The sequence below is a fragment of the Symphalangus syndactylus genome, chromosome 6 (assembly GCF_028878055.3).
Source record: "Symphalangus syndactylus isolate Jambi chromosome 6, NHGRI_mSymSyn1-v2.1_pri, whole genome shotgun sequence".
In the NCBI taxonomy this organism is placed as follows: domain Eukaryota; kingdom Metazoa; phylum Chordata; class Mammalia; order Primates; family Hylobatidae; genus Symphalangus; species Symphalangus syndactylus.
The window spans coordinates 114,373,769-114,445,857 of NC_072428.2; the positions used below are offsets into that span (position 1 = coordinate 114,373,769).

At 37.4% G+C, this 72,089-nt stretch overlaps 1 protein-coding gene and 1 pseudogene across 1 annotated transcript; both read left to right on the forward strand.

Annotated features, from left to right (window-relative positions):
- The first annotated feature begins 23,989 nt into the window (after nucleotides 1–23,989).
- On the forward strand, nucleotides 23,990–25,322 carry SSU72L6 (SSU72 like 6). Its single transcript, XM_055281430.1, has one exon. It carries the CDS (start codon nucleotides 24,044–24,046, stop codon nucleotides 24,626–24,628), a length of 585 nt encoding a protein of 194 aa, XP_055137405.1. The 5' UTR covers nucleotides 23,990–24,043; the 3' UTR covers nucleotides 24,629–25,322.
- Nucleotides 25,323–28,418: 3,096 nt separating this feature from the next.
- Nucleotides 28,419–29,286, forward strand: LOC129484024 (small ribosomal subunit protein uS5-like; annotated as a pseudogene).
- The last annotated feature ends 42,803 nt before the right edge of the window (nucleotides 29,287–72,089 follow it).

The window sequence follows — 72,089 nt, forward strand, 5'->3', positions numbered from 1 at the left end:
TAGATTGGTAATCAAGGCAACAAACCTAACAGAGCCAAGAATTTGTGTTCCTTCTTCTTCAGTAGGGATGGAAAACAGTTTTTTTAAAATTTACGTGACCTTTTTTTACTCTCAGGAAAGGAGGATGTGCTGATCAGACAGGTTAATCAGAAGCTACGGGAAGTAAGGACATTTTCTTTCTTGACACTATCCTATGAATATCAGAAAAGGAATTACTATTACAAAAAATACTATTACAGCTGTGACTTGTGATATGTACTGAACAGCCTGTAAATCTCACCTCACATCACTCCGGAATTCTCTCACCACACATTTACTGAGCTGCAGATGGTCTTCTTGCTTTCCCGATGGCAGATATCTCTAAACTGTTGGAATTATCCAACACTTAACTTTTTAAGCAAGTTTTCAAAAACTTCCTACAGATTTTTTTCTTTAGTGCAATGAATGTAGAAAAAGACATATAGTTCTCCCCAAGCGCCCTAAGCAAAGCAATCCACTTTGGTTGAGAGCTGTTATGTTGGTTTATTAAAGAAGACAGGATATAGAATCACATTTATAAGGCAAAAGGCAAACTTACACTTTCTTGACAATAATGACTCTACTCTTTTTATAATTTTATGTTGTGTTTCTTTCTAATTTATGTTTTGGTTTTTCATACATTTATAGTGCAATACAATGGAGTTTATCTGCCAAATATTTTCCTTGCTTTGAGTTTCCACTAAATTAATGGGAAAATAAACATCCTCTAGTAGAAATCCCTACATGCTCCCCATAGGCATAACTATTAATTTTTCCTCTGCAGGCATTTAAATTAATATTTTCTGCTCATGAAAAGGGAGGGGTGGCTTAAAAGTCTTTAAGACAAAATTGGCCTTTCTGTAGCTAAACATAAAGAAAATCTCTTCTTTTTCTTCTCTGACTGTAGTTTGCCTCCATCTGTCAACATAAATAGAAGAGTTAATTGGGAAGAATAAAAGAGTCCTTTTTGATATGGCAACAAAAGGAATGCAGAAGGAAATGATAGAAAAGCCAGTGTTTTTACTTTTTATTAGCTTTGTTATTTATGAAACCATTTTAAAGAAATGTGTTTTCCAAAGGAAGGAGGCCAGACATCCACTACTGCTTCTAGCATACCTACACTGTATTAGAAAATAGAAAATGAATGGGTTTTGGAGTCAGATATTTCCATTTCTGCAAATGACAAACGATACGACCTTGAGTGAGTTATTTAATCTCTATAAGTTTCAATTTCTTTCGCTGGAAAAACAGAGATAAAATAATACCTATTTCATAGACTTGTTATGAGCATTAAAAAATATGTGAAGTGCTTGGTCCTTGGTGGTACTTGGTGGGTACTCAGTCCTTGGTGGGTACTCAGTCCTAAATGATAGCATTTACTATTTGGAAAATGATAATACATGGCAAGCAAAAAGAGTTAAACATTTGGAGTAAAAAACAGATCTAGGTTAAAATTCAGCCTCCCTCAAGGCTCCTTGAAGGACTACTGGTGAATTTGGCCTGCAGAAGACTTAATTTCTGCATTTTTGTAGGGTCAGAGGGTTTCAGGAGAATTGCTGGCTCTTGGACCCTTGCTTGGCACACAGTTGTTATTAGTAAGCGATACCCATTAACACAGTAGTAGTTGTGGAAGTCATGGTAGTAGTACTCATAGTGACCCTATGAAAATTTTTATTTAATAAAATTATTATAATTTAGTTTTCCTAATGTAATATTTTAGACCCCTTTCCAGATAAAAGTACAGTGAAATCTTTCTAAGAATCCCTCTTGAAACCACATTTCTATTCTGACACCTTGACAATCTCCAAACACATTTACTACTATAAGAGAACACTTGCAGGAGTGTCTTTGACCCCCTGTATTAGTCTCCATATTGTATATACACACAGACAGATTTATTTTAAGGAATTAACTACTAGGATTATGGAGACTGGAAAGTCCAAAATCTGCAGGGTGGACGGGCAAGCTGGAGACCCAGGAAGAGTCAAAGCTGCAGTTCAAGTCCGAAGGCCTCTGCTGCAGAATTCCATTTTTTTTTTTTTTTTGCTCCGTTCAGCCTTTAATTGATAAGTCCAGCTCACATTAAAGAGGGCAGGCTGTTTTAATCAAAATCCATAAATCCAAATGTTAATCTCATCCCCTAAAACTCTCACAGAAACATCCAGAATAGTATTTGACCACATATATGGGCATTGCCTCCTAGACAAGTTGACAAATGAAATTAACCATTACACATGGCTATCCCCGTCCTAATGGGATAATCGCTTATTGGTGGGGAAGACTCACATGCACTAGAGGTCCCTAGGGTAACAGAAAGGAAGGGGTCCAGTCTTTTCATCCTTTGCCTTCTTGACTTAACTTCCATTTTTCTTTAGCCTTCTGGGGAATATCATGAAAAGTGAAATCTCTTTGGAGAAAACCCAGACATTTTAAATTTGATAGGTAAGGTTGCAATATAGACGAAAGAGTGTTCCTGTCTTCTAGACATTCAACTGCCTTGGATCACCTGCTCACCCCCTGGACAATCCATGCCACCTTCCAGAGTATAAAGATCTGTGACATTACTCTTTCAACATCGTGCAAGAAGGCAACTTGTTGTAATAATTTATATTTTGAGCCACTAATCTTATATTCTGCTGCTTATCTAAGAAGGTAATTGATATATTCCAGCAAGGCAGACATGAAATAAATATTATTTCTATTCAGAGGAAATGGGTAGAAAGAAGGTACAGAAAGAATAACTTTTTGGCTGACACAATTCTTAATGTTTCTTCAAATGCTGTTAATATTGGTAATTCAACTGACCAAATTTGTCTGATTGTTTTTATTTAAGGAAGAAAAAAAGGTCCTTTCTGTATAAATAGTACCAACAAAGCTAATATTTTTTAAAAAAGAAATTCATCCAACCAGTGTATCTCTTTATATATTAACTTTAAATAATTGGTTTGATTGATTTCCCCTCTGCCACCTTGAGTTGATTATATTAATTTTAGATAATATCATTCCCAAACTTTAATCCAAGGACAATTGTAGGATTGGCTGCATAAGAATCACCTTGGGAACTTTACAATAAATACACACTCCTGGTACCTATTTCTAGTCCTTCAGATTCAGAAGGCCCTGGTGCAGGAATCTTTAACAAAGGTCAATTTACGCTAACGGCGACAGTCTTAAATTTGCCACATCTAACCCCACACTGGTCATTCAGATGATAGAGATTTCTATAGTTTCCTTCAGATGTCTTGCTCTGATCACCTTGGTGATTTATCAGTCAGATTACTTGATCCATCCTGATAACTTAGCATGTATAACACCGGAACAATTTCAGAGCACTGGCTTCTAAGTCCACGGGGCAAGTGGGAACTATGGGGAAAATATACATTGAAGGTTACTCTTTCTTTCTCCTTTCCTATTTGTTATGATCATTGGTGTCTCTTTATGTGTTCCCCAATATGGCAAGTGAGTAAATGAATAGATAAACAATGACACCATATCCTAAATAGGAGGAGGAATCCTGAGAAGGGACTAGATTTGAGTGCTCTGGTGGACCATCCTTGAGACTTATAAACTCTAGCTTCTGGTAAGGGGAATACTGTGGCATTTCTGAGCTGAGTTAGCAGAGCCTACCCAGGGGCTGTCTCTACAAGGCCTAGAGACACCCTTGTTATATAAGCCCCTGACATGACCAAAGAAGTTGCATCTCCTATTCCTGCTATTGTCAATCAATGTTACTGGCTCTATAGCTGCAGGTCTCAGCCCCTAAATCCAGCCAGTTATTTAGCTAACTCTTGTTATTAGTCAGAAATTGAAGGTGAGAAATGTGGATCTGTGCAAACCTCTTTTCCAACATTGAAACGGAGGAAGCAAAACTGGAAATACATGCAAACCTCAAAAGAGCCATTTTATTGCACTTAGGGCGGCATCTATTTTGTAGGAATTGTCCGAGATATCCGCAGTATGGGCATCTAAAAAACAAGTGTGCCTTAATTTCTAAAGTATTTAGGAAAAAAAGTATTATTTTATGGAAGAATGTTAGCGATTTGGCAAAAGACTTTGAAAAAAGACAAACTAGTTTGTTAAAATGTTTCAATATGGGACAAATGTGGTGTTTTTCCAATGTAGTCACTTGGAAAAGAAAGAGCTGAAAACATGTAAAAGGAACTGATAGAGCCCTGAGCCATCATAGCAGGATACTATTGCAAATATTTGCAGCTAGGACTCTTGAGCAGCAGAAAGATTCACATAGCAACTAGGAAGCCACAAAAGGATATGGGTTGGAAAAAGGTGTAATGATTAAAGAAAAAGTGTTTCTTTGATTGCTCTGCTGCTAATACTCACAAAGCAAAAATGCCTTAATAGACAATGATATTAAGGATATAAACACAAACCTATCTTTGATGTGTTCCATCATGCTTGTTATAGGACTTACAACATAAGCTCATCTTTATCCTTCATTCACTTGGTATGTTGTTGGTGCCAAATCCTTTAAGGATGGTTTATATTTATGGATGGATGGTATATGATATCCATTTGAATATCTTCTCAGTTCCTTCACTCTGGAGCTTCCTACCCTACCCACAAAGATAGGCCCTCCTTATCCTTACATACAATGTGTACGTCTTACCTTAAAACCATAAGTGATTGATCAGCACTAGACATGTGGCCCACACTGGTTTAATCTCATCCTCTCTGCCCAGGATTTGGTACAAGCTATCTTGTAATTTATACAAAGTAAAGTTTACACTTATCTACTTGAATTGTGGTACTGGAGTTGTATTTTATTGTTTCATACCTTTAAATGTCAACGGAACTGAGAGTTTAAAAATAATAAAATAAAAAGAAACAGTTAAAAACAATTAAATACGATTTTGTAACAAACTTTCTAATTTTCCCAGCCAATGATATAGGGGGAGAATAAACCATCCTTATAATATTGATGCAAGAGTGCTTTTTGCCAATGATAACAGTGATAATGGAGGTGTTTTGGTCATAAAAAAATAGCAAAATGGTTTATTGTTAAATATATTATTATTAAAAAGAACACAAATGCAGGTAGTTTCCCATTTTTAATGTTGGTTCTGTCTCTGATGGCTAAAACTATGAATTACTAACTCATCAAGCTAGCTGACACCTCCTCACCAGGACTCGCAGAGATGTTTGCAAAAAAGACAAGGCCAATGTCCCACTGTGCATTAATATGCCTTCTTAGAGTCAGGAATAGATAACAAGTTTCAAGACATTCTTCACCTCCTCTGGTCTCAGGTCTTCAACTCTTTTCTGCTATTTTTAGTTCTAATGCCAAATCATTCAATCAATCATTCAATCAAACATACCTTAGAAGATAAACATAGTGAAAAGAGTAAATAGAATTTCTCTGTAAATAACAGGTACACCATAATCTTTCCTCTCTGTGATACTTGGCATTATATCACAGTACTTTTCAAATGTTAATGTGCATACAAATCAATTGGGAATGTTTTTTAAAAATGCAGAATCGCTACCTCACCCAAGACATCTGATTTTGCATGTCTTGGGTGGGGCTGAGATTCTGCATTTCCAACAAGCTCTCAGGTGATGAAAATGGTCCTCACTTCAAACAGCAAGGTTCTAAGGTACAGTGGGAAGACAAGAATAGATACCTTCTCCCAAATTAAGAAACTACTCCAGAATATACTAACCTAATGAGATTTTTTTTTTTAAGTATGAAAAGAGTCCTTAACCCAGAAAATGCCAAGTGCTATTCAAAGGGAACCCATCACATGGATGTAGGAGTAGTCAACTTCTAAAACTTGCAGCTGAATGACATTTTGGGTTTTGACAAATACTGTAACTCTACTTCAAGAGTAAAGTAAAGGAAAAAGGAACTTTGATATCCTTGTGGACATTTTTACATAGAATTTCTCATCAGAATAGTTGGTGGAAGCTTTTTAAGGAAACAAATTCCTATGACTCAACAAAACCACTGAACATGATTTTGATGTGCAAAACCAAGTTTATGCTTGGACTCAGTAGGTGATTCTAATATCTTCTCCTGATTAAGAACCTCTGAATAGTAATTATAGTGTGCTCTTAACAAACGTTTCATCTAATTTAATATGGTGAGGCTCTGTTCATATTAGAGCCGATGTCAGCACAACATTATTATTTGAGCTGATGGTAACCTCATTGCACAAGAAAATCTACTTTAATAGCTACTTCCCTGCCAGTTAAAGGCAAAACATTATTTTAGTACATTATTGATATACAATATTTTATTTGATTGTATTTATGAAGTCCAAAAATATTATTTAATATGGTTTTTAAATGATACATGGGTAATTATAACTGGTCTAGAGAACAGGATTCTTTTTCTAGGTCCCTTATTTTTAAATACAGTAGCTTTCAATAGTTTACAGTTTGTTTCTGTATATATCACCACATTTAATTCTGAAACAACCTGATAAAATAGGTACTATTATTTTCCCCTTTACAGTTGAAAATTCTAAGAGAGGTATTTGCCCAAAGTCACAAAATTAGTAAGTAACAAAGCCAGGAGTTAAACAAGTTTGTCAGATACTTATTCTCAACCCTTATGATATACTGCTAGTTTTTAATCACTGTAAGTAATGTTAAACAAATAAATCTATTGTTCAAGTCTTACTGAAATCTGCCTCTCATTTTTGTAAAAGCTCAAATTTTTGATCTACAATTTATTACTTGATCAGATATAAAATTTGATCAATACCCTTTATTTTCCTGGTACTATATTTGCATCCTCTGTTCTCCATGCAAAGGCCAGATTGAGAGTTGAGTAGCAGAAGGAGATGAAAGCTGAATAAAATAGAAACCATTCCACTGGTACAGTGTTCTTGTATTCCCTTTTAGAAGAGAGATTTTAAAAGGGTTATTTTATCACCATCTGTGAGAAATTCAGCTTAAATGATAAAAAAAAGCTTTTAAATAATTTATGGAGAAAATTTTGCTCTAAACTGTGAAAAAGATTTCTTAACAGAAAGTTGTGGAAACTGGTAAAACAAGTCAACAAAATTACCTTTTTCCTATGAAATAATCCTGATGTCACTAAAGAATGCTGAGCCTCCACATGGACTGTGGGGGAGGAAAGAAATATACTCACATCTATCTCACGGCCCTAGAGATTTTTACCTCTTAAAATTTATATGCCTAATTACAGAATTACAAAATTCTTCAGCAGCTGAATGCCATTCCTCTTAGTCCAACAGATGTCTTGCACATTTTCTTCTCAATGGAGCCAATGTTTATTTCTATTAGAAGACTCTCAATCACACATTGTTTGACACTTCTAGTTTATCTTTAACTCTAAAGGTTAATTTAATGCTTTCTCCACTGCATATTACAAATACTTTTGAGAGTAGCAGCTTCATATAAGGAAACAGTTCAGAACATGACATTTTACCCACCCAGACTCCTAGTCCATCACATGATTTGTCAATTCTAGGCCTCTGGCTTATTTTGAAATGCGTTGCCTCACTCATCATGTGGTGCATCTTTGCATGGCCCAGGTCCCTCTTCTGGTTCAAGGTTCCCATCTCCCAGCTTCTGGGTATGCTGGAAGCTGGGAGCCCACACCTGAGCCTGCTCTAGGAATTGCACTTTGCAGAAATGAGCTTCCTGGTTCAAGGCTTTACTCAATCCACTGTATCGTAGATATGGAGATAGAAAGCTCCAGTTCTCTTGCTTTTGTTTGAATAACTGCCAGGTCCATCCCACACCCAGCAGTCTATGGATTCAGCTGAAGCTACTGCTGTAAATGTAGTGCAGTTCAACTTTTCTTTCTGCCAAATCCTGTTTTCTCACAAGTGTAGGTCCTAAGAACACTCTCCAATAAAGCTCCCACATAAATATCTCAGAGATTTAGAGATTCTCACCACCACCTGTGCCCTGGAACACTTGACCTCACTGCAAAGACAACTTTCATGTGCTTTTCATTCATCCAGCAAATGTTTTTCAGGTTTCCACTCTGTCAGGCATAGTATTAATTGCTGAGGATACAATGATAATTTAGTACCTGATCATGTAGAGACGATCCTCTGGTGGGATTTATTAAAAAACAAAAGTATTTGTAATAAATTATGATATTTGCTGCAGCAGGGGAAATCCAAGGAGGGAGGACCGAATCCATTTACGGGGATTAGGGAGGGGTCTATGAAGGCAATGATCTCTTGCTGAGAACTAAAAGATAAATAGGATGACCTGGGTTGTGGTCAGTGAGGTATATTTCAGGGAGAGGAAACACTGGCTTTAGAGATCCTGAGGGCAGTGATAGTATATGAGACACTGAAAGATTTTCGAAGTATTTACAATTTAGAGTGCGTAACATAAGAGTGGCAGAGCCATAGTAAAGCATTCCATTGAAGGATTCTTACAAATTTTAACTGAATCATTGAGGTATAATGACACATCATAAACTATATATTTAACATATACAATTTGATAAACTTAAATATATATATATATTTATATATATGAAACTACCACTGCATTCAAGGCACTGAAACATATTTGTCACCCCAAAGGTTTACACAGGCCTCTGTGTAAACACTTTCTCCTAGCCCTCCCCAATCCTAAGGTAAACACTGATCTATTTCCTAACTTTTAGGTTCAGGGTGCATATGCAGGTTTGTTATATCGGTAAATTCATTTCACGGGTTTGTACAGATTATTTCGTCACCCAAGTACTAATCCTAGTACTCAATAGTTGTATTTTCTGTTCCTGTCCCTCCTCCCACTCTATACCCTCCAGTAGGCCCTGGTGTCTGTTGTTCCCCTCTTTGTATCCATGTGTTCTCATCAGTTAGCTCCCACTTACAAGTGAGAATATGTGGTACATGGTTTTCTGTTCCTGAACTGGTTTGCTAAGGATGATGGCCTCCAGCTCCACCCACGTCCTTGCAAGGGACATAATCTCATTCTTTTTAATGGCTGCTTAGTATTTCATGGTGGATATACACCACATTTTCCTTATCCAGTCTACAATTGATGGCACTTTAGGTTGATTCCACGTCTTTGCTACTGTGAATAGTGCTACAACGAACACATACGTGCATGTGTCTTTATGGTAGAACTAATTATATTCCTTTGGGTATATACCAAGTAATGGGATTGCTGGATTGAATGGTAGTTCTGTTTTTAGCTCTTTGAGAAATCACCACACTGCTTCCCACGATGGTTGAACTAATTTACACTCCCACCAACAGTGTATAAGCATTCTCTGTTCTCCACAACCTCGCTAGCTTCTGTTATTTTTTGACTTTTTAGTCATAGTTATCCTGACTGGTGTGAGATGGCACCTCTCGTGGTTTTGATTTGCATTTCTCTAATGATCAGTGATATTGAGCTTTCTTTCATATGTTTGTTAGCTGCATGTATGTGTTCTTTTGAAAAGTGTCTGTTTATGTCTTTTGCTCACTTTTTAACGGGGTTGTTAGAGGTTTTCTTCTTGTAAATTTGTTTAATTTCCTTATAGATGCTGGATACCAGACCTTTGTCAGATGCATAGTTTGCAAATATTTTCTTCCATTCTGTAGGTTGTCTGTTTACTCTGTTAATAGTTTCTTTTGGTGTGTAGAAGCTCTTTAGCTTAATTAGATCCCATTTGTCAATTTTTGCTTTTGTTGTGCTTGCTTTTGGTGACTTCATCATGAAATCTTCCCCAATTCCTATGTCCAGAATGGTATTGTCTGGATTGTCTTCCAGGATTTTTATATTTTAGGGTTTTACATTTAAGCCTTTAATCCACCTAGAGTTGATTTTTGTATTTGGTGTAATGAAGGAGTCCAGTTTCAATCATCTGCATATGGCCATCCAGTTATCCCAGCAGCAATTATTGAATAGGGAATCCTTTCCCCATTGCTTGTTTTTGTTGGCTTTGTTGAAGATCAGATGGCTGTAGATGTGAAGCCTTATTTCTGGGCTCCCTACTCAGCATAATTATTTTGTGATTCATTCATGTTGTTGCATGCATCAATATTTCATTCTTTTTTATTCCTGTGGTTAATGGCAGTTTTATTTACATAGGAGAAGTCCCTAAGAGGGAATTGGTTCTGTTCAAATATATGAGGATTCTAAATTTAAACTAAGATGTTGCCAGATTTTTTTTCCAAAGACTTTACTAATTCATTCATATTCTCACCAGTCATGTGAGGAAGTACTCTCTTTCCCTGTATGTCCCTGGCAGCAATATGCATTACCAGTCTTTTTCATTTTTGCTTAACATCTCAATTTTAATATTAATTTTCTGACCTACTAGCATATTTTAGTGTATTTTTTATTGCACTTTTCTTTCTTTTTTTTTAACTGTACTTTAAGTTTTAGGGTATATGTGCACAACATGCAAGTTTGCTACATATGTATACATGTGCCTTGTTGGTGTGCTGCACCCATTAATTCGTCATTTAACATTAGGTATATCTCCTCCTCTCCCCTCTCCCCTCCCCCCACCCCACAACAGGCCCTGGTGTGTGATGTTCCCCTTCCTGTGTCCATGAGTTCTCATTGTTCAATTCCCACCTATGAGTGAGAACATGCGGTGTTTGGTATTTTGTCCTTGTGATAGTTTGCTGAGAATGATGGTTTCCAGTTTCATCTATGTCCCTACAAAGGACATGAACTCATCATTTTTTATGGCTGCATAGTATTCCATGGTGTATATGTGCCACATTTTCTTAATCCAGTCTATCATTGTTGGACATTTGGGTTGGTTCTAAGTCTTTGCTATTGTGAATAGTGCCTCAATAAGCATACGTGTGCATGTGTCTTTATAGCAGCATGATTTATAGTCCTTTGGGCATATACCCAGTAATGGGATGGCTGGGTCAAATGGTATTTCTAGTTCTAGATCCCTGAGGAATCACCACACTGACTTCCACAATGGTTGAACTAGTTTACAGTCCCACCAACAGTGTAAAAGTGTTCCTATTTCTCCACATCCTCTCCAGCACCTGTTGTTTCCTGACTTTTTAATGATGGCCATTCTAACTGGTGTGAGATGGTATCTCATTGTGGTTTTGACTTGCATTTCTCTGATGGCCAGTGATCATGAGCATTTTTTCATGTGTCTTTTGGCTGCATAGATGTCTTCTTTTGAGAAGTGTCTGTTCATATCCTTTGCCCACTTTTTGATGGGGTTGTTTGTTTTTTTCTTGTAAATTTGTTTGAGTTCATTGTAGATTCTGGATATTAGCCCTTTGTCAGATGAGTAGGTTGCAAAAATTTTCTCCCATTCTGTAGGTTGCCTGTTCACTCTGATGGTAGTTTCTTTTGCTGTGCAGAAGCTCTTGAGTTTAATTAGATCCCATTTGTCAATTTTGGCTTTTGTTGCCATTGCTTTTGGTGTTTTAGACTTGAAGTCCTTGCCCATGCCTATGTCCTGAATGGTATTGCCTAGGTTTTCTTCTAGGTATTTTATGGTTTTACGTCTAACATTTAAGTCTTTAATCCATCTTGAATTAATTTTTGTATAAGGTGTAAAGAAGGGATCCAGTTTCAGCTTTCTACATATGGCTAGCCAGTTTTCCCAGCACCATTTATTAAAAAGGGAATCCTTTCCCCATTTCTTGTTTTTGTCAGGTTTGTCAAAGATCAGATAGTTGTAGATATGCAGCATTATTTCTGAGGGCTCTGCTCTGTTCCATTGGCCTATATCTCTGTTTTGGTACCAGTACCATGCTGTTTTGGTTACTGTGGCCTTGTAGTATAGTTTGAAGTCAGGTAGCGTGATGCCTGCAGCTTTGTTTTTTTGGCTTAGGATTGACTTGGCAATGTGGGTTCTTTTTTTGGTTCCATATGAATTTTAAAGTATTTTTTTCCAATTCTGTGAAGAAAGTCATTGGTAGCTTGATGGGGATGGCATTGAATCTATAAATTACTTTCGGCAGTATGGGAATTTTTCATGACATTGATTCTTCCTACCCATGAGCATGGAACGTTCTTCCATTTGTTTGTATCCTCTTTTATTTCATTGAGCAGTGGTTTGTAGTTCTCCTTGAAGAAGTCCTTCACATCCCTTGTAAGTTGGATTCCTAGGTATTTTATTCTCTTTAAAGCAATTGTGAATGGGAGTTCACTCATGATTTGGCTCTCTGTTTGTCTGATATTGGTGTATAAGAATGCTTGTGATTTTTGCACATTGATTTTGTATCCTGAGACTTTGCTGAAGTTGCCTATCAGCTTAAGGAGATTTGTGGCTGAGACAATGGGGTTTTCTAGATATACAATCATGTCATCTGCAAACAGGGACAATTTGACTTCTTCTTTTCCTAATTGAATACCCTTTATTTCTTTCTCCTGCCTGATTGCCCTGTCCAGAACTTCCAGCACTGTGTTGAATAGGAGTGGTGAGAGAGGGCATCCCTGTCTTGTGCCAGTTTTCAAAGGGAATGCTTCCATTTTTTGCCCATTCAGTACGATATTAGCTGTGGGTTTGTCATAGATAGCTCTTATTATTTTGAGATACTTCCCATCAATACCTAATTTATTGAGAGTTTTTAGCATGAAGGGCTGTTGAATTTTGTCAAAGGCCTTTTCTGCATCTGTTGAGATAATCATGTGGTTTTTGTTGTTGGTTCTGTTTATATGATGGATTACGTTTATTGATTTGTGCATGTTGAACCAGCTTTGCATCCCAGGGATGAAGCCCACTTGATCATGGTGGATAAGCTTTTTGATATGCTGCTGGATTTGGTTTGCCAGTATTTTATTGAGGATTTTTGCATTGATGTTCATCAGGGATATTGGTCTAAAATTCTCTTTTTTTGTTGTGTCTCTGCCAGGCTTTGGTATCAGGATGATGCTGGCCTCATAAAATGAGTTAGGGAGGATTCCCTCTTTTTATATTGATTAGAATAATTTCAGAAGGAATGCTACTAGCTCCTCCTTGTACCTCTGGTAGAATTCGGCTGTGAATCCATCTGGTCCTGGACTTTTTTTGGTTGGTAAGCTATTAATTATTTCCTCGATTTCAGAACCTGTAATTGGTCTATTCAGAGATTCAGCTTCTTCCTGGTTTCGTCTTGGGAGGGTGTATTTGTTGAGGAATTTATCCATTTCTTCTAGATTTTCTAGTTTATTTGCATAGGGGTGTTTATAGTATTCTCTGATGGTAGTTTGTATTTCTGTGGGATAGGTGGTGATATCCCCTTTATCATTTTTTATTGTGTCTATTTGATTCTTCTCTCTTTTCTTCTTTATTAGTCTTGCTAGTGGTCTATCAATTTTGTTGATCTTTTAAAAAAACCAGCTCCTGGATTCATTGATTTTTTGAAGGGTTTTTTGTGTCTCTATTTCCTTCAGTTCTGCTCTGATCTTAGTTATTTCTTGCCTTCTGCTAGCTTTTGAATGTGTTTGCTCTTGCTTCTCTAGTTCTTTTAATTGTGATGTTAGGGTGTCAATTTTAGATCTTTCCTGCTTTCTCTTGTGGACATTTAGTGCTATAAATTTCCCTCTACACACGGCTTTCAATGTGTCCCAGAGATTCTGGTATGTTGTGTCTTTTTTCTCATTGGTTTCAAAGAACATCTATATTTCTGCCTTCATTTCTTTATGTACCCAGTAGTTATTCAGGAACAGGTTGTTCAGTTTCCATGTAGTTGAGCAGTTTTGAGTGAGTTTCTTAATCCTGAGTTCTAGTTTGATTGCACTGTGGTCTGAGAGACAGTTATAATTTCTGTTGTTTTACATTTGCTGAGGAGTGCTTTACTTCCAACTATGTGGTCAATTTTGTAATAGGTATGGTGTGGTGCTGAAAAGAATGTATATTCTGTTGATTTGGGGTGGAGAGTTCTGTGGATGTCTATTAGGTCTGCTTGGTGCAGAGCTGAGTTCAATTCCTGGATACCCTTGTTAACTTTCTGTCTCATTGATCTGTTTAATGTTGACAGTGGGGTGTTAATGTCTCCCATTATTATTGTGTGGGAGTCTAAGTCTCTTTGTAGGTCTCTAAGGACTTGCTTTATGAATCTGGGTGCTCCTGTATCGGGTGCATATATATTTAGGATAGTTAGCTCTTCTTGTTGAATTGATCCCTTTAGCATTATGTAATGGCCTTCTTTGTCTCTTTTGGTCTTGTTGGTTTAAAGTCTGTTTTATCAGAGACTAGGATTGCAACCCCTGCCTTTTTTTGTTTTCCATTTGCTTGGTAGATCTTCCTCCATCCCTTTTGTTTGAGCCTGTGTGTGTCTCTGCATGTTAGCTGGGTTTCCTGAATACAGCACACTGATGGGTCTTGACTCTTTATCCAATTTGCCAGCCTGTGTCTTTTAATTGGAGCATTTAGCCCATTTACATTTAAGGTTAATATTGTTATGTGTGAATTTGATCCTGTCATTATGATGTTAGCTGGTTACTTTGCTCCTTAGTTGATGCAGTTTCTTCCTAGCCTCGATGGTCTTTACAATTTGGCATGTTTTTGCAGTGGCTGGTACCGGTTGTTTCTTTCCATGTTTAGTGCTTCCTTCAGCAGCTCTTTTAGGGCAGGCCTGGTGGTGACAAAACCTCTCAGTATTTCCTTGTCTGTAAAGTATTTTATTTCTCCTTCACTTACGAAGCTTAATTTGGCTAGATATGAGATTCTGGGTTGAAAATTCTTTTCTTTAAGAATGTTGAATATTGGCCCCCACTCTCTTCTGGCTTGTAGAGTTTCTGCCTGAGAGATCAGCTGTTAGTCCGATGGGCTTCCCTTTGTGGGTAACCCGACCTTTCTCTCTGGCTGCCTTTAACATTTTTTCCTTCATTTCAACTTTGGTGAATCTGATAATTATGTGTCTTGGAGTTGGTCTTCTCGAAGAGTATCTTTGTGGCGTTCTTTGTATTTTCTGAATCTGTATGTTGGCCTGCCTTGCTAGATTGGGGAAGTTCTCCTGGATAATATCCTGCAGAGTGTTTTCCAACTTGGTTCCATTCTCTCCATCCTTTCAGGTATACCAATCAGATGTAGATTTGGTCTTTTCACATAGTCCCATATTTCTTGGAGGCTTTGTTCATTTCTTTTTATTCTTTTTTCTCTAAACTTCTCTTCTCACTTCATTTCATTCATTTGATCTTCCATCACTGATACTCTTTCTTCCAGTTGGTCGAATTGGCTACTGAGGCTTGTGCATTCATCACGTAGTCCTCGTGCCATGGTTTTCAGCTCCATCAGGTCCTTTAAGGACTTCTGTGCATTGGTTATTCTAGTTAGTCCAATCCTTTTTCAAGGTTTTAAACTTCTTCGCCATGGGTTCGAACTTCCTCCTTTAGCTCGGAGTAGTTTGATCGTCTGAACATCTTCTCTCAGCTCATCAAAGTCATTCTCCATCCAGCTTTGTTCCATTGCTGGTGAGGAGCTGCATTCCTTTGGAGAAGGAGAGGCACTCTGATTTTTAGAATTTTCAGTTTTTCTGCTCTGTTTTTTCCCCATCTTTGTAGTTTTATCTACCTTTGGTCTTTGATGATGGTGACGTGCAGATGGGGTTTTGGTGTGGATGTCCTTTCTCTTTGTTAGTTTTCCTTCTAATAGTCAGGACCCTCAGCTGCAGATCTCTTGGAGTTTGCCAGGGTATCAGCAGCAGAGGCTTCAGAACAGTGGATATTGGTGAACAGCAAATGTTGCTGCCTGATCGTTCCTCTGGAAGTTTTGTCTCAGAGGAGTACCCGGCCATGTGAGGTGTCAGTCTGTCTCTACTGGGGGGTGCCTCCCAGTTAGGCTATTTGGAGGTCAGGGACCCACTTGAGGAGGCAGTCTGTCCGTTCTCAGATCTCAAGCTGTGTGCTGGGAGAACCACTACTCTCTTCAAAGCTGTCAGACAGGGACATTTAAGTCTGCAGAGGTTTCTGCTGCCTTTTGTTTGGCTATGCCCTGTCCCCAGAGGTAGAGTCTACAGAGGCAGGCAGGCCTCCTTAAGCTGCGGTGGGCTCCATCCAGTTCGAGCTTCCCAGTCGCTTTGTTTACCTACTCAAGCCTCAGCAATGGCAGGTGCCCCTCTCCCAGCCTCGCTGCTGCCTTGCAGTTTGATTTCAGACGGCTGTGCTAGCAATGAGCGAGGCTCCGTGGGCGTAGGACCCTCTGAGCCAGGCGCGGGATACAATCTCCTTGTGTGCCGTTTGCTAAGACCACTGGAAAAGCACGGTATTAGGGTGGGAGTGACCCGATTTTCCAAGTGCCATCTGTCACCCCTTTCCTTGGCTAGGAAAGGGAATTTCCTCACCCCTTGTGCTTCTCTGGCAAGGCAACACCTTGCCCTGCTTTGGCTCATGCTCGGTGCACTGCACCCGCTGTCCTGCACCCACTGTCCGACAAGACCCAGTGAGATAAACCCAGTACCTCAGTTGGAAATACAGAAATCATACGTCTTCTTCATCACTCACACTGGGAGCTGTAGACTGGAGCTGTTCCTATTCGACCATCTTCTATTTCATTCTTTTTTATAGTTGAGTGGTATTCCCATGTTTAAATGTATCACAGATTGTTTATTCATTTTCCTATAGAAGGACATTTGGGATGGTTTTTTTTTTAGGTATTGCAAATAGAGCTACCAAGAACATTCATGTACAAGTCTTTGTGTGGACATATGCTTCCTTTTCTTTTAGGTAAATACCTAGGAGTGGGATGGCTAGACCATATGGAAGGTGTATATTTAACTTTGTATAAAACTGCCAAAATGTTTTCCAAAGTGATTTTACCATTGTACAACCCCACAAGCAATGTATAAGAATTTCAGTTATTTCAAATCCTTACAAAAAGTTGGCATGGTCAATCTCCTTAATTTTGGCTAATATTTGCATAGTAGTATCTTACTGGGGTTCACATTTGCATTTCCTTAAATATTTCACATTTTTAAGATTTTGTATTTTTCGTAGGTTATAAGCAACTTGATTCTGATGTGTCTTGGTGTAGTTTTCTTCATGTGTTTTATGCTTGGTGTTTATTGAGGTTTTGGGAACTGTTAATTTTTTAGTTTTGATCACATTTAGAAAATATTTTAGTGATTGTTTTGTCAAAAAAATTGTTTTCTCTACCACTCCCTCCATCTTTTCTACTACAGAAAGTTCAGTTACACAGACATTTGGTCACTTGAAGTTGTTCCACAGCTCTGTGATGGTCTGTTTACTCATTGTTTTCTTTTTCATCGTTGAGAAAGCATTTCATTGGCATAAGGCCAGCCACACTACATGATAGAGAGTTATTACTCAAATCAGTCTCCCCAGTGGCTCAGAGGTTAGGGTTTTTCAAGGATAGTTTTTTGATCAGCGTACTAGGAAATAAGTGCTGCTGATTGGTTGGGGATAGCATCATAGGAGTGTGGAATATGGTCTTCCTATACTGAGTTCACCTCTGGGGGGGGGACCACAAAACCAGTTGAGTTTTGTGTCACTAGTCCAGATGAAGTTAGCCAGTCTTTGCATTCCAGAAATGCAAAAGTCTGAAAAGACATCTCAAAAGGCCAATCTTAGGTTTTACCGTAGTGATGTTATCTACAAGAGTAATTGGGGAAGTCACAAATCTTGTGACCTCTACAACAACAGTTGGTTATCATTTAACTATGCCTACATCTTAGCAGAATTCAGGCCCTTCTCATAATCCTAACCTGGTGGCCTTTCATTAGATTTACAAAAGTGGTTTAGTTTTAGAAAGGGCTATCATCATTTTTGCTTTAAGATTAAACTGTAAACTAAATTCTTCCCAAAGTTAGCTTTGCCTACATCAAGGAATGACTAAGGACATTTTGGAGGTTAGAAACAAGATGGAGTCAACCATGTCAGATTTCTTTCACTGTCATAATCTTTGCAAAGGCAGTTTCAGTCCCTCCTTGGGTTTCAGTACACTTTGATCCTTAGTTGTGAGCTATGTTGATAGGGAAAGGCAGATGGTTGCTCTAACTTCTTCCTGCTGACAAAGGGCATATTTGGGATAGGGGTTATCCCCAGAGTGAGAGGAAGAAAACTGTTTTGCTGTTGTTTGTATGTATTCGTGGTACGTGGCTGGGATCCCAAGGTCTGTATGACAAAGACATTAGTACTTTTATCCACAGCTATAATACAGCACTTACGTGAACAATGGAATATAAGACAAATAATGAGCCCTAGCATAAGGAGTGGAAGTTCTAGCTTCAAGAGTCCTTATAGAACTAACTGAAGCCTTCATTCTTTTTGATTTCCTTTTTTTTCTGTGTTTCATTTTGGGTGATTTTCATTGCTATGTCTTCATATATCCTAACCTTTTCTTCTTTAATGTGTATTCTGCCATTAATCCCATCCAGTGTGGTTTTCATCTCAGACATTGTAATTTTCATCTCTAGAGTTCTATTTGGGTCTTGTATCTTATATGTCTATGCTTAACATACCCATTCTTCCCCCTAGCTTCCTGAGCATATGAAATGTTGTTATAATTACCTTCCTAATATCCTCATGTGGTCATTTTAATGTGGGTGTCAATTCTATTTCCATTTCAAGTGATTAATTTTTCTCCTTATTATGGATGATGTTTTCTTGCCTCTTTGTATGTTTGGTAATTTTAAATTATACATCAGGAATTATGGATTTGATTTTGTTGGGTGCAGGATATTTGAGTATCTTTACACGTATTTTTGAGCCTTGTTTGGGTTGTGGTTAAATTCATTTTGTTCTTGCTTTTATCATTTGTTGAGCTTGCTTAGAGCAGAGTTCAGTCTAGGGCTCATTATTCACCAGTATTAAAGAAGACCCTTCTGGATTACTCTACCCCAGGCTCTGTGAGTTATGAGTTTTTTCAGTCTGCCTGGTGGAAATACATACTATTCCCAGCCCCATGTGAGCTCTAACTACCTTTCTCACTCACCTTTTCAAGTAGCTCTTTCCTTTGCCTCTAGTAGTTTCTTCAGAAGCATGTGCTGATCAGTACTCAGCTGAATATTCACAGCAGAGGGTACTCTACGTATCTCTAGAGTTCTTTCTCTGTGCTGTCTACTTCCTGGTATGTCTTGTGTATGCTAGCCGCTGTGTTCTCCCCAGACTCACAGCTTTGTCTCCTTAACACAAGGATTCTGCTGAGATGCACTTAGGTTCTCCCTTTCTACACTGAAACCTGGAAGCACTTTTAAGTCAGTAAAACTGGGTTAATTGTAGGACTCACCTCATTAGTTTCCCATCTCTTACAGGTTTCTGGTTTGGGGTTTTTGTTTGTTTGTTTGTTTTCCCTAATGTTCAGTATCCTGAAAAGTTGTTGTTTTATATATATTTTTTCTATTTCTTATGTTATTATATTACAGAGGAGAGTAAATTTGTTTTCTATTCCTCCAGCTTTGATGAGAATGTTGCAAGATTTTAAGCAGGAAATAACCTGATGGATTTAGAGAAACATCCAGCCTACAGTATGGAGAATGTGGAGCTCTAGGCAGAGACAGACAAATGAGAAAGCTGCTGGCCATCAACCAGGTGAGAAAGCCTGTGTGCTATAGATTGTGTCATCCTGCTTTCCCAGTTATTGACAGTCACCATGATGTGGAGAGCAGGAGGAGGGAGAGAGAGAGAGAGACAGATACAGGGAGAAGTTTGATAGGTAATATATAAAAGTGAAATGAAAACAAGTTGGTGTGGAAAAATTTCATAGTTTAACTTTATGTTGCAAAAATATATCTACACTTTATTCTGCATGTCTTCAATGTATTTCCTCCATCTACTACTTGTTCACAAGGATCTCAAAGACATCACTCCCCATACCAAGCAGATGAATAAAAAGAACACTCAGAAAAGATATGGATATATGTACAGATAATGAGTTTTTTATTTTCCAAATATTAGACAAGATGGGAATGGAAAGGGAGTTGCATAGAATGTGTGTGTTGTGGATGGGGTGTGTGTGTAGTGAGACGGAGGTTGCTGTGTATGACTCAAAACGAAAAAGCAGTGGAACAACTAGGTTCCTGGAAGAGTGGAGGGGAATCAGAATCTTCTCTTTCAAGGATCAGGGCAGAGTGTGGGTGGTAGGCGGTGTGTAAGGGATTTAACACTTGAACTGTCCTAGAGCATGAGTTTCACTGAACCACTGCCTACAGACAATGTACCAGTCAAGTACCCTGACATTTTTAAGATCCTGGCAGAGAGCTAAAAATATGGGCAACTTAGATGCAATTGGAGTTGTGAAGAAAACACTTTGCCTCATATCAGAGTTGGAATTAGCTCGAACCAACTGGACCTTCCTTCATGTGCTATACCACTACTGCATCTTATTACATCTTATGCTACTACCTATCTGTCTCTCCACTCTTGGTCCTCCTCAAAAACACCTCATTGCTTTCCTGAAATTTCCATCTTCTTTAATACCAAATGCTGCTCACAGGAAGCAGTGAAAAGGACTAATAATGCAGTCACCTAGTTAGACTATGACAGCAATATAGAATAACTCATAAAAAATTGAAGGTCATAATTATTAAAAGAGAACTAGGAAAACATAATGACTAGATACTTTTTTCTATCATTATATTTACATTTGACATTCCTTGGAACAGATTCTGAATTCTATATCCCTTGATCTATACCTTCTTTCCACTGTAGTTCAAAGTCTTATACATGAAAGTTCTTGGTAAATGTTGACAGACTTATGGAATGGCTTAAGTGAAGCTCTTAACATGTCAAAGCCCCATTTTACCTCTGTAAAATTATTCTCTTAACTAATTCTATCCACTGTTTTTTTAGAAACATAGTATATGCATACTACCTTAAAAATGAAATCTTGGGCCAGGCATGGTGGCTCATGCCTGTAATCCCAGCACTTTGGGAGGCCAAGGCAGGTGGATCAACTGAGGTCAGGAGTTCAAAACCAGCCTGGCCAACATGACGAAACCCCGACTCTACTAAAAATACAAAAATTAGTTGGACATGGTGGTGCATGCCTGTAATCCCAGCTACTCAGGAGGCCGGCTGAGGCACGAAAATCACTTGAACCTGGGAAGCAGAGGTTACAGTGAGCCGAGATCGCACCACTGCACTCCAGCCTGGGTGACAGAGTGAGACTCTGTCTCAAAAAAAAAATATATATATATATATATATATACACACACATATATAGAGACCAATGGAACAGAACAGAGCCCTCAGAAATAATGTTGTGTATCTACAACTATCTGATCTTTTACAAACCTGACAAAAACAAGAAATGGGGAAAGGATTCCCTATTTAATAAATGGTGCTGGGAAAACTGGCTAGTCATATGTAGAAAGCTGAAACTGGATCCCTTCCTTATACCTTATACAAAAATTAATTCGAGATGGATTAAAGACTTAGCCCTAAAACCATAAAAACCCTAGAAGAAAACCTAGGCAGTATCATTCAGGACATAGGCATGGGCAAGGACTTCATGTCTAAAACACCAAAAGCAATGGCAACAAAAGCCAACATTGACAAATGGAATCTAATTAAACTAAAGAGCTTCTGCACAGCAAAAGAAACTACCACCAGAGTGATCAGGCAGCCTACAGAATGGGAGAAAATTTTTGCAACCTACTCATCTGACAAAGGGCTAATATTCAGAATCTACAATGAACTCAAACAAATTTACAAGAAAAAAACAACCCCATCAAAAAGTGGGCGAACGATATGAACAGACACTTCTCAAAAGAAGACATTTATGCAGCCAAAAGACACATGAAAAAATGCTCATCATCACTGGCCATCAGAGAAATGCAAATCAAAACCACAATGAGATACCATCTCACACCAGTTAGAATGGCCATCATTAAAAAGTCAGGAAACAACAGGTGCTGGAGAGGATGTGGAGAAATAGGAACACTTTTACACCGTTGGTGGGACTGTAAACTAGTTCAACCATTGTGGAAGTCGGTGTGGTGATTCCTCAGGGATCTAGAACTAGAAATACCATTTGACCCAGAGCTAAAGAGCTCTGCACAGCAAAAGAAACTACCACCAGAGTGAACAGGCAGCCTACAGAATGGGAGAAAATTTTTGCAACCATCCCATTACCCAGCCATCCCATTACTGGGTATATACCCAAAGGATTATAAATCATGCTGCTATAAAGACACATGCACACGTATGCTTATTGTGGCACTATTCACAATAGCAAAGACTTGGAACCAACCCAAATGTCCAACAATGATAGACTGGATTAAGAAAACGTGGCACATGAACACCACGGAATATTATGCAGCCATAAAAAATGATGAGTTCATGTCCTTTGTAGGGACATGGATGAAACTGGAAACCATCATTCTCAGCAAACTATTGCAAGGACAAAATACCAAACACCGCATGTTCTCACTCATAGGTGGGAATTGAACAATGAGAACACATGGACACAGGAAGGGGAATATCACACTCCGGGGACTGTTGTGGGGTTGGGGTAGGGGGGAGGGAAAGCATTAGGAGATATACCTAATGTTAAATGACGAGTTAATGGGTGCAGCACACCCACATACATGGCACATGTATACATATGTAACAAACCTGCACATTGTGCGCATGTACCCTAAAACTTAAAGTATAATATTAATAAAATTAAAAAAAATCACCTTAAGAGGGACATAGAAAAATACAGTATGTTGCTTTATAGATAGATTTTGTACCTGCACCAAGGACAAAAGTGATGTCCCTGATCTGATTTATATTGAAATACATGTGAGCTATACACATATTTAAGAAAGATTAATAAAAACAAGTAAAATTGGGCCAGATGAGGTGGCTCATACCAGTAATCTCAGCACTTTGGGAGGCTGAGGCGGGCAGATCACTTGAGGTCAGAAGTTCAAGACCAGCCTGACCAACATGGTGAAACCCCATCTCTACTAAAAATGCAAACATTAACCAGGTGTGGTGCCGTGTGCCTGTAATCTTCAGCTATGCTGTGTGCCTGTAGTCTTCAGCTACTTGAGAGGCTGAGGCAGGAGAATCCCTTGAACCTGGGAGGTAGAAGTTGCAGTGAGTCGATATTGTGCCACTGCACTCCAGCCTAGGTGACACAGCAAGACTCTTCAAAAAAAAAAAAAAAAAAAGATTATTTACCCATGTTTAGTAAATCAGTGAGTGACAGCCAACAGAGCTCACCTATAAATCAATCCTGACTGGGTGGGGCCACCTTTGTGGAGAGTTACTGAATTAGGAATTTAATCATTTTGATTGTTCTTGTAATTAGCTAGCAGTCCATTATCATAATCTAATCAATCCAAAAGTGGTTGATTATAAAGTGACATGATTATCTTATTTTTTGAAACCCGATTCATAATTTTAAAATCTCTTTTATTTTCTTAATAAATTATACAACTACTAAAAAAATTCTAAACATTGCATTTAAGTACAGAAAAGCTCAAACACAGCTGTACTTGGAGGCAGAGGATTGCATCAATTCCTGCATTCCCTGAAGAATCATTATGATTTCAGTAATATCAAATGCAGAAAATGCCGTGTTGAATAACTCTTAAAATACCGTAAGCAGATATGTTGTTCAGAATGGGAATTTTTTTTTATTGGTGAAAAATTTTGTGAATTTATGGACAAAACTATACACAATGGTCCTGTGATTTATGCAATTGCATTTCTCGAACATTATGAAAATTAAAACAAGCAACAATACTTGTAATTTATAATTAAATAGGGTACAGCCTTGGAAATTGTTAGCATGTTTATCATCCAATTTCATGTCTGAAGGTCACTGGAGAGTCCTATGACATGCTTGCAGGGGGCTTAATTGTCTTGGCCATTCTTAATAGCAGCCCCCATTCACTAGGAGAACCACCAGAGCAAACTCCAGATTTTAAATGAATCCGGACTGGGTGGTGCCACCTTTGTTGAGAGTTACTGCTTTAGGTAATTTAATCATCTTGATTGTTCTTGTGATGAGTTAGGAGTCCATTATCACAACCTAATCAATCCAGAAGTCATGAAGTCTCCACCCACTAATTAAGGTGACTCAATATAAACCTGCCTCCTGTGCCTCCACATTAGCTCATTTGGAAGACCCAGGTATAGGTGGTCGTCTCGTTGGCTCAGAGTCTCTGCAGCAGCTGAGGTGCCTGTGTCTCTCTGGTTCCCAGTGGCCGCCATCATGCTCTCCTCCCCACTCAGGGTGGCTGTGGTGTGTGTGAGCAACATCAACAGGAGCATGGAGGCCCACAGCATCCTCAGGAGAAAAGGGCTAAGTGTCCGGTCTTTTGGAACTGAATCTCGTGTGAGGCTACCAGGACCAAGACCTGATTGTCCTGTAGTTTACGATTTTGCAACAACATATAAGGAGATGTACAATGACCTCCTCAGGAAAGATAGAGAATGCTACACCCACAATGGAATCTTACACATCTTGGAAAGAAATGAGAGAATCAAGCCCGGCCCAGAAAGATTTCAGGAGTGCACTGATTTCTTTGATGTCATCTTCACCTGTGAGGAGCGTGTCTATGACACAGTGGTGGAAGATCTGTGTTCCAGAGAACAGCAGACCTTGCAGCCTGTGCACGTGATCAACATGGACATCAAAGATACGCTGGAAGATGCCACCCTGGGAGCTTTCCTCATCTGTGAGATTTGCCAGTGTCTGCAGCAGTCCGACGACATGGAAGACAGTCTGGGGGAGCTGCTGTTGCAAATGGAGGAGAAGGCAGGAAAAAGCTTTCTTCACACCGTCTGCTTCTACTGAAGATCTGGGCTGGCTTTGTCCTCTTCCTCAGTAGGAACTTAGGCATGGGACTTTAGTCCAGATTTATTGTGAGAAGCATCTGCAAAGACCTTCCACTGAGTGATGTTTGTATTACTTTTGTACATATCACCTGGAAAGAGACTATTACCAAGAAAATATTTTATGGGAAATGAGAAGGACTAACAGTTTTAAAAGCACTGAAAAATGCTTGGCATTGTTCTAGGTGCATTACGTAGAATAACTAATTTAATGCTTATGTCATTCTACAAGGAAGCTATCCCACCATGACTGCATTTTCCAGATGAGCAAACCGAGCTGATAATGGACTGCTGGAAAAATGATTTAAGGGTATTCAGCAGATAAATAACATTGTATAGATAAACACCTTTTAAATAAACTTCCTTTTCTCAATTTCAGTGGTATTTTTTTTAATTTTTAAATTTTTTAAGTTAGTTGAGACCACTGGAGTGTGGTATATTAACTTAAATGTTCTTCTTTAATAAGAGTATAATATTACATGTTTGAACAGATAAATGTTTTTACATATAGATTATATCTTTTTTACTAATGCTCACTTTAATAGGTAAAATCCAAGTTGGATAATGAACTACATATCATTGTAAAGTTTGGAATTATCTACTCAAATAATAGGTCATCAAATTAAATGAAATAAAAAATTTAAATAAAAAAAAAAGAAAGAAATCCTGTTCCCAGGATCTGCAAAGAACACCACAGCAGTTCTGTACATCTGCCTCTACCCCGGTTCCCCTCCCTGGACGGCAGAGATTTTAATATCATTAAAACTAACTTGGATATAGTAGAGGGAAGCTCTTAAAACCCTGACACCAGTGTGATAGGAGATGGTTCGTCAACTGACAGATTCGTTAACCAAGAAGAATGTATAGATGCATCATGCTAGGTACAGGGAGAAAACCAAAGTTAGGCAAAGTATTTTGTCCACTTATTAGCTATGTCATTTTCATAGCCAGTAGAACCTCTCAGTAAGTCTCCTAGGCCTGGCCATGCCCTCCATGGCCCAACACTCTCTTAGTCCCTGTCAACTCAAGGCTCTCTATATACCCTCTATTGGGTCTGACCAGTGACAGATCCATTCCAGTGAGTTGAACAGCAGAATCGAAGGATGGCATTTCTTGTTTTTCTTTTCTTTTTTTTTTTTTTTTTCTCTTTTTGAGACAGAGTCTCACTCTGTCGCCCAGGCTGGAGCACAGTGACATGATCTAGGCTCGCTGCAGCCTCTGCCACTCGGGTTCAAGTGATTCTTCTGCCTCAGCCTCTCAATTAGCTGGGATTACAGGTGCGTGCCACCACACCCGTCAAATTTTTTTGTATTTTTGGTAGAGACGGGGTTTCGCCATGTTGGCCAGCCTGGTCTCAAACTCCTGACCGCAAGTGATCTGCCTGCCTTGGCCTCCCAAAGTTCTGGGATTACAGGCGTGAGCTACCATGCCCGGCCAGATGGCATTTTTTATGGCCTTGGATTAAATTTTGCATTCCAGATGCTCAATACTTGGTTTCTAAAGTTAACTTCTGAACTTTCCCTAGAAACTAGAAAGACAAACATTACTACTCCATTTTGGGCCTTTTATTAAACACCTCATAAATGTTATTTAGTTTATTTCCACAAAATCTCTCTGAGTTAGGTAGCTCAGAGAATCTGAAACTTAAAGTTTAAATAACATGCCCAACATCGCAGCCTACCAAGGGCAGAATGTGTCTGGAGACTGAGCCTTGGCCAGGCGCGGTGGCTCACGCCTGTAATCCCAGCACTTTGGGAAGCCAAGACGGGTGGATCACGAGGTCAGGAGCTCGAGACCATCTTGGCTAACACGGTGAAACCTCGTCTCTACTAAAAATACAAAAAAAAATAAAAAATAGCTGGACGTGGTGGCGGGCGACTGTAGTCCCAGCTACTCGGGAGGCTGAGGCAGGAGAATGGCATGAACCCAGGAGGCAGAGCTTGCAGTGAGCCGAGATCGCGCCACTGAACTCCAGCCTGGGCGACAGAGCAAGACTTTGCCTCAAAAAAAAAAAAAAAAAAAAGAAAAGAAAAAAAAAAAGAGAGACAGAGCCTTTGATCACTGTACCTCTTTCCAGCTGGCAGAAATTTCCATCCAGGAAAACACTTTCGGCTGCGATTCTGCTTGCCAGCCCCTTTCCATGCACGTCTTCTCACCCCAAGTCAAACTTTAATTGAATTTAATTGAATTTTTCTCACTGAATAGTAGTGAACTTTCCTCACCACATATCTAAATATTAGGTAGTTAGGTAAATATTAAATAGTGAACGTTTCTCACTAATTATTAGGCATTCCTTTTTATTTTTAGCTGATGCTGTCTTCTCCCAAATTAGAAATTCAAGAAAATAATTATAGGGTAAAAAAACGGAATGACATCAGAAGGAAAATTAATGGCTCCTCTAACAACTAATTAGAAAAATTAAAGAAGTATAATCAATTTAGTTTACAAAAACTTGGCGAAGGGAGTATTCTTTGTCAGGCACTGTGTTGGATACCTACTGAAAAAAATGTCTTCGATGTTAGAAACTATCTTATTTGGTAGTTATTTTACATTCAAGAGCATAAAATAATAGGACCAAGCATCATCACTGTTTTTAACTTATTTTGTTGTTGTAGCTTGATAATTGATCATCTCAATTAACTGACTTCACTGATTTAACCCATTTTCCAAAGTCCTTTACAGAGAGTGATTCTGAAAATCCTGAGTAACAGCAGTTTCCACAGTATCAGTGTTGGATATCTATTGAAAAAAATGCCTTCAATGTTGGAAACTAATTATCTTATTTAGTAGTTATTTTACATTCAAGAGCACAAAATAATAGGACCAAGCATCATCATTGTTTTTAACTTATTTTGTTGTTGTAGCTTGATAATGGATCATCTCAGTCAACTGACTTCACTGATTTAACCCATTTTCAAAAGTTCTTTACAGAGGGTGATTCTGAAAATCCTGAGTAACACCAGTTTCCACAATATCAGAGAGGTTTTGCTGGGAAGCAGCCATTACCATTAATAGAATTTATGTACTCAATTTTACTGCCACTAAAAGGTCAAATCTGAAAGGTTTCATTAATGTTATTTTCTTTTGAAAAAGTTACTTCTGTCAAAAATAAGTAATAGAATTTTAAAAATGGTCATTAATTTCACCTTTAATATGTATTCACTATTTTTCATCTCTCTAGACTTTTGCCCACTAATGATTAAGGTCTAGTAACATCTTGCAAGTAGTATAACAATACATACATATATTATTAGAACAATTGTAGATGAGGTAAAAACACCTTTTAACTACGTCAAGACTGTTTACCAGATGAGATGATTAAAAGCATAGACTCCCTCTGAAGAAAGGATATTTTTCACTTAAGTGTCTTCTAATCAACAGCCAGTGCTAAGTGGCTCCTCTTTAAATAACAGAAGGCAACGTCTTAGAAGCTTTATCATGGGCTCTTCTCAGTAATAAATGGTTTTTAAGGGTGCTTTGTGAAAATAACCAGTCATAGTGAGACTAATAGCTAAGAGCTTAAACCTTAGATGTCAACACAGCCCAGTCTGCCTGTTTTGTTAGGAATACATTTGTTAGCAACCAGCAATCCTTTATTAGCTCCAGCCTCTGTATCAGTCAAATTGATTCCTGGTATCTAAAGCTGTAGATGTCTTCTTAGGTTAATTCAAATTCCTGAGGGGTATCTCTATTGTTTTTATGAACCTACTTGTATAAATAGGCCAGGAAGTTCTTCTCCGAGAAAACACCAAATGGCGGATGACACCGGTGCAGCGGCGGGGTCCGGGGCCCCGGGGACCGTGGGATGGGCAACAGCGGTGACTTCTGGGGAGGTTTCGTCAGTAGCATCCAGGGCCGGGGTCGCGGCCGTGGACCTGGCCGAGGCCGCGGAGCTAGCGGAGGCAAGGCGGAGGATAAGGAGTGGATGCCCGTCACCACACTGGGCCGCCTGGTCAAGGACATGAAGATCAAGTCCCTGGAGGAGACCTATCTCTTCTCCCTGCCCATCAAGGAATCTGAGATCATTGACTTTTTCCTGGGGCCTCTCTCAAGCACGAGGTTTTGAAGATTATGCCGGTGCAGAAGCTGACCCGCGCCGGCCAGCGCACCAGGTTCAAGGCGTTTGTTGCCATTGGGGACTACAATAGCCACGTCGGTCTGGGTGTTAAGTGCTCCAAGGAGGTGGCCACGGCCATTCTCGGGGCCATCATTCTGGCCAAACTCTCCATTGTCCCCGTGCGCAGAGGCTACTGGGGGAACAAGATTGGCAAGCCCCACACTGTCCTTTGCAAGGTGACAGACGGCTCCGTGCTCGTGCACCTCAACCCCGTGTCCAGGGGCACTGGCATCGTCTTGGCGCCTGTGCTCAAGAAGCTGCTCATGATGGCTGGTATCGATGACTGCTACGCCTCAGCCAGGGGCTGCACTGCCACCCTGGGCAACTTCGCCAAGGCCATCTTTGATGCCATCTCTAAGACCTACAGCTACCTGACACCCGACCTCTGGAAGGAGACTGTATTCACCAAGTCTCCCTATCAGGAATTCACTGACCACCTCGTCAAGACCCACACCACAGTCTACGTGCAGAGGACCCAGGCTCCAGCTGTGGCTACAACATAGGGGTTTTATACAAGAAAAATAAAGTGAATTAGGCCTGAAAATAAATAAATAAATAGGTCAGGAAAATGAATAAAGGGGAAAACAACCAACCAATCCTTTAGTTACAGCTTGATTCTCATTTCCCAAACTATCATAGCCTTAGTTTTACAAAAGAGAGGCTGACCTTGATTGTGCCTCACTTAGGAAAATGACTACCTTATGCTAGTTAGAGAAATGATAAGTCTCCAAGGTTTTATAAATAACAAAAGCAGACTAAAAAAATAAAAGCCTATATTTTACTCCTAATGGAGGCACATTGAAAGACAGTGCCATGGTGTGCAAGGTTATTAAACAAGCACATCTAACTGCTGGAAAGTTGAAATCTCACCTCACTGTTTGCAGTCAGCAGGCTTTCCTCTGGCAATCCCTGGCTGTTTTAAGTGAAGACAGGAAAGGAGTTGCACAGCCAGCTTTCTCCATATGGGGTAAGGAAAACACTGTGCAGAGGTAAAGTGCAGAATGCAAGTGCTTCAGGAAATGAGCTCCAGCTCTAGCTCTTCATTGCATCAACATCAAATTTACTTGTAAAATCAAACAGATATTAATGAAGTAGCTGCTCACAGGACAAATATATTGGAGTTTAATAAGCAATGCTAACAGTTAAGAACTCATAAGTACTATGAGGGGCAGTCCGTAAGTTTATCATTTGGGGAGGAAAATGAATTTATATGATGTATGATAATAAAAGAGAGTTTAAATGCAATAGGCACATATTGTGTTACTGTATTACCTTTCAAAACCCAACCCCAAAATAGAACAATGAGCATGTCTTTCTTTTTCACATGTCTGCAGGTAGACTGGGGTATCTCTGTTCTGCATACAATCTGTGGGTGGGACCAGGCTGGAGGACTTTAGTTATATGAGGCATCTATTCCTGACAGGTCAGGAGCTCCTGGGTGGATGGCTATAAATGAGAGACACTCCTTAAGGCCTTGTTTTGAGGCTGGCAGAGTCATTTCTTCCCGCATTCGTCTGGACAAAGCAAGTTACCAGGCCAAGCCCAGCTCCTATGGGGTGGGGCCAGGATGTATGCTTTTCCATGGAGGTAGGGAAAATAGAGTAAATATTTGCCAGAGCAATGAGCTCATCTGCCACATTTTTTTTCCATAACTTAGAAAATGTCAGGAATTAAGAAAGGCAAAAATAAAAATCAGGGGTTAACCTACCTCCCAGAGATGATCAGGGTTCATCTTTAATGTATATCCTTCTTGTCTCTTATTTATGGGCACAGAGTTTAGTGAGTGGTGGGAAGGCATTAATAAAAGGGTAATGGGAAGGGGGAAAAGGTTATCAGGAAAGGAAAAAGGGAAAAGATTGGGGTCATTCCCATAGCATGGAAGAATATAATATTAGCTTTCCTGTGTTTTTACACCTATCTCACTCTAACTAGCTATATAACCTGGAGGTGCGTTAAGTAGCCTCTCTGAGCCTCAGTTTTAATTTGTAAAATGAGAATGATAATTTGGCCTTCCTTGTGTGGTAGGTGTGAAGATTAGATGAGTTATTTCATGTAGATAGGATAGAATTTTGCAGTATGATAAATGCATAGTGAAAATTAGCCACTATTCATAAAGATAATGTGTTGGGATTTATCTTATGACTTGACCTGTTTGCCTTAGGTGTACTTTTCATACTCTGTTCTTTCATGGGCAACCCAAGGCTTGTGCATAAAAATTGCCCAGGAAGTGCTGAAAGCAGAAAATAAAAGATTCAAGAAGAATGCTGGCATAATGCAAGAGAGAAAGATTTGGATATATGACTGCAGTGGCAGGCCGCCTCCCAGAGGATCTGAGCCTAAATCAGTGGTCATTAAGTACTTTCTAAAACAAGTTTTGAACAACTATGTTTTCCTTTCCACATTTTCAACTTGACATCTAAGATTTTTCATAATGAGTATAAATAAGTATATTTTTGGCATTTGATAAATATGAATGTTTTAAAATAAGGTTAACTACTCTTAAATATATAGCAAAAATTAAATATAAAAATTCAAAACAATGCAACAATAATTTATTCCTTGACATTCAGAAATTTTACATCTTTTGCTTTTCTCCTTTAAAATCATATTTCCATTCCATATTTTACTATAACACTTTGTCTTAATTTAATCTATTTTATGCTTTATAAAGCCTTATTAATAATGCTACCATCATTCTTTGCAAAGTAAAAAACATGAAAAATGGAATATTTTTGGCTGAAGGGTTGTAAACATTAACTTTTTTTATCTTGGCTTGAGTCATCAGTATTATTAGTGTGCATCATAAATATAAAATTAATATTGCCTAAAATTATTAAACATTGAAAGTAAAATTGTACTAGAAATGCATCTCTTAATGAGATTAGTGGTATTTTTCAATTAGTTCTTGTCTCTGTGAATACATAAGAAATTGCTAGAATGGGACAGAGTTGTGCATGAATTGTATTATAATTTTTGTTTCATTTTTATAGATATCAACATAAAGAAATTATCTTCACAAAAATCAGTGGAGAGGAATGAAAGAAAGTTTTATTTCTTTTTTATAAGAGTATCACTCAAGTCTTTAGATGCTAAAAATCATAATATTCTATCATCAGAAAGTAGTTTTTGGTTTTAAGGTTGTATTTTGGTTTTTGTTTGTTTGTTTGTTTGTTTGTGTTTTTGTTTTTGAGATAGAGTTTCACTCTGTCGCCCAGTCTGGAGTTCAGTGGCACCATCTCGACTCACTGCAACCTCTGCTTCCTGGGTTCAAGCGATTCTCCTGCCTCAGCCTCCTGAGTAGCTGGGACTATAGGCATGCGCCACCCCAGGCCTGGCTAGTTTTTTGTATTTTTGGTAGAGACGGGGTTTCACCATGTTGGCCAGGCTGGTCTTGAACTCCTGACCTCATGTGATCTTCCTGCTTCTGCCTCCCAAAGTGTTGGGATTGCAGGCGTAAGCCACTGTGCCTGGTGTAGAAATTAGTTTTTATTGTAGACTGGTTGACACATCTTTGAAGGCCAAAATCGCAATAATATATCATAAAAATTATTTTAGCTAGTTTTAATTAAATCCCACTTCAAATTGGCAAAGCAAAGAATTGGAAACCACCTGACCTGAAAATTTGTTGCCTAGTTATTATAGTCCATACTTTCTCAATATATTAGGTGTAAGCCAAGATAATTTAGACACACCAAATAAGTGTAAATTATATCTGTTGCTCTTTTATTTAGAGGCATCATATTTAATACAATATATACAAAAAGGATTAGAAAAAAATCAAAATGTTATTTTATTATGTTCTTTTCAACATAATATTCTTGTATTAAATTCTTTTATTTTATATATTTTAGATATATTTTTTATCAATATTTTGGTGTTGCAAAATTAACATTTAATTCATGGACATGTCTACTTTATAACCTAATCAGCAAAGTATGCCCAACATTATCACAATTACATTCTGTCAGAAAGAAATGTTGACTTTTTGTTTCAATTTAAATAAAAAGCATTAATACACTTTTTAAGAGCTATTGTAAAAAACCTGTGAGAAAATAAATTATATTTAAAGTGATTGCTATTAGTTATTAATATTAAAATTATGCCCATCAAGAATAATCAATGCATTATGAAAACAATATAAAAATCAGTATGCCTTTTAAATTATTTAATTTGGAATAATTCAGTTAAATATTAAGTAAAACTGTTAAGATCTTTGTAAAGCAAGAGGTGCAATAAAAGACTTGGTGATCCTTTAGTACACGTGATGGTTTATCAGCTACCTATTGATTGAATATTGTTGCCTAACAACCACCCACATAACATCAGTTTCCCATCATAAATATTCATTTCTCACATATTCCTAGTGTCAGCTGATCTAGTCCAGACTGGACTTGGTGGCTCTTCCATTCTTTGTGAGGTTTCTTAACTTGTCTGAGAGTCAGCTGATCTAGGCTGGGCTAAGATGGTGGGTTGGCTTTTCCGCATATGTTTCTTATTGTTTTTCTAAAATGCGCAGTTTAGCCTGATGATATTCTTCACAAAGTGGTGGCAGAATCATAAAGTAGCAAGTGTTTCCAAACACTTAGGCCTCTTGAGGTTTAGGCTGAAAATTAGCATACCATTTCTCATTTTATTGGCCAAAGCAGATCACAAGGCCAAACCCTGGGACAGGAAATTATGCTGGATGACAAGGCGAGCACACTGCATGGTTGCATAGCTAACTAAGGACGCAGATGCAGGAAGAAATAAAGAGAGGAGGCAAATAATTCAGCCCACTACCACCCTGGATTCTGCTTTTGGAAATAAATATAAATCAAATATAAAAATCAGACATAATTCAATTGAATTCATTAAATGTTATAATCAGGTTTCCTGTATGTTAAAAAAGGAAAAAGAAAAGTATACACTTCTAAAATCTGATTAATCTGGCAACTTGCATGTCATTTTATTTTTTGTTAATAAGAGGCAGAAAATACTAAAACATTTTATAACACAAAATAAAATTAGTATAACTAGTAACTGATATCAATATTTCATTATACCTGACAAAATAGTTCTAAATATCCTGCTGAATAATGTGTACCAAATCTGAAATAAACTGTATTAAAGTTTTACCTCTGAGTTTAAACAATATGTATTGAGAATATATGATCTACAAAAATATTTCAATTACAGTTAGAAGAATCAATATCACTCACCTATACTACTTAGGCTATTTGAAAGTTACATTCTTTCCAACTAAATAACATGTCTTAGGGATGAGATTTAAAAACAAACTGCTTGCATTAGGCAAGTGCTGTTTTTGCACTTACTTTCCACTTCGCTTCACTCACAACACCTTCTCTCTTAACAGTGATGTATCCTTTGATACTGGTGGGGGAATAAGAAGCAGGCTCTTAAATAATTGTCTTTACTGCATAGACGCCACACTACCATACATCTGAATTCAGAGCATCCTAGCATGAGTCAAAGTACCCATTTCTTACAGAAATACATTTAAGACAGGAATAGACTGGATGTATTAACTATTGTGACTTTAAAATGCAGTTTTTAAGTGATCAGGCATGTTTCCACCACTTGCATCTGATGTTTCTTTACTGAGATTGATTCTATGTACATTTTTTCTCTCAAATACATTTTCCTCTCATAGAAATTTTCCTCCCATATAAATTTATTTCATTAAGTTCAAGCAGTATTTGCCTGGAATGTGTTTAAATGTGTAGATTAACTTGAGGTAGCTATTACAATTATACAATAGTGTTTTCGTATATCAGATTATGACATCCGTATATTTACTTATTAGTCATTAATATTTATTAGCTATACTTTGTCTCCTAAACAAAAATGCTTCACATTTCTTTCTTAGGTTATTCTTTGATATTCTTATTTCTACTCTTGGGAATGAAAATAGTTTTCAGTTATAATTACTAAGACTTTTTAATGTGAAAGAATATTAGAATGCATATTTCTGGGTTGTTAGCATTTAAATGATGGCCTCAGGTATTTTTCATTTAGGAAGTTTTTAAATAAAGTAAACATTAATTTAATTATACTCTGAAATACATCTATAAGGTTTATTTCTATTTAATAATTTAGGTGGTATTTGAAAAGAGGATTCAAGCATTTTAAGTCATCCACTGCTAAATTTACGACATCTTTAGTTTGAAAGGTCTCTGCTTTCTACGTATTATTTCGGGGTATAATGAACCATTCAGAATTTCAAAGATCTAGATTACTCTTTAAATTGAGTGTGTAGGTGCAATTAGATTAATCATGTTGTTTTTGGCTGGTTGCTATCTCACTTATAATTTGCATTGCCCATCCTTATAAAGATATTTTTATCACTTTACAATTTAGAAAACATTCCGAATAAGCTTTGGTTAAAATTTTCCAAAGAATACAAGAGAGAGAAAGAGATAGCATGTTTATGTTTCTGTTCTTCTCCTTTTAAGATTTCTCTTCTACAACCACAATAAAATACATGTCATGGGCATATATTTTTTGATGTACCTGAAAAACAAACTCAGATTTATAACCTCCGGTTAGAGTAGGGAGAAAGTATTGTCAATTCTTCTCGGAAGTCAACCACAATAATAGAACAAAAAGAAGTGCAAACCATTACCAATGTCATTAGCACCTGATTCAGTGACTTGAAAATTGATGGCCAAAATACAGGCATGACTACTTTAATTTGCTCACATTCATCTTGAAAGTCAAAAGAACGAATGGACTATTTTCAAAAGATGGGAAGAGGCAATTTATCTCTGTTTATACCAAACAGGACATCTCTACTCATCAGCCCCTACACATAGACAGAAATAAAGGAGATTAATGGGGACAAAACAAAATTGGGGTAGGAGAGGTGAGAAAAGATAAATGTTTAAGTAAAAAATGACAAAGTATTAGAGACAGAATTTTTAAAAGGAGGAATTTGGTTATTTCCCTTTGGTTAGATGGAAGATAAAAGGAAAAATATAAAAGAAGAATAAACAGACCTGTTGCAGTGAGCCAGAAAGATAAATACAGTTAAGGTAGAAAAAGAAATCTGTGGAACTTGAAAAAGAACTAAGTATTATTACAGTTGAAAACTCTGAGTCCTTGATATTATTGGATTCTAACTCAGAGAATAATGTAATATCTATGATTTTATGCTGATATAAACAATCAACTACATAAATAAAAGAGGGAAAAGAATTATTTTTTCTTATTGAAGAGTTTCAATTAATAAATGTTGAAGGAATAAGGAAAGGAATTCAAAATAGCCATTGAGCAAGTACCATAATAATAATTATTGTAGGCATGATCACCAATGGTTACTAAAATTAGTGAGTAAATATTTGAGGAGAAATTGGATACTTGCATGACCTGATATATGATTACCAAGTTCTTATTAATTACAAATTGGAAAAGTATGGAGAAACTCAAGACCTACAGATAGATCTTTAGCCAAGTAATCACTAGTAATGTCGCTAATAAGACTGACATCATGTTCCTCTAATGTGAAAAAGGCACAAAATCACTTCTGTAGCCTTCTTTCCAAACACACATAATCCCATAAAAAAGAGACAAAACCAAGTGAGAAATATTCTATTAATTAACTGACCAATACTCTTCAATAGTATCAAAGTCCTGAAAGACAATGAAAAGCTGAGGAATGCTCACAGATAGGAAGAGACTAAGCAGACAGGATAACTAATTGCAACGTAGAACTTGGGATCAAATTCTGGAAGAGGAAAAGGTGACTAGTGGAAAACGTGGTAAAATTTGACAAGGTCTGTATTTTAATTAATGATAGTGTACCAATGTTAATTTTGATTTTGATCATTTTACTATGGTTATATAAGATGTTAACATTAGGGGATGCTGGGAGAAGGATATATAGAAATTCTATTATTTACTTTTTTGTTAAATCTAAAATCATTTCAAATAAGAATTAAAAAATAATTCTGGGCCTCAAGAAAAATCGTAGATGAAAATTCTGTTGTAGGAATAATGTACTGATATATTCATTTATTTGTTTGTGTTTGATGTCTGCTGTTTTTTGACATATAAAGAGGGATTTTTTCTTCTATCTGAATGCTTTACAAGGTATGACTAGGTCTTTGTTGGTCTTTTTTTCTCATGGGTGAATACAGGGCACTGAAATTCCCAGCTCCAACCAAGATTCTGGACTTCAAACTCGGCCATATGATGAGGGGATAGAAAAGCGGCAACCTTCTGGCATCTCTGTGGATTTGGGCAATTATCAAACCTGTAACAATCATAATAAACTCAAGTGAAAGGCCTTTGCTTATTCCTCTGGCAGCAGGCAATTCTGGATCCCATGTTACAATGGGGGGTGTGGCGAGAGGAACATCCCCAATATGTATTTAAATGCTCATCAAATGTCTGGATAGAGGTTTTAAAAGATTTAATTTGACTTAAAGAAAATAATATTTCTCTTATAGTCAGGATTGTGGATTAAGATTTATACTCACTACTCCTCCTGAATCTTCTGTTAAATATTAAACAAAACGGTGATGAAGAAATACTCATTCTTCTTTTTTGGAATAATCTATGAAACAGAAATTCTCTGACTTGAAATTATGTTATTACTAAATCCCACCACTCCAGATTTTGGAAAAATCTCTACTATTGATCATTTGGCTCAGTTATCTTTAAGCCAATGGTTGCTCCATTCATTTTATTCTTATGAGATTTGGGAGAATTGGCAATTTCAGGATGAGAGTTGCCATTTTTGTAACTTTGAGGTTCAAATTGGTGTTTTTATGAGAGGCTGGTCAAATAGCATGAAGCACTTCAGTAACCTCTCTTCTCTACTTAGCAACCAGATGAATATCTTCCTCTTGTTTGATTTAGACAAGCAAGCACACTGTTAATTTACAAAGGACTTTAGTTTTCACTTGATTTCACCAAAGTTCAGGAAAGAAACTCCCAGGGTACACTCTATCACTACCAGTTTCTTTTTCTCTATGGTGCTTGAAAGTGCATTTCAGGGAGGAAAAGAAGAGTTTGATAGATGGCTTATCTACAAAATAAATAACACAGTGTTTGCCAACTGCTGCTGTCTTTTATGCCTGGGTAACCTGGATTTGCATTAGAAACCAGCCACAATTTAAGAGCCTAATTTATGGTGCTTCCAAAAGACCTGCTTTTTTTTTTTTTTTTAATTTCTTGGACTGATCATCCAAATTCACTCTATTGCCACATTAGTGATTTAGAGATTTCCATTTTGTCCTTGAAATTGCCATTTTAAGAATTTATACTTGTACCCAAAGTAAATATTCATTAATTCAGCATAAGATAGTTTATAATTACTTTATTCCTGACTTACATGGCTTTCACTGGGCTTTGGAGCCAGACAAACTTTGTTTCTTTGATCAGCACTTATTTCTAAGTTCTGTACAAACCAGAAATTAGAGTTATACATTTGTCTTCTGAGTTTTAAGATGTAATATCAACACTATGGGTTAGAATACACATTGTCAACAACTTAACAGGAAAAGGCTGAGGACTTGGCCATAAGACTTGCTGGTTAGTAAATTGAATATGTTAATATATATAAGACAGTTTGTCAATCAGAAATGAAAGCACAACTATTTTAGACTAAGAGCATTAAGTGTTGACTGATTTAATTCTTCTTTCCCAGTTTGCATGGTCTCCAACATGTGCATAATTCCATGTTTGTCTATCTTCATTTCTTTATTGATTCAGTCAATATGTGGAACGAACAACCTAGCAAGAGAAAATGTATTGATTCTCATCCTGTTACGTGCATGCCTTATGACTATCATTTCTCTTGGTAAATAAATAAAATGGCTATCAATTATTTTTCCAAAGTGCCTAAGAGTACGGAGTTTTATTATATATTTAATATATTTAGAATATAGGGTTATATATATATATATGATTGTTCATATTTTGGCTTTCTCGCTTCTGCCTCAAGCAAATGTGAATGAAGCTTGGATACCTCTGGGTACTGAAAAAGGGAAGTTGTTCAGGTCTTCAAAGCAACAGTTGTGATCCAGCCATCCTTACATTAAATCACAATGCTGTATCACTTCCATGTTTATTATTTTACCGATTAGTATGGAATAACAGCTCTGTGTTACTTACTAGAGGTGTGATTTTAGGAAAGTTACCAGACTTCTTTAAACCAAACTTTTCTAAATTTGAATGAAGTTAATAATTTGTACCTTGTAGAGATACTGTTTAATCCATTATATTACTTAGAAAGTGCATGGCACTTTATTTGGAAGCATAATAAATATTTAATAAGTGGTAGTAAATTAAAAAATAACATGTTCAATGTAATGAATATGCTTATAAAAAATCCATCACTTCTCACTGCCTTAGAGGTGATGACAAATCTAGGGGCATAATCTCAGAAAATTTGCATGAAAAAATCAGGAATACATCTAATTTGCTTTCTGGAAGTCCCCAAACCTAAACACTAAAGGTAACATTATTGATCATCTGTCCCAGTCTCAACTACAAAGAAACTCCTACTAGAACTTCATCTTGACTCTTAAAAACCTTTTAGTGACAGAGAACTGACATTTTTATAAGACCCATTCCTTAGTCTAATTTTGGGCAAACCTAACCATGAAGCTGAAATGTGTATCTTTGTTGTTGTTGCTTTTTTAAGAGATGGGGTCTTACTCTGTCACTCAGGCTGGAATGCAATGGAGTGATCGTAGCTCACTGTCACCTCAAATCCCTGGGCTCAAGTGACCCTCCTGAGTAGCCTCCTGAGTAGCTAGGATCTCAGGCATGTGCCACTATAACCAGATTTTTTTTTAATCTTTTATAGAGACGGGGACTTACTATGTTACCCAGGCTGATCTTGAACTCCTGGCCTCAAGCCATCCTCCTCCCTCGGTCTCCCAAAATGCTGGGATTACAGGTATAAACCACTGTGCCTGGCCTGAATGTATATCTCTGTAATATCCACCCTTTGGTTCTAGTTGCCTCTAAGTAAGAATGACACAGATAATTATTTTTTAGAAACTCATATCATGTTCCTGTTAATTTTTGTTTGTTCCGTGTTGACTGTCCTAAGTTTCCTCAAATATTTCTCATATTTTTAAGTTGCTTTTTACCTTTTAAATGTAAGATGAGGTTTCTCCACCTGAATATAATAATCTTTAAGTGGTCTGATGATAGTGGCGAGCAATGGAAAAAATGGGACTTTTGCCTTCTACTCAAATTATGTGCTTCTGCAATTGCAGCCTAATAGTGAATTGATGTTTATTAACTTCTTTCAGTATCCAAACACAAATGTTTGCTCATACTGAGCTTATAGTTTAAATATCTGCTATCAGAGTAGGTTTTACCTAAGTGCAGTATCTGAGTATATTTTTAACCTTGATTGTAGGTCCCCATGTTTATCTTAAATATCATCTTGATTTGTTTTTATAAAATCTAGTATTTATTCCTTTCATACTTATTCAGACCCAAGTGTGATATATTTATTATAATATAACATAATTCACAATATATTAAACAGAGTAAGAAAGTCACTCTGATGACTCACCAAACTGTATAATAAATATGACTTTGAAGAATTTATTGATAATAAACAGTGCTGTTCATTGCAGCACTGTTCACAATAGCAAAGACTTGGAACTAATCCAAATGCGCATCAACGATAGACTGGATAAAGAAAATGTGGCACATATACACCTTGGAATACTAGGCAGCCATAAAAAGGGATGAGCTCATGACTTTTGCAGGGACATAGATGAAGCTGGAAACCATCATTCTCAGCAAATTAACACAGGAACAGAAAACCAAACACCTCATGTTCCCATTCATAAATGGGAGTGGAACAATGAGAACACGTGGACACAGGAAGGGGAACATCACACAGTGGGGCCTGTCAGAGGGTGAGGGGATAGGGGAGGAATAGCATTAGGAGAAATACTTAATGTAGATGATGGGTTGATGGGTGCAACAAACCACCATGGCATGTGTATACGTATGTAACAAAGCTGCATGTTCTGCACATGTATCCCAGAACTTAAAGTATAATTAAAATACATATATATTAATCTAAAAAAGAATATTGTCAAATTAATACTTATTTTTTTTAGTGCCATTTTCATTTAATAAGCCATTGGTATAGCAACCTAAAAACCTTGGCTGTGATGATACCAGGATGTGTTTATGGAAAATTAATACTTATATTGTACTCTTTTATAGTATGAAGAACTTGTGAAGAATTTTCTTCCGTTCCTTTCAATTATGCTTTAGTGCAGAATTTAAAAAGCTATCTGCATTTTGTATGGTATAGTCCTTATTTTCTTCTCTCATTATCACAGGTATTAAACTTGTGTGTTAATGTTAAAAAAAAATTTATTGATAATCCTCTAGAAAAAAAATTAAAGATAGGTGGAACATAAAATATCCTTATACTGAGATATATCTGTTAATTTTCTTACTCATAAGTTGATTTGACTCTAAAGATTCAATAGACATACAGGATGATTATTGAACAGAATTATACTTGATTTATTGTGATTCAGATAAAAACATTGAAATGTTGTATTTTTTGAACAACATCTGACAATCTCTCCCCACCCCTGACTCCTGGTAACCACCATTCCATTCTATTTCTATGAGTTCACCTTTTATACACTCAGTGTATGAGAGATATCATGCAGTATTTGTCCACCTGTGCCAGGTTTATTTCACTTAGCATAATGTCCTCCAGGTTCTTCCATGTTGTTCCATAGGACAGGATTTACTTTTTAAGGCCGAATAGTATTCCATTGTGTATATATAACACATTTTTTAAATCCATGAATCTTTTGATAAGAGAAATAACTTCAAGAAATCTGTTACAAAACAGGTTGACCATAGCTGATAATGATGTACTGCATTATTGAAAATTGCTAAGAGAATAGATTTTAAGTGATCTCACCACAAAAATGACAAGTATGTAAAGTAATACCTATTTTAACTAACCTGAAATAACCATTTCACAGTGTATAAATGTTCAAAACAACATGTTGTACATAATATATTTTTGTCAATTAAGAATAAAATAAAATACTTTAAAAAATAAATTAATAAAAATAAAAATAGTTAAATTCATCCATGTTCTGAATTCAGCATTTTATCAGGCAATAATGTCATTTACAAAATTTGAGTTTATAAACAGATAATTACTAATATTTTAATGTTAATGTTTTTCATTGCAGCCTATAAAAATCCTAAAATTCTACTAAAGTCTCAGGTCACTGAAGTTCATTGGAATTATATAAATTTCGCACAGCTTTTGTCACTATAAAATTTTTGTTTGAGGCAGAGTTTTCTGTACAAAGAAGATGAGAGTTTATTAAACAATCGGTAATGGTCATTTGTAGCAAACTTGACCTTTCAGAGATAATTCCATGTTATTGAATTTTAGAATTTAGTATTTGTGCTTTCTTAGACAAATTGTTTTTTTTTATTATACTTTAAGTTTTAGGGTACATGTGCACAACATGCAGGTTTGTTACATATGTATACATGTGCCATGTTGGTGTGCTGCACCCATTAACTCTTCATTTACCATTAGGTATATCCCCTAATGCTATCCCTCCCCCTTTCCCCCACCCCACAACAGGCCCCAGTGTGTGATGTTCCCCTTCCTGTGTCCATGTGTTCTCATTGTTCAATTCCCCTCTATGAGTGAGAACATGCGGTGTTTGGTTTTTTGTCCTTGCGATAGTTTACTGAGAATGATGGTTTCCAGCTTCATCCATGTCCCTACAAGGACATTAACTCATCATTTTTATGGCTGCATAGTATTCCATGGTGTATATGTGCCACATTTTCTTAATCCAGTCTATCATTGTTGGACATTTGGGTTGGTTCCAAGTCTTTGCTATTGTGAATAGTGCTGCAATAAACATACATGTGCATGTGTCTTTATAGCAGCATGTTTTATAATCCTTTGGGTATATACCCAGTAATGGGATTGCTGGGTCAAATGGTACTTCTAGTTCTAGATCCCTGAGGAATCCCCACACTGACTTCCACAATGGTTGAACTAGTTTACAGTCCCACCAACAGTGTAAAAGTGTTCCTATTTCTCCACATCCTCTCCAGCACCTGTTGTTTCCTGACTTTTTAATGATGGCCATTCTAACTGGTGTGAGATGGTATCTCATTGTGGTTTTGATTTGCATTTCTCTGATGGCCAGTGATGATGAGCATTTTTTCATGTGTCTTTTGGCTGCATAAATGTCTTCTTTTGAGAAGTGTCTGTTCATATCCTTCACCCACTTTTTGATGGGGTTGTTTGTTTTTTTCTTGTAAATTTGTTTGAGTTCATTGTAGATTCTGGATATTAGCCCTTTGTCAGATAAGTAGATTGGAAAAATTTTCTCCCATTCTGTAGGTTGCCTGTTCACTCTGATGGTAGTTTCTTTTGCTGTGCAGAAGCTCTTGAGTTTAATTGGATCCCATTTGTCAATGTTGGCTTTTGTTGCCATTGCTTTTGGTGTTTTAGACATGAAGTCCTTGCCCATGCCTATGTCCTGAATGACACTGCCTAGGTTTTCTTCTAGGGTTTTTATGGTTTTAGGTCTAACATTTAAGTCTTTAATCCATCTTGAATTAATTTTTGTATAAGGTGTAAGGAAGGGATCCAGTTTCAGCTTTCTACATATGGCTAGCCAGTTTTCCCAGCACCATTTATTAAAAAGGGAATCCTTTCCCCATTGCTTGTTTTAGTCAGGTTTGTCAAAGATCAGATGGTTGTAGATATGCGGCATTATTTCTGAGGGCTCTGTTCTGTTCCATTAGTCTATATCTCTGTTTTGGTAAGTACCATGCTGTTTTGGTTACTGTAGTCTTGTAGTATAGTTTGAAGTCAGGTAGCGTGATGCCTCCAGCTTTGTTCTTTTGGCTTAGGATTGACTTGGCAATGCGGGCTCTTTTTCGGTTCCATATGAACTTTAAAGTAGTTTTTTCCAATACTGTGAAGAAAGTCATTGGTAGCTTGATGGGGATGGCATTGAATCTATAAATTACCTTGGGCAGTATGGCCATTTTCACGATATTGATTCTTCTGACCCATGAGCACGGAATGTTCTTCCATTTGTTTGTATTGTCTTTCATTTCATTGAGCAGTGGTTTGTAGTTCTCCTTGAAGAGGTCCTTCACATCCCTTGTAAGTTGGATTCCTAGGTATTTTATTCTCTTTGAAGCAATTGTGAATGGGAGACAAATTGTTATCATTAGGATCTTGATAATATGTGTTCCTTCCACTGAGGCAAGAGCAAAGAAAGAAATTATTCCTTTCAATGTATGAAAATCTACTACAGTTACTAATAAAAACAAACCATCAGGCTATTGAGAGTGTATCCCATAATTTTACTACTTGCAAAGCACCTAATGCAATTAAATACTTACCAACTTTTTGAACAAATGAAGTGAATGGGCTGTATCCTTTTCCTTGGCCCCCACCCCAATAGTCCTCCCAAACATTGATTAATCAATTTGGTTAACATGGTAAACACCACATAGTAATAGAAACCTTTTTTTTTTTTTTTTTTTTTGAGACGGAGTCTAGCTCTGTCACTCATGCTGGAGTGCAGTGGCGCAATCTTGGCTCACTGCAACCTCCACCTCCAGGGTTCAAGCAATTCTTTTGCCTCAGCCTCCCAAGTAGCTGGGATGCACCCACCACCACACCTGGCTAATTTTTGTATTTTTAGTATAGACAGGTTTCACCATATTGGCCAGGCTGGTCTCAAACTCCTGACCTTGTGATTCACCTGCCTCAACCTCCCAAAGTGCTGGGATTACAGGAGTGAGCCACCACACTGGCCAATAGTAACCTTTTACCACAAATTATTAAGTGCTCCCTAAGCCTCACTCCATACAGTAATTCTACATATAATATGTTGTACTATAAAATGAATGTAACTCCTGCCCCATAACTTAAGGGCTGTTTATTTAAAAAAAATAAATTTCAAGCTAATGTTACACCACACATTGTTCCCTCTCTACCTTATGTCCTGCTATCATTCTGAGTGAGCAGACTTTGTAATTCTTAGACCACCAAATTCCAAACCCATTGTTTTTGTACATTAGTGACTTACACCAGAAAACATCATGATTGGTAACCGCCCTTCTCTAATCTCCTGTAGTTTAATTTTTTTTTCTCTGACATTTATCCATTTAACTAGGTGGACCAACAAAAAGTGTTAGTGGAAACAAAAAAGTTGAGGATGGAGGACAGTGTTATTTGTAGCAATATTACAAGATAGACAGGGCTGCCTCCACTCTCGAGGATGAAAGAAGTCATACCTAGCCTGGTATTAGGCAGCACAGGTGACAACCCCTGGCAAAAGGCCCAGACTCTACTTAAGCACAGTGAACACAATATAATGAAGTCCAGAGCCCCAAAGACAGGAACTAGACCTTTCTCTCTTTTATTCTGTACCAAGTTGTCACTCACAACTCAAAGACATTTTTTTAATTAAAAAGCTTATGTGTATAATGAGGACATATTATATACTCTATGAGATCAAATTCTAGATAACAAAGAAGCTATTCGTATGTGGGAAAAATAGCAAAATCATAGTTAAAAGATATAAAAAATGAAGAAAGAAGATCAAAAATGATTTTTGTGTTTAAAAAGAAAATGTATAGATTATTGAATGATGTTTTTTAAAAAGGTACAAGTAAATGTTTACATTGAGTCAATGACATTCCAACTACGAAATAAATGTCTTTGATCAAGGTTAATTCCACAACATCTATTACCATGTGCAATGCACAGTATTGATGCAGTAAATGGACAAAGAAGAGTAAAATCCTCTTCCAAGAATATACAGACCAGTAATGCAGACATAAACAAGTGAGCATGATATAAAAGTCTTTGTGGCCCAGGCTTTCAGTAGCTCCGTTCTTTCTTCTCATAATCTCTATAATGCACATCTTGTTCATAATCAGGATCGACTTTAGATTATGGAGTCTAATCTCAGCCTTCCTTTTTACTAAAAGTCTAGCCATATTCCTGAGGGTCTTCAATTTCTGTTGACACTTGGTCCATCACCCTTACTTCATAGGTTCTTGGTAAATTTCAATGATTTAAGAGCTGACACAAGTTTTGTGGGATGTGAAGCATGTTACACGCCCTCTTTAAAAACAAGAGTTCAGTTTACAAATGCAAAAATAGCACAAAAGTATAAGAAAATAAATTCACAACAAATTACCAATCTTAAAAAGCTATCCAAAACCACATTGTGTAAAAGGATTAAAATAACAATATTTAAATTAACTAACTGCTTAGTAAACTTTTTATAGGCTGGGCATGGTGGTTCATGCCTATAATCCCAGCACTTTGGGAAGCCGAGGTGGGCTGCAGATCACCTGAGGTCAGGAATTTGAGACCAGCTTGGCCAACATGGTGAAACCCTGTCTCTACTAAAAATACAAAAATTAGCCAGGCATGGTGGCAGGCGCCTGTAATCCCAGCTTTTTGGGAGGCTGAGGCAGGAGAATCACTTGAACCTGGGAGGCAGAATTTGTAGTGAGCCGAGATCATGCCACTGCACTGCAGCCTGGGTGACAGAGTGAGACTCTGTCTCAAAAAAAAAAAAAAAATTATGATTATTTTTTCTACATTTACAGTTGAACACTCTGATAACCTGTTCCTAATTCAATGACTTGGCAACTCCTTTTCTATAGCAGGAATATAATATTTTAGACTTTCTTCTGAAAAATTTGGTAGAAATTTGTTTTTGTTTATATTTTTGTTTTTTATGACTCAAGTACATGATTCCAGAATTTTTTTTATTACTGATAGATTAGGAAAGTTTCTTTCAGCTTCATAATTATTGTTGCTAATGTCTTAAAATAATATGCAATTGTTTTAAAATTTGGGCAAACTTTTATCAAGTTTCTTCCTTTCTTTTTTTCTTCTTTCTTTTCTTTCTCTCTTTCTTTCTCCCTTCCTTCCTTCCTTCCTTCCTTCCTTCCTTCCTTCCTTCCTTCCTTTCCTTCCTTCCTTCTTGGCATGATCATGGCTCACCATAGCCTTGAACTCCTGGGCTAAAGCAATCCTCCCAACTTCAGCCTCCCAAGTAGCTACAGGTGCACACCACCACACACAGCTAATGTTTTTATTGTTATTTTTGAAGAGATGTGATTTCTCTATTTTGCCCAGGTTGGTCTCAAACTCCTAGCTTCAAGAAACCCTCCTGTCCCACTTTATCAAAGAACTAGGATTATAGGCATGAGCCACTGCAGCTGGCCTTATCAATTTTCTTTTACACATGGGCTGTAAGTTTTCTTGCACAATGACTAAACTGAAATATATTTTGAAGTGAAGACACTTAGCAAGGTACTTTGTCATTAATGTTACCATGACAGAAGGGGTGAATGGATCACAGTTTGTGGTGAGAGTGTTCCTGGAAACTATCACTGCACTGAGAAAGCTGTAACTCAATTATACGTGAAAGTAACTATAGGACACATAAATATATCTTAGGAAATTCAAATTTAATGTATCCCTAAATAAACTTCACATTTCTGTGGCTACTACCCCAACATCACTCAACAGAAGCAGAAGTTTGACAGAAGGGAAGTGGGATTGAAAAACAACCATAACACAAATTTTAATTAATTTCTATTAAAACAACTCACCTTTGCAAATTTTACAAAGTATATGACACAGGTAATCACATCACCAGAGTCCTTCTCCAAGACCTCAAAATGGGAAGTCTCTCAGTAGTTTGACCTCTGGACGGTATCTTTTTCATTTCTTTCATACATTCTCATGACCATTTCCTGTACAAGCCTGTAATCCTTTGGTTGTATGTCTGCATTACTGTATCTCCCCTTCTGTGTTTACCTAGAAAACTGTAGATGTACTATAAATCTCAAACCCTGTGAGGCATCCTTGATTTTTTTCCTCTCCTTCACCCTCCAATACAATAAATCAACAAGTTCTTCAGATTCTAACTCCTATGTATGTCTCAAACTGTTCCCTCCATTACTGTTAGCAATATCATAATTTGGGCAATAATATTTCATTACCAGGAATCTTGCAACAACTTCCTAATCAGTCTTTCTGTCTATAGTCTTGTGCCCTCAAAGCCATTCTTGGTATAATTTCAAAAATAATTTATTAAAAATTCAACTCTGATCATATAATTCCTTGGCAAACAAAAACAAAACAACGACAAAAAACTCAATAGCCTCACTGCTTTCAGATCACACCCAAGCCCTTTTGCTGGCAGACAAAACCCTCTAAAATTTGTGCTGTCCGTTTCAATCTTACTTCTTTCCCCTCTCACCTCATACTGTATATTACCCCCAAACCCCAAAGAATATGGAATTGTCTGCATGTCATGCCCTGTCAGATTGTATTCAACATTCCCTACTATCTGAAAGACTTCTACCCACCTCCTCCTACTCCCCAATTCATTTTTAAAGACGTCATGTATATATCAGCTTATTTTGTAGAGTTTTCTGGGGCCCAAATACTGAAAAAGTTTTTCTCCTTTGGACTCCTGTACTCTGATATGAGTAGTTTCATTTCTAAACCTAACACAAAGTTTCGTGTCTCCTCCACTAGTGTGTTGCATCCTTGAGGGAAGAGACCTTGTTTCATTCATCTTTGTGTCTCCACGGCATAGTATACAGCCTGAAAAATGAAAGGAGCTCAAAGAATTTCAGTGAATGGAAAACATAAATGTGATGTCCATGGTACAGGTGAAATCAGAGTGCTTAAGAAGACCAGAGAGAAAAGAATTATGAATTATGTCATGAAATAAGTAGCATATGAAATGGATCGTGAAACATATACACCGTGGATGTAAGTTGAAGGGATTGTGCATTTCAGTAGAGAGATTTAATAAAGCATGACAAAGATAAAAGAACTTCACTGCAAGAATGCATCTAAAATTAAACTAATGAAGGAGAACCCGGTAGGATAAATGAGAACAAAATATTCTTTAATTCCTGACATGGACAAATAGTTCTCAGAGGATAATCAAGATGACCTAATTAGATGAGCAAAAGGATGCCTTTATGGATGAAAAAGAAACATTATCCTTTATATTCATAGAGGCCACATAGGTATGCATGACAAAATGCAAAGAAAAGTATTCTAAAAGGATTAAAAAAAATCAAAACAAAATATTGTAAACTTGAGTTGCATTGGTCACATTTTCATGTTGGTAAATTACTGCATGAATGAAATACAATTACTGTACATGTAAATGATTAAAGAAAATAGGACTAAATGTGGAGATGTGGGTAAGTAGGAAATGTTGGTCAATCAACAATTTATTGAGCCACTTCTCTTTTAATTACTTTAGAAGAGACAACTGAAGCAGAAAATAAGATTCTTTACCTTGCAAAGCCTCAAATCCAATTAAAGAAAGTAGATAAGCATAAACAATAGAAAACATAATTAACAGATTCTGGCAAGTAAAATGTACAAATATGATTTTTATAAAAAACAAAGATATTCTAGAGAAGATATAAGTCTCTACATATAAATATTAGGTGGAGGGAATGCCTTCTAGGTAAAAATACTTCCTTTAGCAAAGGCATAGATGTTCTATCAAGTAAAATAGATCCTTAGAATAGCAAGGACGCCAGAACGACTCATGGAAGTGACTGTGATAGGGGCGAGATAGACATCTGTAATGATGACAATATCAGGGTAGAGTTTGTGAGACTAAGACAATTTTAAATATAAATTCAGGGCAATATGCAGGTGTTATAAACTTCTAAAAACAGAAATTACATAAAGAAAATTTTTATCAGTATATAAGATTATATGGGCCATACATACAAATGCAAAACACAGTTCATATAGAATTCTTAAATAGCCATTGCTTCTTTACTTCTTTCCACCCATTCTTATTTTTCCTTTTCTCACAAATATGCATGTGTGTACATACTCACACCATCATTTTTTTCAGTTTTTTTGTGTTTTAAATTTGTTTTCCTTATAATAATATCTCCTAAAACTATTATCAATTTTACTCCCAGGTGTGTTTCTTTATGGATCGATTCTGGTGATATTTGGTGATTTCTAAATCCTCTATATAGAGTTCATTTCTTTGCATCTCTCTTGTATTTTCATTCGTAGTATTTAGATGCCATCAAAAAGAACACCAAAGTTTTCAAAGATTTCAATAGGCCTTACAGGTTATTTACTCCTACCATCTTTCTTTCAGTATATGGGAATACAGGAACTGCCTTATTTTTGTTGTTGTTGTTGTCATTAACAACTAAGGAAATGGAAAAAAGTAGCAAAAAAAGAAAACGGAAAGAATTTATAGGTCATACAATATAACTAGAAAGTACAGCTATAAAAGGTTGATACATTGGTACATGCTGGGCACCCTGCACAAATACTAACATCATTTAACCCTTATAATAATCTTACTAAGTAGGAACTGCTATTATCTCGCTTTTCAGATGAAGAACCAGGGTATTAGAGAAGTTAACTAATCCACCAAAGTTTACACAGGCTATGCAAGATGAAGCAGGAATTCACACCTTGGGCTTCTTACTTCAAAGTTCCTGTGTTCAACTGCAAGATTGGCCCTGTCTTAGCCCTGATTTGTGTCTTCTAAAGCTTCATCCAAGCAGCATTTTGAAAGAGTACACAAAACTAAAAGTAATCAAAAGTGTCCTTTTCAATAATGCTATTTAGATAAGATGAAGAAATTATAATGATTTCCACAGTTTATATATTCCACAAAAATAGTGTTGAATTCAAAAACTCTTAGAAATACTATTTTTTAAAGTTATAACTTGTGTGATACATGTGCTACAACAGTTTTAGAGAGGGTTCAGACAGGTACGGATACTCAGCTTAATCCACTCATTCAACAGGACATTTGTCTCAAAAAACGAAGGAGCAGAGGTAAGAAGGACAAAGAGAAAGGAAGAGAAGAAGGGGGAGAAAGGGAGGGAGGGAGGAAGGAGAAGAGGAAGAGAGTGGGGCATAAAACAAGAGGAAAAGAAGGAAAAAGTAACTGAAAAAGAGTTAACTTGATTACTAATGATTTAGTTAAATTACTATATGCAAATAACAAAATGGTATAAAATGGCTTCAAGAAAAAAATTAAACCATAATCATAGCAAATTTAAAACACCTGGGTAAGACTTTAAAATATATGATGCATTTGGATGTGAGGTGAGTTCAGTGAAAATATATCAGGCTCCGTAAACGGAAAGATATAAGAAGAATACAGAATAAATAAAATCCCTTGAAGACTCACCTTTTTCTATTTTCTAATTTTATCAAAGTCTAAATGCTCTGTACAAATTCATTCCCCCCATACCTCTCAATATTTCTTCAGTAAGTAGTTTCCATCTTCATATAATCTGGTCCAGGTTTTCTCTCCCTTTATTCAAGATGTGTCCTGATTGCACTGACATGACTCCCAGTGATGTAGGATTTTTCTTCTCAGTCACTTTGCAAGCTGGGGAGTCCCGACCAGCAATGCCCCACTTGGGTCTAGCTTGGCCATGCTACCATGCCCCAGTTCACTTGTTATAGCTTGTATTTGCATTCAGTGGCTCCCAAGTTCTTGTACCACACCCAGGAAGAATAAGGCTATGCAAGACATTGAAGGGTAAGGAGGGCAGAGAAGAATCTTATTGAGTGATAAAAAATGGTTTTCAGCAGAGAGGAGATGGGGGGTGGGTGGAATCGTTACCCTACCCAAAGGCAGGAAAGGTCCCCGCTGTGTGGCTGGGGTCTTTTATGGACGAAGAATGGGGAGTGTGTGCTGACTGGTTTGTGAGTACGCAAAAAAGTTAAAGCAAAGACATCACTCCAAGGTGGGCACAACAGTGTAGAAAAACCAGTTAGGAATGGGTAGGTATATGTAAAATTGGCGAAGGGTGAGGACCAATCAGAGGAGAGCATCCCAAACAGGAAGACAAGTTCTCAGTCTGGTCTGAGAATTTAACTTGTTGCTTGGCTTTCAGACTTTTTACTGTCTTCAGCTTGGAGGTGGGATTTCACCAGGGACCCGCCCCATCTGCCTAAGCATTTGGCTGCCCCTACTACTCTAAAGATAGCCTGTGGCCACCTTCTAGAGAGGAAGGTTGTCTTCCTTACTAGCCTTGCTTTTAGCCACCATTTATCACCCACAGAGAGAGTAAGTTGTGGGTACTTTTTTTTCTTTTACCTAGGCCTGGAATACTATATGAAGCAGTGTTTACCAGGAATGTCTCTCTTGAGAATAAGAGGAAGAATGGAAAGTTGCATTGTAGATTTCATAAAAGTCTTGATCAATGCAGCCGGAATAAGCAAGAAATTAGAAATGGATGTAAACTTTGAAGGAAATGTTTTGTATTTCTGTTGAAAGATGCTGCTATACAAACAGGATACAAATGCTCTGAAGAAGCAGAAAAAGACCTCAGATCTTTTTCTAGAGAGATCACCAGGAAGGATAGCCCCTGAAGGTTAATTCATGCGGAAGTGTTGGAAAACATAATATTTTGTAATGTCAGGTTTGATTATGTCATAAACTGAGCAATGTCAAAACATAGCATAATCAAATAAAAACTCGAAGCTTGAAATTATTTAACTAGTTCCTCAACTCTAAATCATTCTATAATGTCTCAGTAATTATGTTACTGTCATGGGTTTTCTATCCTTTTTTTTTGAAAAGTGCCAAAATCTATTCATTTCAAAGCACTCTATAAGAAAGTACAAAATGATCCTTTGACCCAACATATGGAGAGTCCACATCCCTAGAAAATCTAAATGATTTTATCCAACCCCAACAAAAGGTGAAAAGATGAAGCCAAGATAATTTTAGGATTTGACTTCCTTCTATCATAATAAAAGTTTAATGTAGTAATAAGAGCAAGAAATTTCCACAAGTACACTGGGAAGACACACCCTGAAATATTTCAGCTTAAGGATGACCCATTGCAGTCATAATCTTATTCTCTACCCCAAAACCATTTCCTCATTCATTTTGAGATGCATTCACTCTTAAAGAAACATTGAGGCCAGGCATGGTGGCTCACCCTTGTAATCCCAGAACTTTGGGAGGCCGAGGTGGGTAGATCACCTGAGGTCAGGAATTAGAGACCAGCCTGGCCAAAATGGCGAAACACTGTCTCTACTAAAAATCCAAAAATTAGCCAGGCATGGTGAAAGGTGCCTGTAATCTCAGCTACTTGGGAAAGGCTGGGAACTGCTTGAACCCAGCAGTCAGAGGTTGCTGTGAGCCAAGATCGTATCATGCCACTGCACTCTAGCCTGGGTGACAGAGCGAGACTCCATCTCAAATATATATATATATACACAGAGAGAGAGAGAGAGAGAGAGAGAGAAATATTTTCCCAAAAGTAAATAACTCCTAAACTTTTGGAGTTTTAATGCCCTATTGTTGATTTTTGTGACACTCTACACCTTCTTAAAATCTTGCATAGATGGCATTTTTATAAAGTTATCTGTTCTCTTCTTGCTAGGATTCTAGGATAAAAAGAAAATATTCTACAGATTAAATTATTTTCCCCAAGGGTATAATAACAAGTTTATTAATTCATTGTCTCTCTCTCTTCCTTACCTCCTTCCAACTACTTTCATTTAACTATTATTCTTGTGCTGAACTACTTGATGTCATAATTGTGAACATTTTATTTTATTTTATTTTATTTTATTTTTTTGAGACGGAGTCTCGCTCTGTCACCCAGATTGTGCAGTGGCGCAATCTCGGCTTGCTGCAAGCTCCACCTCCCGGGATCACGCCATTCTCCTGCCTCAGCCTCTCCGAGTAGCTGGGACTACAGACGCCCCCCACCACGCCCGGCTAATTTTTTGTATTTTTAGTAGAGACAGGGTTTCACCGTGGTCTTGATCTCCTGACCTCGTGATCCGCCCGCCTCGGCCTCCCAAAGTGCTGGGATTACAAGCGTGAGCCACCACGCCCGGCCGAACATTTTATTTTTAAAGTTAAAGTAAATTGATGTTAGCAGTATTTTGGATGAGAGGAAGTATTGAATAGTGGTTAATTACACACTCTGTGGAGTTAGACTGCTTACATTTAATTTCCTACTTCCCCACTCATTAGCTGAGTAACATAGGCAAATCTAGCATAAGCAAGACCATTCTTTGTCCCAGTCTCATCATCTATAAATGAATATACTAATAGTAACAACCTCACAGAATTGTGTTGAAGATTGAATCAGTTAAGCCATGGAAAGAATTTAGAACCATGCCTGGCATGTCATTCATTGTGTGTTAGCTATTACTATTTCTGTTCCTTTAACTCATTGCTTACTAGATGGTTAGGAGTTGATCTGAAGTTCAGAGCTGCTATGGTCACCATATACTTTCAAGTCATTCATAGAATGATGTCTACCAGATTCTAACCCAGAAAAGTTCGACACTTTGACATATAGATTCTCTGGCAACCAGTGGCACGTGCGTGGTCTTGGCTCATCGGAAGACCCCTTGTTGATTTTGCATCTGGACTTAGTGGGCCAACACTGTGTGATGTACAAGGTGTCACTGAAGCCTGCAGGGGATCCAGCCATCATAGGAAAATGACAGGGCTTATTGTTCCTGTGGTGGAGCAGACGCAGAGACCAAATGACTTAACTCTTTCAAGTGAGAACATCCTAGTTTAGATTCTGTCTTGGAATATGAACTTTCCTGAGCTACAAACAACGAAGTAAAATAGTATTATCAGCAAAGGTTTACTGACTTCTTGCACCTTCCCTCCTCACCTCTTCTCAATGATACCCAGCTTAGCTTTCTCCATAAAGCATCAGGGTTATGGGATTTTGTTATCCCCATAAGCATGTCTGTGCTGGATGCTTTGAAGTTTCTTCTAAATTATTGTTCTAAAATACTTATGTTCTGAAACCACTGTAGAAAACACCTTCTGTTTAATTTTTACCCGATACCCACTAACATGCTATAGCATAAAAGAAAACTGTCCATGTATTAGAAATATGCTGTCACCATTGATGAAATTCCAGAGTATTATATAAAGATTTTACCATTTAGAGCTCTGCAAAACACAGATTTTTAAAAATAGTTTTGAAAAACATATCTTTTATAACATTCAAAATAATCTAATAAAATTTCCTATACATGTAAAACTCAATGATACATGAAACGTGCACTCCATGTCATGTGTTGCTACAGACATGAAAACAAAATAGCATCAATAATTGTGAACAAAAATGTCATTGTATACAGACAGTGTTACAAGAGAACTCTCTGCCCTTATCAGTTTGGTGAATAGTACACTGTACCGTTTTGTAAACTTAGGGCACAAACTCTGTCATATTTAAGCTTGAGTTTTCCTATCTATAATACGAAGTGCCTGGAATAATGCAGATGCTTAACAAATGCTTATGAAATAAAAGAATAAATATCTGGGTCTTTATATATATATATATGTGTGTGTGTGTGTGTGTGTGTGTGCCTACCTGTGGTGTTGTATAGCATAGTATACACACACACACGTACACACAAGCATATAACACCACATATATAGCACTATTGCTTAAAACATTTAATGCCTTCTTACAAATTGTAAGCAGTGTTTCTATTAGAAGAATGTCCTTGAAGATATTTCTCTTGAAATTAAAAACAATTACTTAGATATAATTCTTCTTAGATATAATTTCAGGTGATCATGTACTAGGTTACATAAAACCTACTTTCTCAACCAGATGATAGGTAAACAAAAACCATTCTTCCTTAAGTCTACGGTCAATTCTTATTTCTAAGAAATAAAAAATAATAATATCTAAAATAAAATAAATTGGAGAGAGACGGGAGGTAGCATAAATATATGCTAAAAGTTAGCTTGCAATGTTAAAAAAAGTGTTGTCATAAGCTTCTTTTAAAAAATGATTTGAAACATTTTTAGTAATGTCAAGGTTTCCAGTGATAAACCTCATAAATATGCTGGTTTAGATAAAAAGAAGAAGAATCACCAGATAAATACTTTGTATCTATAACATATACTGATTTGTTGTTTTAAAATGTACCAGTAAAGCAAGGGAACTGATTTGACCTTAAGGAGATACTGTAATTAATTCTAGTAAATCCCTTTATCCTATTTAAAAGAACAATATTGTATTGTATTATAAAAAACAAACAATTACATCCTGTAATCAAAGCCCAACATAATAATAACTGAAAGATAATTTATGAAGAACCATTGTAAATTAATCTCTCTCACCTCAAAGATATGTGTGAACAGAATGAGTAAGAAAAGGAGCCGGAAGGAAAAGGAATCTGTAAATTGTGATTTCCATATGCTGATAAAAGTTTAATTAATTTGAAACACAATCTGTTAGGAAAAAATTGTTTTAGGTTTTTTTAATGGTTAAGATGCTTACTTTTAAAATTCATTATTTTAAAAAGTTATGGAACCAAGTGTTCCCCATTTTTGGACAATTGCCGTCAGTGACCTGGGCCACATTTTAACTTTTGGAAACTCAGTGGTTTATTTGCAGGGTCATGTCGAAGGGTTGATGTCTGCTTCAAGATGTAAGGAAGAAAAAGAAGGGAAGAGTGGTTGTCAAGTTACTATTTACCTTCATTTAAAGCAATGTTCTCCACGTTGAATGAATGTTGGAATCACTTAAGGAGTTTTTTAAATTACAGAATATTGAGTGCCATCCCCAAAATTCTTATTGAATTGATCTGAGCATGGCCTGGGCATCAAAGTCCTTAAAAGTTACCCCAAGTAGGCCGGGTGTGGTGGCTCACGCCTGTAATCCCAGCATTTTGGGAGGGCAAGGTGGGCAGATCACCTGAGGTCAAGAGTTTGAAACCAGCCTGACCAAGATGGAGAAACCCCATCTCTACTAAAAATACAAAATTAGCCGGGCATGGTGGCGGGTGCCTGTAATCCCAGCTACCGCGGAGGCAGAGGCAGGAGAATCGCTTGAACTCGGGCCGCGGATGTTGCCGTGAGCCGAGATCGCACCATTGCATTCCAGCCTGCGTGAGAGAGCAAGACTCCGTCTTAAACAGAAAAACAAACAAACAAACAAAAAGTTACCCTAAGTAATTCTAGTGTGCAACTAATTTTGAGAACCAATGGCCCAAATGGAATAGGAAAAGAAAAATTTAAGGAATGGCTTATAGTTTAAAAGTCCTGGAAAAAAAAAAATACCCAATTCGATTATATTATTTGGTCTCTCTTACATTGGTAAAGGCCAGCAGTTTTGTTTATTATGTTCATTTGGAACCTAAGGCCTCAGATAAAATTGCATTAAAAACAATGTTTGCAATGCCTTATTAATATGATTTGTTCAATTTTATTTAATTTAACTGAATAAATAGTTACTAAAATACCTATTATCTGTCCTAATGTTGTAGGACATTCAAAGTTGGATAAGATCTGATCCCCTTTCTCATGCAAACAGGTGGAACGATAGCTAGGTCAACTAGAGTCAGATGCTACAAATAAATCGGACCTAGTCCAGAGGCTAATGACTTCTTGAATAACAAAGGAATATCCCATATTTCTGATATCAAAGCAACAAAACCAACTTCAAAAACAGCATTAGCCCATAGACATATAACACTGCATGTGATTGGGCTTAAGAAAGTAGAGAAATGAGTCATTAGCTGATGAACTATGAGATGTGTTTGCCAGGCTGGGAGGCTGAGGGGATGTCTTGTTTTCAATAGTGGAATTTGAGATCTGAAGTAGTCAGAAGTTTCAACATTCTACTGGGCTTACCGTGAAAGTGCTTTCTAGATGCCAATTATATTTTCTAAAATTTCCATCAAGAGCATAATTATGCATGATCAATTGAATAAGTTTCTTTTAGATTTGCCTTGAGCTTATCAGGTGAATGTTATTCAGTAAGATCTGGCTCAGAATCTCAGTATGAATTATTTTTATGTGTAGTGAAGACACATTTGCACACACTGTCAAATCTGTAATTGTACGAGTCAGGGGTAGTATGGAGATACAGAATGTAGGCTGATAAAAGGACATGAGTAAACTTAGGAAATATGGATATGTTTACTATCCTGACTGTAATGATGGCTTCACCAGTGTATACATATTTCAAAACTTAGAATATTGTTCACTTTATATGTGTACAGTTTATTATGTCTATTATACATCCATAAAACTTTTTTAAATTGGGGGATAGGAGACGGCTGATTTTTTTTTTCATTATCATGAAACACCTTCCTTTTCTGACATAATAGGGATATTCTCTTACAGTACCTTTTACATTTAAAACTTTAATCCATTTTGGAGTATGTGAATGGTAGCTTCAATAATATTATCAATTTTTTATATTAAAACCAGTTCTGTCAATCCATTTTTTTTAAATCCAGTTTTCCCTATTGATTTGCCACTATCCTCTATTATATGTCTGGGTCCTATATCTGTTTCTGTTTAATTCTATTTGGTTGCTCTATTTTTTCTCTCTGCATTAGTATTACACTGTTTGGATCACTATAAATTTACAGTGAGTCTTTTTATTTGTTAAAACAAGCACCACCTTCTCATTCTATTTGAATATTATTTCTGCTATTTTTGGAGACTTTTGATCTTCTGTGTGAATGATAGAACTTGTGTAAACAAATTCACTGCTCACATTGAATTTTAGGAAAACTGTGTTGGCTACACTGCTGAAAATTAACATGATAGCATTGATGCAAGACACATAAGACCTCAAACTGGGGCTTAGCCCATGAGGGTTTTTAGCTTTGCTCAGGAAAGAATTCAAGGATGAAACCAGTGGTGTTAAGCAGCAATCTTTTATTGAACTGGAACCGCTCCATGCAGAGCAGGGCTAACTCATAGGCAGTGTGCCCAGAGTCCGGCAATGTATGATTTCTTGGCAACTGTTTCTATGCTCACATAAACCCACTTTCAGTTACAAGCAAATTGAGGGGCATGTTATTTAGAACTTTCCAGAAAAGGGGCAGTAACTTCTGGGTCATTGCCATGGAAATGGGTGGTGACTTCTGGGTTGTGGTCATGGCATTTGTAAGCTGTCATGGCATTGGTAGGAGGATCTTACATTAATGAGCAATGAGGGCAGCTAGGCATTGTCTTTGTAGATCACCATCTGCTGGTTCCTGCTGATTTTTTCACTTTATCCTTTCTGGACCAGATCCTGTTTTGGTCAGCAGGATTGTGACCAGAAAACAAGTCCTGCTAATCTCCTACATCAGCATGAGAGAGTCACCCTTTTCAATACTTGTAATAATTGCTTACAGTTGAAATACTTAAAAACTTGCCAATTCTGTGCAGTATATGTAACTGAATGTGTATCAAACACAAAAGTACCTTTGTGATTTTTTCTATAGATTGTGGATAAGGGTGACAAAAACACCAAAAAAAGAACAACAAAAGCCACAATGCCTAGAATGTGCAACAACAGGACTCATTTGTTACTGATGAAAATGCAAAATGGTAAAGCCATTTTTTGAAGACAGTTTCTTGCAAAACTAAACGTCTTCTTACCATATGATCTATGATCTAGCAATCACACCCCTTGGTATTTACCCAAAGGTGTTGAAATTTGTATTCACACAAAAACGTGCACACAGATATTTATAGCAGCTTTATTCATAATTGCCAAAACTTAGAAGCAACCAAGATATACTTCAGTAGGTGAATGGATAAACTATGGTACATCCAAACAATGGAATATTATTCAGCAATAAAAAGAGATGAGTTATCTCCTTTTTTTTTTGAGACGGAGTCTCGCTCTGTTGCCCAGGCTGGAGTCCAGTGGTGTGATCTCCGTCTTTTTTCAGGCCACAAAAAGACATGGAGAGAGCTTAAATGCATGCTGCTAAGTGAAAGAAGGCAATCTAAAAAAGCTACATACGGTATGACTCTGACTATACAATATTCTGGGAAAAGCAAAATGATGAAGACAGTAAACAAATCAGTGGTTGCCAGGGGATAGTGGGGAGGGAGGGATGAATAGGTGGAGCACACAGGATTTTCAGGGCAGCAAAACTATTCTGTGTGATAATTTAATTGTGGATACATGTCATACATTTGTCCAAACCCATCGAATGTATACCACGAGTAAACCCTACTGTAAATTATGGCCTTTGGGTGATAACAATGTGTCAGTGTAGGTTCACTGATTATACCAAATGTACCACTCTGGTGTGGGGTGTTGTTAATGGGGAAAGCTACGTCTGTGTGGAAGCAGGAAATCTGTGGAGATTCTCTGCACTCTCTGCTCAGTTTTGCTGTGGACCTAACATTGCTCTAAAACATAGTCTATTTAAAAACAACAAACACAACGAAACACCTTCTGAGCTTTGTCAAGGATGAGAAAACAATGGAAAATTTTATTCATGTGCAACTCCAAAATGTGTGTTTTTGAAACTATCAGATGCAAAATGGGATGATTTTGCTGCTTAAGATTGTCCTTTGTCTATGAGAGGTTTTTTCAGTTCTATAATATTTGGCTTTTGATGCACAAATCAGCACTCTTTCAAATCTTTATTGAAATCAGCAGTATAAAGGAGATATTAGACCTGGCTCCGTAGCATTTGTTCTTGTCTCATAAGAGAATTGCCAAGGGGAACAGAACAGTAAGGAAGGATGATAATCTGTGTCTGGAAAACCACTCCAACTGCTGATCCAGGGTCATGGGAAACAGCTCAGAAAATCACACCCTTGCTTCTCCATCAACTTTTCACTCTATGAAGGGATGTAAATATTTTGGCTCTGAAAATGAATGCTTTTTCCTTCTTTAACCAGAAGTGTGAAGAGCGGCATAATCAGAGTCCTCAGGAGTAATTTAAAAATTGTCATGTCTAAATGAGTAAACTTTTAAACAAATAAATAGCTTTATGAATTTGTTTCATTAGACAGAAATGAAAAAGCAGATTCCACTCTAGAGCACAGAAAGTTTTGACAGTGGTTTTGCAATGCTTGATATTCCAAATTCTAAGGTAAGATGTGCTCTGCGAGTGCCCTGGGAAAAGCAAGCTGTTGCCAAGTAAAACAGGTTTAGGTTGAGAAAAGGCTATGGGGTCTTCTGCACTAGTTCTCCTTCCATCAAATAAAGATGTGCACAGGAACAAGTGCATTTCACCATCACCACTGCTTTCACTACTAAAGAGGAAGCATGCCCTCTTTATGGTAGCCAAGAGCACAGACATTACAGTCAGACAGCCTGGGTTTAAATTCTAGCTCTGAAATTTACTGTCAGAAAGACTTGGCCACATTGCTTAACCACTTTGTTTTCTTATCTGTAAGATATAGAATCTACACCAAAGCATTATTATAAAGGTTAATATAAAGATTAAATAAGTTAATACATGTAAAGTGCTTAAAGCAGAGTTTAAAATTTATGACAATTTTGGACTGGACATTTTTTGAATTTTAACTTATTAGTGATACTTCAAGCCATATAAGACAGAAAGTTTTGGCCAGGCACGGTGGCTCACCCTTGTAATCCCAGCACTTTGGGAGGCCAAGGCAGGTGGATCACCTGAGATCAGGAGTTCAAAACCACCCTGGCCAACATGGTGAAACCCCGTCTCTACTAAAAATACAAAAATTAGCCGGGCATGGTGGTGGATGCCTGTAATCCCAGCTATTCAGGAGGCTGAGGTAGGAGAATCGCTTGAACCCAGGAGGTGGAGGTTGCAGTGAGCCGAGATGGTGCCATTGCACTCCAGCCTGGGCAACAGGAGCAAAACTCCATATAAAAAAAAAAAAAGACAAAGTTCCTTGCATTATAAGATGAAAAATAAAATCAGCAATGTACCTATTTTAATAGTTTCACATAGCAACTCTCATTTTCTCATTATGATTAATCTTGGTGGTGACAAAGACATGTTTATTCATTCACTTATTGTTTGTTCAGCAATTCATTAGTTGCTTAAAGTCTAGTATGTGCCAGTTATCGTGTGATGGTTTGATGATCCAAAAGCATATCAAGCACAGAAGACACGTGAAGAAATTGTTATTAATTGTGACAATATAATGGAGTGATTATTGCAATGGGGGTCATGGGAAGTCTTCAGAGGGGAATTGACATTTGATCTGGATTTTGAGCCATGAGTAGAAATTTGCAGATGTAAAAGGGAAGAAGGGCTTCTGTACAAAGAGGATCATGTGCTACAAGATTCAGGAATAAGAGTTGGCTTTACCCAGGACACAGAGAAACCTTTTATGTACTGAAAGGGAAAGCTTTGTGTTGAGAAGCATGCAGAAAACAAGGAGGCTGCAAAAGCAGGTTGGAACCTCATAGTGAAGAATTTAACCAGAAAGTGTGGACTAGATTCTATAGAAAAAGTGGAGGCAAGAGTCTTTCAAGTATGAAACACCTTGAACCCGGGAGGCGGAGCTTGCAGTGAGCCGAGATGGTGTCACTACACTCCAGCCTGGGGGACAGAGCTGGACTCTGTCTCAAAGAAAAAAAAAAAAAAAAAAAAAGAAACACCTCCACTTCATAGACTGCATTAGTTTTCTATTAGTGCAAAAAAAATTACCAAAGACTCAGCAGCTTAAAATAACACAAATTTATTATCTTACTATGTCAATGAGTCAGAAATAAATTTGTTGGATCCTTTGCTTCTGGGTGTCACAAGGCTCAAATCAATGTGTTAACTGAGTGCATCTTCACGTAAGGCTCAAGTAGGGAAAGATCTACTTTCTTGTTCTCTAAGGCTGTTGGCAAAACTCATTTCTTGTGATGTGTGACTGATGTTTTCTTGCTAGCTGTTGACTAGAACCATTCCAAGCTCCTAGAGACTGTTCTTGGGTTCTTGCCATATGGTCCCCTTCATAAGCCCACTCACATCACAGCAACTTACTTCAAGGACAGCAGCAGGATCTTTACCACTATTTGAGTCTTTTTCAGCAAGGAACAGCTCAGTTTTTTTTAAAGCCTTACTTTCTTAGATCAGGCTGCTTAAGGACAATCTCTTTTTTGTTTTTTTTTTTTTAAGTCAACTGATTTGGGGCCTTAATTATATACATAAAATTCTTTCAGCTTTATCAGGAAACATAACCTAAGGAAGTGATCATCCCATCATATTCATGGGTTCTGCCCACATCCAAGGTGAATGGAGGATACAGGGCATGTAAATCAGGGTAGGGAACATAGGGGCCATCTTAGAATTCTGCCTACCACATAGACTTTCTGCTTTTGAGGGTTAATGGGCTGACTTTGATCTCCATAATGCCTTCCCGAAAGACTTATTTTAAGGGCTATAAAATAATCATCTTTTTGTTTCCTCAACCCTTTTCCACAGATTTTCATCATGTCAAATGGACTACGTGCTAGATTGATTTGACCTGGCAGTAAATCTTATTTTTTCAGGAGGGACTAGCTGTGACGAGGCCTGGGTATGTATTAACAAAGTTATTTTCCAGTCATATCAGGCATAGATTGTTATGTATATTGGAAATGATTTGCTAGTTGAAAGCACATTTTTAAAAAAACCACAAAAACTTAAACAACTCTTAATATGCTCAGTGAAACAAATAGTTTTAAATTCCACCATTAGGAACATTTATCACTTGTGTGTGAAGCAAACATATCATTGAATTTTCCCAAAGATTGAGAAACACTCAGTAAGATGTGTTTAAAGATTTATAAGCTGAAGCTGTTTAGAAAATAGCTCGACTCTCTGGCAGCATTTATTCTTGGCCTGATATAAGTCCAGGCACGGAATTTAAGGCAGGGACAAGCTCCATTGTCCTGAAATCAATGAAAATGTTGTGGAGACAGTTTCACCCCAAAGGCAATGGAGCAAAAGGAAAATAATCAACTTCCTTCAGTTTCTCTCTGTGTCTTTCTTGTTGCTTTTGAAGGGATCTATGATGTGGGAGTAATTAAATGTTCCCAAAGAATACAAAAGAACAGACTAAGCCTTGGTGATGTGAGACAACTTTAGTGAACAAGGTAGACAATTAAACATGTTGATGGGGCATTATGTAGCTTCTAATAACTAGCCCATAGGAAACAATATGAAAAAAAAAGGAGAGAAAAACAAGAGATCATCATTTTGAATAACTTCCAAGAAGATAGAACAAATTCGGGATTACAAAAGTGTTCTATGGTTTATCAGTCGGAGATGGGCCTGTTCTTTTCAATCAATTACCCCTTATCATAATTCTTTCTATTCATTTTTCTTTAAGTGGGTTATAAAACTTTATGCTTTCTTCCTGGTTGTGTGTGCTTGAATTTCATATCAGGTAATCTGATTTTAAAGAATATAGAATGATCATACCTTTAACATGTCACTATCCTGTAGTGTTATACCCATGCTGGACCAAGGGCCATAAGCACAGGACAGACATGCTGTTAGTACTTCCATACCCCGTGCTACTTTCTCATTTGTCCAAACCAAGCAAGACATATTTAACAAGCACATAGTATGCTATGATGCTAAACTCCTAATATATCAGGATCAGAAATTCATGCTTTGTATCCAATCTTTGATATATATTGATTGCTTAAATATACCAAATTAATAAATCTTTCTATTTTTTCTTTTCATTTTTTAATTTCAAAGCCCTACGTTTTTGATAAAAAGATTTTAAATCTAATTTCTATCCCCCCACACTCATATATAACACATAAACATATACATATATACACACACACATATATATATATACACGTGTGTGTGTGTGTGTGCATGGCAGAAATTTGATGCAATTTATACTATATATATTTTTAACTTTTATGTTCAGGTGTACATGTGCAGTTTTATTATACAGGTACATTGAGTGTCACAGGGGTTTGGTGTCAGATTATTTTATCACCCAGATAATAAGCATAATATCTGATAGGTAGTTTCTCAATTCTCACCCTCCTCCCAGCCTCCAACTTCAAGTAGGCCCCAGTGTTTGTTGCTTCCTCCTTCGTATCCATGGGTACCCAGTGTTTAACTCCCACTTATAAAAGAGAACATGAATTATTTGGTTGTCTGTTCCTGCATTCATTTGCTTAGGATAATGGCACTCAGCTTCTTCATATTGCTGCAAAGGACATGATTTTGTTCTTTTTTATGGCTGTTTTAGTATTCCATAGTGTATATGAACCACATTTTCTTTATCTAGTCTACTGTGAATAGACATGTAGATTGATTCCATGCCTTTGCTATTGTGAATAGTGCTGCAGTGAACATATGCATGCATGTGTCTTTATGGTAAAACAATTTATATATTCCTTTGGGTATGATATAGTTTTTGGCTCTTTGTCCCCTCCAAATCTCATCTCAAATTATAATACCCATGTGTCAAGGGAAGGACTTGGTAGAAAGTGATTGGATCATGAAGGCTATTTATGTTTTTCTCATGATAGTGAGTGAGTTCTAAAGATATCTCTTGGTTTTAAAGTATTTGGCAGTTCCTCCTTCTCTCTCTGTCTCTCCTGCCTCCTTGTGAAGAAGATGCCTGCTTCCCCTACACCTTCTACCATGATTGTAAGATTCCTTAGGCCTCCCCAGCCATGGGGAACTGTGAGTCAACTAAACCTCTTTTGCTTATAAATTACCCAGTCTCAGGAAGTTCTTTATAGCAGTGTCAAAATGGACTAATACAGGAAATTAGTACTGACAGTGGGGTACTGCTGTAAAGATACCTGGAAATGTGGAAGTGACTTTGGAGCTGGGTAATGGGCAGAGGTAAGAACAGTTAAGAGGGCTCATAAGAAGACAGGAAGATGTGGGAAATGTTAACGGTAGAGGGTATCCAGGTTGTTGGCATCTTGAACAAAGAATTGGAACACCGCATGTTCTCACTCATAGGTGGGAATTGAACAATGAGAACACTTGGACACAGGAAGGGGAACATCACACACCAGGGCCTGTCACGAGATTGGGGGAGAGGGGAGGGAAAGCATTAGGAGATACACCTAATGTAAATGATGAGTTAATGGGTGCAGCACACCAACATGGCACATGTATACATATGTAACAAACCTGCACATTGTGCACATGTACCTTAGAACTTAAAGTATAAAAAAAAAAAGAATTGGACAAAACACAAACACAAAGCAAGGAAGGAATGAAGGGTTTTATTGAAAATGAAAGTACACTCCGCAGTGTGGGAGCAGGCCTGAGCATAGGGACTCAAAGGCCCCATTCCAGAATTTTTGGGAGTTTAAATACCCCCAGAGGATTCCATTTAGGTATGCCCTATGTAAATGGAGAGGATGAAGTGGAAATTACAAAGTCATTTATGCCCTACGGAGACGATATTTCCTGTTATAGCTGAAGTGTGAATTGGCCTTATGTTCCCTGCCTCCAGACCTATTTTCCTGCCTCAGGCAAGATTGGCACTTCCTAGAATCTTGTTGAATGCAAAATGCTGATAGTGATATGGACAATGACATCCGGGATGAGATGGTTCAGATGGAGATGAGGAACTTATTGGGAACTGGAAGAAAGGTCACTCTTGTTATGCTTTAGGAAAGATATTGGCGGCATTTTGCCCCTGCCGTAGAGATCTGTGGAACTTTGAACTTGAGAGAGGTGATTTAGGGTATCTTGCGGAAGAAATTTCCAAGCAGCAAAGCATTCAAGAGTTAACCTGGCCAAGGGATCGAGACCATCCTGTCCAATATGGTGAAACTGTGTCTCTACTAGAAATACAAAAATTAGCTGGGCGTGGTGGCATGTGCATGTAGTCCCAGCTACTCAGGAGGCTGAGGCAGGAGACTTGATTGAACCTGGGAGGCAGAGGTTGCAGTGAGCTGAGATTGCAACACTGCACAACAGAGCATGACTCTGTCTCAAAAAAAAAAAAAAAAAGAAGGTAACCCAACCTGGCTTTTTCTGACAGCGTAAACCCAATTTTCTGGGAATAAATTCAACCCAGCTACAGAAATTTGCATAACTAATGAGGAGCCAAATGTTAATAGCCAAGCTATGCAGAAAATGCCCCCCGGGCATTTCAGAGATCTTCACAGTAGCCCCTCTCATCACAGGCCTAGAGACCTATGAGGGAAAAATAATTCTGTAGACTGAGCCCAGGGCCCCACTGCTCTGTGCAGCCTCAGGACATGGTGCCCTGCATTCCAGTTGCTCCAGCTCCAGCCATGGCCAAAGGGACCAAGCTACAGCTTGCACCATGGCTTTAAAGGATTGAAGCCCTGAGCCTTGGTGCCTTCCACGTGGTGTTGAGCCTGCAGGTGTGCAGAAGACAAGAGATGAGCTTTGGGATTCTTCACCCAGATTTCAGAGGAGGTATAGAAACACCTGGATGCCCAGGCAGAAGTCTGCTGCAGGGGCAGAGCCCCCATGGAGAACCCATGGAGAACCACTAGGACAATGTGGAGGGAAAATGTGGGGTTGGAGCCCTCACACAGAGTACCCACTGGGGCACTGCCTAGTTGAGCTGTGAGAAAAAGGCCACCACCCACAATGGTAGATCCACCAACAGCTTGTACTGTGCACCTAGGAAAGCTGCAGACACTCAATGCCAGCTCGTGAAAGCAACTGCAGGGGGCTGTATCCTGCTGAGCCACAGGGGCAGATCTGCCCAAGTCCTTGGGAGGCTATCCCTTACATAGGGATGCCCTGGATGTGTGACATGGAGTCAAAGGAAATTATCTTGAAATTTTAAGATTTAAAGATGTGCCCTGGTGGTTTTCAGAGTCGCATGGGGCCTGTGGACCCTTTGTTGTGGACAATTTCTCCCATTTAGAATGGGAACATTTACCTAATGCCTATACCCACGTTGCATCTTGAAAGTAACTAACTTGTATTTGATTTTATAGGCTCATAGGCAGAAAGGCCTTGCCTTGTCTCAGATGAGACTTTGGACTTCAGCTTTTGAGTTAATGCTGGAATGAGTTAAGACTATGGAGGAACTACTGGGAAGGTATGATTGGTTTTGAAATGTGAAAAGGACACCAGATGAGAGCAGGAGGGAGAAAAAAAAAAGGACATGAGATTTGGGTGGGGCCAGGGTGGAATTATATGGTTTGGCTCTGTTTCTCCACACAAATCTCATCGTGAATTGTAATCCACATGTGTCCAGAAAGGGACCTAACAGGAGGTGATAGGATCATGGAAGCAGTTTCCCCCATGCTGTTCTCATGATAGTGAGGGAGTTCTCACGAGATCTGATGGTTTAAAAGTGGCAGTTTCCCCTGTACTCTCTCTGTCCTGCTGCCTTCTGAAGATGGTGCTTGCTTCCCCCTTCACCTTCCACCATGACTGTAAGTTTCCTGAGGCCTCCCCAGTCATGCAGAACTGTGAGTCAGTGAAACCTCTTTTGTTTACAAATTACACAGTTTCAGGGAGTTTTATAGCATTGTGAAAATGAACTAATACAGGGTTTATATCCAGTGATGGAATTGCTGGGTAAAATGGTATATCTGTTTTAAGTTCTTTGAGAAATTGCCACACTGCTTTCCATAATGGCTGAACTAATTCACATTCCCACCTACAGTGTATAAGTGTTTCCTTTTCTCCACAACTCATCAGCATCTGTTATTTTTTGACTTTAAAAAAATAGCCATTCTGACTGGTGTGAGATGGTAAGTCATTGTGGTTTTGAGTTGCATTTCACTAATGATTAATGATATTGAACATTTTTTCATATGCCTCTTGGCCGCATGTATGCCTTCTTTTGAAATGTGTCTCTTTATGTCCTTTGCCCACTTTTTAATGACATTTTTTTTTGCTTGTTAAGTTCCTTATAGATTGTGGATATTAGACCTTTGTCAAATGCATAGTTCGAAAATATTTTCTCTCATTTTACAGGTTTTTTGTTTACTCTGTTGATACTGTCTGTTGTTTTGCAGAAGCTCTGTCATTTAATTAGGTCCCATTTGTCAATTTTTGTTGTTGTTGTTTCAATTGCTTCCGGCATCTTCATCACAAAGTGTTTGCCAGGGCCTATGTTCAGGATGGTATGCCCCAGGTTTGCTTCTAGGGTTTTTGTAGTTTTCGCTTTTACATTTAAGATTTTAATCTATCTTGAGTTCATTTTTGGATATGATGTAATGAAGGGGTCCAGTTCTAAACTTCTGCCTAGGGCCAACCAGTTATCTCAGCACCACTTATTGGATAGAAAGTCCTTTCTCCATTGCTTATCCTTGTCAGCTTTTCCAAAGATCAGATGGGTGTAGGTACGCAGCTTTATTTCTGGGCTCTCTGTTCTGTTTCATTAGTCTATGTGTCTGTTTTTATGCCCTAATCAGATTGTTTTTATTATTGTAGCCTTGTATCATAGTTTGAAGTTTGGTAATGTAATGCCTCCAGCTTTATTCTTTTTGCTTAGGATTATCTTGGCTCTTTGAGGTTTGTTGTTTTTCCATATAAACTGTAGAATAGTTTTTTTTTCTAATTCTGTGAAAAATATCATTGGTAGTTTGATAGGAATAGCACTGAATCTGTAAATTGCTTTCAGCAGTATGGCCATTTTTACAATATTGAATCTTTCTATCCAAAAGCATGGAATGTTTTCTATTTGTTTGTGTCACCTGTGATTCATTTGAGCAGTGTCTGGTAATTCTCATTGTGGAGCTCTTTCACCTCCCTGGTTAGCTATATTCCTGGGTATTTGATTCTTTTTGTGGCTATTGTCAATACAATTGCATTCTTCGTTTGGCTATCAGTTTGGACGTTGTTGGTGAATATAAATGCTACTAATTTTTGTACATTCATTTTGTATTCTAAAACTTTTCTAAAGTTGTTTATCAGAACAGGGAGCATTTGAGCAGAGACTATGGGATTTTCTATATATAAATCATATAATCTGCACACAGAGATAGTTTGACTTCATCTCTTCCTATTTGGATACCTTTTATTTTTTCTCTTGTCTGATTGTTCTGGCTAGGACTTCCAGTAATATATTGAATAGGAACGGAGAAAATAGGTATTCTTGTCTAATTCCAATTTTCAAGGGGAATACTTTCAGCTTTTGCCCATTCAATATGATGTTAGCTGTGGCTTTGTCATACATGGTTCTTATTATTTTGAAGTATGTTCCTTCAATGCCTAGTTTGTTAAGGGTTTTTGAACATGAAGGGATGTTGAATTTTATCAAAAGCCTTTTCTTCATCTATTGAGATAATCATGTAGTTTTTGTTTTTAGTTCTGTTTTTGTGATGAATGATATTTATTGATTTGTGTATGTTGAACCAACTTTATATCCCAGGGGTAAAGCCTACTCAATTGTGGTGGATTTGGTTGGCTAGTGTTTTGTTGAGGATTTTTGCATCAATGTTCATCAAGGATATTGGCATTAAGTTTTATTTTTTTGTTGTGTCTTTGCCAGGTTTTGGCATCAGAATGATGCTGGCCTCATAGAGTGTGTTAGGGAGGAGTCCCTCCTCCTTAGCGTTTTTGGAATAGTGTCAGTGGGAATGGTACCAACTCTTTTTTACACATCTGGTAGGATTCGGCTGTGAATCTCTGCTTCCAGGCTTTTTTGGTTGGTAGACATTTTGTTACTGATTCAGTTTTTGAACTTGTTATTTGTCTGTTTGGGCTTTCAGTTTCTTTCTGGTTCAATTTTGGGAGGTTGTATGTTTCCAGGAATTTATCCATTTATTGTAGACTTTCTTGTTTGTAGGCATAAAGGTGCTTTATAACAGTCCCAGAGGACTTTTTTTTATTTTTGTGGAATCAGAAGTAACATTTTCCTTGTCATTTCCGTTTGTGTTTATTTGGATCTTCTCTTTTCTGTTTTCATGATAAAGAAAAAAATCATTAGCTACCAGTAAACACATAGCTACCATGTATTTACTGGTGGCTAGGAGTTAGCCAATCTTATTCATTCTTTCAAAGAACAAGCTTCTGTATTTGTTTATCTTTTATGGTTTTTCACATGTCAATTTCATTCAGTTCAGCTCTGATTTTGATTATAGCTTGTCTTCTGCTAGCATTGGGGTTGGTTTGCTCATGTTTTTCTAGATCCTCTAGGTGCGATTTTAGGTTGTTAATTTGAGATTTTTCTGACTTCTGATGTGAAATTTTAGCACTATGAACTTTCCTCTTAACACTGCTTTAGCTGTATCCCAGAGATTTTGGTATATTATATCTTTCATCTCAGTTTCTAAGAATTTCTTGATTTCTGCCTTAATTTCACTGGTTCCCCAAAAGTCGTTCAGGAGCAGGTTGTTTAATTTCCATGTAATTGTATGGTTTTGAGTGATCTTCTTAGTATTGATTTCTATTCTTATTGCACTATTATCCAGTAATGTGGTTGGTATAATTTCATTTCTTTCGAGTTTGCTGACAATTGTTTTATGGCCAATTGCATGGTTGATTTTAATATATGTGTCATGTGGCAGTGAGAATAATGTACATTCTGTTGTGTTTGGGTGGAGATTGCTGTAGATATCTATTAGGTCTGTTTGGTCAAGTGTTGAGTTCACATCCTGAATATCTTTGTTAGTTTTCTGCCTTGATGGTCTGTCTAATACTGCCAGGGGGGTGTTGAAGTCTCCCCCTATTTAGTGGTATCTAAGTATCTTCGTAGGTCTCTAAGAAGATGTTTTATAAATCTGGGTGCTGCTATGTTGGGTACATGTACACTTAGGATAGTTAGGTCTTCTTGTTGAACTGAACTTTTTACTGTTATGTAATGCCCTTCTGTGTCTTTTTTGATCATTGTTGGCTTGACATCTGTTTTGTCTAAAATTGGAATAGCATTACCTGCTTTTTTAAATTTCTTATTTGCTTGGTAGATTTTTCTCCATCTTTTTATTTTGGCCTATGGGTGTTGTTGCATGTGAGATGGGCTCTTGAAGATAAGAGACTCATTTTTTGGGACTTGCTTCTTCATCCAACTTTCCACTCTGTGCCTTTTAACTGAGGCATTTAGCCTATTTACATGCAAGGTTGATATTGATTTGTGTAGACTTAATCCTGTCCCCGTGTTGCTAACTGGTTATTATGCAAACTTGATTTTGTAGTTGATTTATAGTGTCGATGGCATAGTACTTAAGTATGTTTTTGTGATGGCTAGTAATGGCCTTACCTATCCATATTTAGGACTCCTTTTAGAACCTTTTTTAGGGCAGGTCTGGTGGAAACAAATTTCCTTAGCATTTGCTTCTCTGAAAAGGATTCTATTTCTCCTTCATTTAGGAAGCTTAGCTTGGCTGGATATGAAAATTCTTGGTTGGAATTCCTTTTTTTTTTTTTTTAAGAATGCTGAATATAGCCCCCAATCTCTTTGAACTTCTACGGTTTCAACTAAAAGCTCTGTTTTTAGCCTGATTGGGTCCCTTTTTAAATGACCTGACCTTTATCTCCAGCTGCCTTTAATATTTTTTCTCTCATTTTGACCTAGGAGAATCTGATAACTATGTGTCATGGGAATGGTCATCTTGAATAGTATCTTGCAGGGGCTCTCTG

Excerpts from the sequence above, each read along its gene's own strand:
- SSU72L6 (XM_055281430.1), top strand. The coding sequence starts at position 24,044 with ATGCTCTCCTCCCCACTCAGGGTGGCTGTGGTGTGTGTGAGCAACATC.